The following is a 70,793-nucleotide window of genomic DNA, read 5'->3' on the forward strand; positions in this document are numbered from 1 at the left end:
GCAAACATTCATAAACTCATTAGAATCGTCAAAAATGATAAAATTTACAAAATATTTATAAAATATAACAAAATTTTGTATCAACGATAAATATTGATATGCTTCTATTACTATCATTATGATAAAAATTTATCGATTTCTATCATCGATAGAATCCAAAAATTTATTATATATTATATAAATAGGGTAATTATAATAGGTAGCAATTTTTAGAATAATTATTAAGTATGTAGCAATATTTTAAAAAAATTGTAAATATAGCAAAATCTATCAGTGATACACTTCTATCGTTGATAGACTCTTATGGTTTATCAGTGATAGACCAACATTTGCTACATGGTCTATCGATGATAGACTTTTATCATTGATAGATTTTGACAGATTTTGCTATATTTGCAATTTTTTTAAAATGTTGCTATATACTTAATTATTTTGAATATAATTGCTAAATTTGCAACTATCCCATTATAAATATTTTAGTTTATTTTACTGTTTTTTTTTAGCGCACATATTTAACTTTGATTAGATTACAAATTATTAGTTGAAAATGTAGTTTTTTTCTTGGAAGTTCTTATCAATCAGTTTTGTACTATTCATGGGGAGTTCTAATTAAAAATGAAGTAAAACTTTCTAAATCATTTCCTGAACGTTGAATCACCAAATTTAAAATAATTTCTTTAATTTTATTGAATAGAAGGGGAGGGTAAACTCTTTTATATGCCTAAATTTTAGAATATCTTAATGATTTTAATTATATATACGTTTAACGTTATTAAGGTCTAATTTGATAACTGTTTAGATTAGAAAAATTAAGTTTCATGAATTTCTATTTTTCTTATTCCATTTCTATTCATATTTAAAAATTTTAAAAATGTTTAAAACTAAAAAAAAACAGAGAGGTTATGTTTGAATTAACCATTTAGATCCGTTTTTGGTAACTATTCTGTTTTTTGTTTTTATTTGTTAAAATTAAGTCTAAAAACACTACATCCTTCCCAAATTTATCAAATTTCTTTTTTTATTATCTACCCTCTTATCAATGATTTAGAAAAAGGCAAGTCAAAATTTGAAAACTGAAAAAAAGTAGCTTTTAAAAAGTTGTTTTTGAAATTTTGCTAAAATATCTATGCAACTCATGGTAAGAAATAAAGAAGAAATAGGCTTAATTTTTTAAAACAAAAAAAATATAAAGAAAACAAAATTGTTAGGAAACGACACGTTTGTTTCTTAAATTTGTATTTGATTTCTTACCGCTTCCCTAATATGATTTTCATATTTCTTAATTAAATATTTGAATTTCTCGTTATTTAAAAGGACAACAATCTTTAAAAAATAAAAACAAAAAGATTGATTTGATTTTTTAAAACGTTTCACAAAGTAATAAAATAAGAAAAAATAAGAATAAACAATGATACCATACTGTAGAAATGCATAAACTTAATTTTCAAAATCAAATAGTTATCAAAGGAGGATCTAAGCCAAATCTTCTTCATGTAAAACCTGTTTTATTTAGATCGGGAAAAAAAAACTTGTTAGGAGCAATAAAATTCAAATATTTTCTTTTACAATTAGGTAAAATCACAGTGAGCTAATTTGGTGGGAAAAACACAACTTTCAAAAGCAATAAACTAAAAATGAAGCCTAGAATTTGGATTTGTTAAGAACAAATTTGAAAATATTTAATAATAGTTTATTAGAGGATCTTTGATACATTATAACTATAACTGTATTCTCTTTTCAAATTTAAACACAATGCTTGTCATGTTTAGTCCTTCATGCATCAATAATAGGGGGAGTTAAAGGCTTCAAATACTTTTGTATTTTAGTTATTTTGTAGTTAATTGGCTAGTTAAAACAAGCTAATTTCCAATTTTATAACAAATAGAAAGAAATTGATTGGGACCACTCTTATCTTCTAAAGTAATTCATTGATGATAATTTAAGAAGTGATCGTCATTTCATTAGTTGTTTAATATAGATAAACATGATGAAACGTATGACTTACGTAGCTTAAAATTTTCACACAATGACTTAAAAAAAGTAAACACTTGTCTATCCCCAAACTCTTTCTTGAAATTTGTTTGTTATCGACCATTTTGACATGTGAAATACCATCCTCGATATTAAATGTTATCTTTCTCTTGTATTTCCTACTCTTATTTTGCTATTTTCTTCTCTTAACCATCAAAATCATTTAAAACTAAAAGTTACTTTTAACATCCTACTTACTTTATAAGTAAAGTTTGGAAATATTTTATAAAAACAAGTGGCCATTTAGTTAAAATAGAAGTGTATCAATAAAAATATAACCAAAACAAAATCATCGTTTATAAAGAAAAATTGTGTAATGCTTCCACTTATATTTGTCTAAATGATCATTAACATATGCCTACACAATCACTTACATCTATTTTAGTCATATCTTCGTCGATATAACTTTTTTCATATACTTTTGAACAATTTTTCATTGTCTTCATATATTGTTACAGTTGTCATTAATATTACAATAAGAGAATTATTAATTTGTCACTCATAGATGTAAAGTAAACAACCTCAGTTCTAATCAAATTGAATTTACAATATATTTAAATAAGAGTGAAATATAATTGAGACTCATTATAATTGATACATCAATTATGACTACAACAATTTTAATTTTAGATTAGTAAACATGGCCTCATACGTTCGTAGTCTAAAGCTTCACAACTCAACAATGAGCAAATTATACTCCACTAAAGATCAATCTCTTTCACGTGTATAAATAAATAACTGGAGGATCAATCCAAACTTGAAACTTTGATCCTTATCAAAATATTTCTCAGAGTGAGAGTGACAATTACACAACATTCAATTATAAAAGTAGAAAATATAAAGAACAAAAATGCATAATGATGCTAATCTTTTATTTCATTGGTCATCAAATGGAATGGACTATTTCCTCAAAAAGAAAAAAAAGGATGAATTATTGCTCTTTGTTATCTATCTCTTACAATGATTTAGCAATTACAAGATCTCTATCTATGATTGGAATTTGGAAAACAAAAATCTCCTAGAAATCTAATGATGATATAAAAACGAATAATATACGTTAAAATGAGGCAACTAACTAACTTGAAAAGACCAAATGAGGAAGCAAACCTGAATGAACAATGGGATGGAGCAACACGCCAGTTGCTTTCTTTCTTGGGCTTTTTTCTACACTTCTCTGTCAATTTGTGATTTAGTCTTCCTATTTTTAGGTACGGGAAGAATTTTGAGCGGGAGATCGTTATTCGGATGATGAGCTGCAGTGCCGATAGGTGGTATTCTGGGTGCCAAGAGAGCGACATTTTTTACAACCCCATTGCTAATAGATCTCTGTTGGCACCCACTATTTGAGGTGAAGTTGTTGCTCTGATTTTGATTCCCCACTTCGCTTTCACTTCTAGAAGTGAGTTTTGTTTCTGTAATGTGGATTCAAGAGCTAGTTAGTTCATACATGGTAAACACATAATATAAACATCAACCATAATTCCTCTGATTTTCTTGACTTCTACACAGTTATATTAATAGCTTGTCAAGTATCAAGAGACACGAGCTTACCTTTTATCTCTCCCAGAGTGATGAGTTTATTAAGGCAATCACGAAACTTTGTCAGCACAATTCGTTCCTGCTCGGTGTAAACGTCTGACAGAGACTTATCGGGAACATGTGATGACGTGTTGCAATCATGGGCAGCAGACCCATCAGCTAGACCAGCTCCCATGAACATTGTATCTTGTTCGTCACACATTAAAGCTAAAGTTCCAGGGGACATTTGCCCTGCTCTTGTCATATCCGAACTATCTGAATTGGAATTGTCATGTACACTCCGATCACTTTGATTTGAACTTCCACACTCACCATCTGCAGCTTTCTCTTCGGCCTTCTGATGATGTACCCCATCTCCACTAGATGAAGCACGAGAAATCTGTGGTGGATCATTTATTTGTTTCTCATCACTTTTTTGTTCTGAAGAGATGTACAAAGAATTCTCAGTTGGGTAGTCCACACCATTATAAGGATTAAAATTAAAATAAAGAAGCCAAAAGCCTAAAATATGTTGCAATTAGGTAGATCTTAAAATTCATGCCAGAGAGGTGTATTGAGAAGCAGAAAAGAGAGAATGTTTAACGAAAATTGTGCATTCAGAGAAAATCAAAGTCAGATCTGGTAGCGACTGAAAAAGAAATACAGCACAATTTGATATGTACCATACATCTAAGTAAACTCGGCACATTTTCTGCAAAATGTTGGGAAGGGGAAGTACCAGAAATGAGATTTAAGATGAATTTTTGTATCTACTAGTGTTTCTTAGTTTTATGTCATTTATGGAGTTCATTACAAAATCGTTAAAGTTAAACCACCAAAGAGCAAGGTAACTGTCAAAATCGTTACAAGCATTATCTGATTCTCAGAGAGACGGCCATCTAACTGAACAAACCACCCAAGAGGAGCAATTATTAATCAACATGAGTGTTTTCAGGACAAGAGAAACAGACTACACCATTTGATCATACTGCTGGGAAGCCTTCCCAGTGCATATTTTAAACCTTCAAAAGCTAATTAACGAGGTCCAAGGTAAATTTCTTTTCTGCAGATATATTCTTAAGGCAGATATTTACTAAAGAAATGTGCCTCCAATTACAAAGAGCTGCCATACTGATAAGGAATCAAGTGGTAATACAAGAGCTAGAGCTAAATGAATACAATAAGCATCAGATATCATGACCCTCAGTCCTAGAGACCGACCCATATTACGAAAACCACAAACTTTATGTGAATGTACCTATCATTGAACTGACTTTAATCCCCAAAGCTTAATCGTTCATAAAAGAACTCAGGCTAGAATGACAAGATGAATGGAAACTCTTATTGATGTGGCACACATTCATTTTGAACACTACACAATGCCAGCAGATCAAATCATCTTGCGGACAAATTTTGAGAACACATTACCTGCTTGGATCTTGGCAACTTCACTAGTCAACACCACCAAAACCGAGCAAAGCTCCTTCAAGTCGTGCGGCTGGATGAGGTCAGCTAATAAGGACCTTCAGAAATGGTACATGTTCAGTTCAATAAGAAAGTTGGTTGACTGCATTACTACAAATGCCATAAGCCATTCAACTGATACCTGAATGAGAACTTTGAAGGCCCCGATGCTACAGGGCTACCAACATGAGCAACCGGGAAGGGAGATGACGTAGGCGTGCCTGAACACGTTATATCATTTGCCTGATAAACATAAAAGGGAAGTTAGTGCCTGGATCACAAGCCCCAACTCATAAAATATAACATATAAATGATTATTAACAAAAATAACAGACTATAGCCAACAACATTACATAAGTAATTTATTCTTACTACGGCCCAAAAAATTAATTTATCTGCCTTAAAGTCTAAATGAACAAACAGTTTACCACATTAAGATGTTAGCATACCAAGGAAAAAGTTCCATCAGATGTCAAAATTTTATATTAGGAAGATACTACCTGATGAAGTTGTGGTATACTGTTGAGAGGGGAATCCTTCCCTACAGGGCCAAAGCCTAGCTCTGGGCCTTTTCTTTTCTTTGAAACGGGAAGGCAAGCATAACCAGAGGTTCCAATAGCTCCAGTTATTGCAGCATTGGCCGCCTGTTGAATATAAGCCATGTTGTTGGCATGGTCCCCATGGAAAAGAGCTTGTCTTTCTTCACTGCCTTCAAAATTTTTACAGTCCATGCACTTACAGTTTTCAGAGCAGAGAATATTGGCCTGAAAGCACTCACAATACTTCTTTAAGCAACCTGATTTCTTGCAATGGCATCCTTTGTTGTGCTTTCCCAGCATTACTAACTCTCCAATCTCATCCTACAGGTGCTCAAATAGTTCAGCAGTGATGCTAACACAAAATTCATTTGCATATATCAAGGGAAAAATGATAAGAACAAAGATACTCAAATTCAATGAGAAAAAGAAATGACAGGAACCAACAAGAGGCTCGTACAAAATGAAACATGCCTTCTCTGAAAATATTCTTAAAATGTGGTGCAAAAAGGTAGTCACAACATTGACTTATCAATCCATGAAGAGCTCGGAACCACTAATGATAGCTAAAAATTCAACTAGATATCCAATCATTTCCAGAACCAAAATTGTGTTAATTTCTCAATTGAACCAAGGCACCAGAGAAAAATCTTCTCTAGAAATTAACATGACGCCCTTCGGATGGTATACTGCTATTTTCTAATTAAATGCACTGAAGGGGAAAAGAAGTTTCTCAAATGAATTGCTAAAGTGACTAAAGTTAACTATGGACACAATAACCATGATGAAAAGCGTCCATTACACTCAGACTCAGACCAAGACACATACCCTGCTCTCTCGTGTTCCATGTGGGCTGTTAGCAATTTTTGGTCGGAATGCATTTGGATTACGCTCTAAAGTAGTTTCAACTGCCTCTCTCCTTGACGCTTCATGCTCGACATTGTTATGGCAATTTGTGCAATTGCAACCATCACAGTACACTCCAGATGCAAAACACTCACAGTACCTGTGAATTAATTTTGTTTCAGCCTTTGAGGTAGGATGAACATTTGAAGGAAACCAATTTCCCAAGTTCACACTAAAGTTCATAATGGAAAAAGATACAAAAGGTCCACAGTACTGGGTTATTTCACTTATATTTTCTTAAACCTATTGAGAAGACAATTGAGATAATTTTGATCTGCATCTTGTGATATTTTGAAGGAGAATGTAGAATAAAGTCCACATTATAGAGTAATGCAACCAGTGGCCATATCATAATCGAACTAATCAATATTACTAAACAATTCTTTGCACATATTCAGAAAAGCTATTGGTTCTGCTGGTTAAATGTCACATGATTTAAAAATACAAGATCCAATCCATTCAAATTGCAAAATGTTAACTGATCTCCACTTGTCTTTATCAATCCAATTACGGGACAAATAACGATAGATTGAACTGAAAGATGGAAAAGGAGTATTTACAGTGACTATGGAATAAATATGATTTCTAATGAAAATAACAGTCATCGAACTATTATCCAAAAAGGCACAAAAATACTTGACTGCAGTACTTCCAACATTTGACAAGAGGACAACCAAGGGCTAGCATGAACAGTAAAAGCAACTAAAAGTGTTCCAAAGAGAAATCAAAATTCAGAAACTATTAATACATAGTACGAAATTACACAAGAGCGCAAGAAGGCATATATAAGTTCAGATCAGAATAACTCTATTAAGGCATTCAATGTGTGATGAGTATGCTACATTGTCACAAAACTAAAAATTGGTTTAAGAAAGGTCAACCCATGGGGTAAACAACTTTGTAGAAGCATATAGATCATATTCTTACAGCTTTAAGCAGCGTGAGTGTTTGCAGTTGCACAACTTGCACTGTTTTTGTTTCTTTGGAGTAGCATCTTTTGTTTCAACATTAGACCTTGATCTTGACTTTGGAGAATCTGGCTTTCTGTCGAAAAAAGAATAAATAAAACTAAGCCACACATTAATTAATAAAGCTATCCCAAGCGATCAAACAATCTTACATGCAAACACGATTAAAAAGCATGAGCAGGCACTGAATTCAAATTTACTACTGATTAAGCTTGAAGAACACACTCAAATTGAAGTCGCCTTATCGAGAGACAGACAACTTGATCCACATTAAAGACAAGGTCAGAGCTAGAATATAGTAAAGGGGAAACATTGCCAGACCTTCGTGATCACAAAAGGGAAGAGAAAAAAAAAAGACACGCAGAATTAAAGGACAATACAGAAAGAGTGGAAATATTTCCTTTAATGAGAGAAAAGATTTGTTTAGATTCTTTTCCTTACCCTATCCTATAATAATGAGACAAAAACCACGAAGCAAAGATGTCATATGTATAGTTTAAATTGATTAGATGAAAATAAGCAATGAAAACAGAACCACTTGCAAAAAGCACAAAATCTAACCCCGAAACAAAAATGAATCAACTTCCTAACACCTTGGGGGAAAGGGGGCGGGAACATTCGAGTAAATGACATATCAGAAGTCCAGAATTTAAATGTAACAATTAAAAAAAAACGGTAATCTTGGTATGACAGCATATTGGACAAATATCACACTCAGAAGGCAATTTATTTATTAATATAGATCTCTGATCAAAATGGAAACAATTTAAAGAAATCCCACCCTCTCTTCCCCATCATAAAGAAACAGGGAAAAAGATTTAATTTAGCAAAGCTGAAAGAATGCGTCCAAGAAAGCAAGAGATCTCAATCAGACCTGGCAGGTGGAAGAGGCGCTTTAGTTCCAATGGGCAAAACCACCACTTGTTGTGGGGACTGTGGCTGCGACTGACTCTGCACCACAATGACAGCAGGTGACTCTGATTCTTGACACCGACTCCGAGACTGAAAATGAGGATGCTCCGGCAAAACTGCACCACCAATCCCCGTAAAATCCAGCTGCCTAGCAAGTTTCTTAGCAGGAACATCAGATGAAACAACATTACCCAGTTCCACACTATCAGTTTGAGCAATTACCGATGATAAATTATCCATCTCTTGATTCCCTACTTCACCCATTAAATATGAATTCAAATATCAAACCACTAACCAACAATTTTCCAAATCCTTTCAAGAAAGCTTCCTCACATCCTCATATTCCCTACCAAGAATCCAAACCCAAGAAAATCAACTCAATCTTCTGAATTCCAGGCAGGAATCGAAGTCCAAGAGCAGTGGTAAAGAACATGCAACAAAATATGAGAAAGAAGAAAAAAAACTTCAACGCCAAAGCTGACCTTTAGTACCGGAAATTCAGAAGCAGTTTGATGCTCGAAGACAGCCGACAAGAAGGGGGAAACTAAAAGAAGATGAGGCCTAGGGCTATGGAATTTAATGATTATTTGAATACAGTACGAATGGACAGAAGAAGAAGATGAAGCAAGAAGGCTTACGTTCTTCGTTTCTCTCCCTCTCGAGATTTTGAATTTCAATTTTTTCCAAATATTCAACGGTGAGATTGGTGCACTGAATCCGATCAGACGGTGGATGTTAAAAGAGATAATCGGACAGTGGAAATTCATAGAGCGAGGAATACTCCACGTACTGGCCGTCGGATGATGAGAGTTGAGGCATGTTCGGATGTGGGCAAAAGTAAGGTAGTGGAAGTGGGAGTTCAAGTAATTAGTGTACACGTATAGAGTTGTAAGATGGTAGGGAGAAGAGGGAAACGTGGAGAGAAGTGATAGAAGGGATGTGGGAAATTAAGTAAACAAAAGAAAAAAGAGATATAGATTTGGCGCTAGCCGACTAAGTAGTTAACTCAGGTTGGTTCACAATTTGGAGGTAAAATGGAAGAGCTCATTACGGCGCGCTGACCAACCACTGGTTCTCTATTTCTCTACTTTTCATTACTTCTATTCTATTCTATTCCAAACCAATCCACGCTGTTCATCATCAAAGTTTTAAATTAATTTTTAAATATGGTTTACAAATCTCCTTATCAATGTTTATATTATTTTTTATGATTAACTATTATCCTAATTATCTTTAGAACAACTGCTCAATACAATTTCAATTATTTTCCTCCTTTGAATATAAGAAAATTCACACTTTCCACTTCAAACCACACGAAGTTCAATTACTAAGCTCACTTTTTAACGCTAAGAATTTACTTGACCTTAACATTAAAACGGCGTTTAGGGAGAGAAGTGATTTATAATAGCTTTGCGGTGCAGAGCTATTAGGGAGAGAAGTGATTTATAATCACTACGAGAAATCATTATTTAATGACAAAGTTTTAGTGACGCAAGTAATTTTTGTCAATCTAAGATCATTTATAGCAATGCAAAAAAAAAAAAATGTGTCACAAAATATTACTATTAGTGTCACTAAACATTATATAGTTTTAACAACAAGCATGTATGTTGCTAAAACTTTATCAAACTCTCTAATTTTTCCCCTTCATTTTTAATTTCCCCCTAACCCCTTTTCATTAAATAATTAATAAAACAAAATTCCCTTTCCCACCAATTTTCCTTTCTTCTTCCCTTCCCCACAAAGACTTCAAACCCTATCATTCCCGCGTTCATCTCTTTCTCCCTTACCCACAACTCCCTCACTTACGAAATCACTAGCTCGTGCGCCATTGCTTTGTGCCCTTATTGATGGATATTACCGCATGTTTGCCATTGTCCTCTAAGCCTTAGTAAGCATAGGTGAGCGTCTCCATTTTTCTCTACCAACCTTCTTAGCATTTATATCTAATCCATCATGACTCAACCTACCATATGGTTTCTTCTATTTGTGTTTGTTGTTGCATTTAATTTACACTTCTGGTTTGTGTTCGCTTTTGTTTTTGTTTTAGCCTATGTTTTCTTAAACAAGTTATTGATTTTGTTTAATACAACGTTTTTTCTTTCCTAAAAAAGGCATCTAAGAACTATGACATTCCATGTGTTCTCTCTTACTCTTTTTGTAGCTATATGAGCAACCATCCACTAATTCTTAAAGGACATAACTCTATTATCAAAGTTCTTAGACTTAAAAGTTAAAGTTTTTAGTTTTAATGCTATTCTCATTTTGTTTGTAGATTTCAAGAAATTGACGATAACACTCGATGAGACTTTGACTTTGGAGTTATCTAAGAGTGTTGTGGTGCTTAGAGAGGGTGATGTCTTTGTTTCTTATTATTACATATATTTTGTGTTTTATGATTAAGGACGATGATCATAACTCGTTTTGCTACTATAAAAATTGGATTACTTGACGTTAATAAAGTGTCAAGTAAATATATACTTGATGTTTTAAAAAACGTTAAGTAATCGACTATCAAGTATAATTCCATTACTTGACACTAAAAAATCGTCAAGTATTATATTTCTTGATGTCATTTTCGTGTTAAGTAAGATAGTATATTTGACGCTTTTTACATGTCAAATAAGATAGTATACTTGACGTCTTTTACGTGTCAAGTAAGATGTCGTGTTTGACAATTTTTGCACGTCAAGTAAAGTAGTATACTTGACACTTCTTACACGTCAAGATAGTATACTTGACACTATTTACATATCAAGTAAAATAGTATACTTGACATTAGTTACACGTCAAGTAAGATAGTATACCTGACACTATTTACATGTTAAGTGAAATTGTATACTTGACATTATTTACACGTCAAATAAGATAGTATACTTGACATGTATTTAATGTCATGTATAGAGTTTATTAATATATTAAATATACTGAATTTTCTATTTTCTCATTTTCTGCATTACGTACATTCGTTTCAATAAGACGGATCCATCAACCATATCAACTCTCCAACCAATAGTTGCATAGCAAAAAATGGACAAATAGTTTAGTATAATAAGTAAACCAACAATAATTTCATTCTTCTGAACAATATGTCATCAATAATTACAAACTTACAATCCAACATATCCAACTAAAATTTCCTATATGTGGTTTATTCCAAAAATTTTACGATAATAATACCTTTCTTATATAACCAAAAAATGTGTGGTTGGTTTGACTTGGCATTTACATGCGAGATGTTCACTATTTCTCTAATCTTCGCGTAATTAATAAATCCTCATTGAGTATAAGTTTTCCTATCGCTTGCCCAAGTGTAAGCGAAACAATAGGTTTTCTGAATAAGCCAGGATTGAACATATAGAAAATTGATATCAAATCTTAGTTATAAAGCTCACTTCTTCATCTAGGTGGTATAAAGTAAATGAATGTTTAACTTAATATCTACACTAGAGATTTTGTAAAAGGTGGTAAGCGAATGATAGGGAGTTAGGGATGAACTAACTTGTATTCAAGGAAAAATGAAGAAATGTCTCCGCGTTGATAGCAGTTAAGCCTTGTGGCAATCCTCGATGCAATAGGTACCAGTTATCTAACTTCTAATTAAGGTGAGCACCATTCAGTAGCTTGAACACCACACTTGCTCGCCTCTTGGGATGCAAATGATAAAGCTTCGCTCAGTGATTGCTATCTAGAAGTGGTTACTTATAAAGCTCATATTACCTCTTTTTTAAAGGTGACAACCTCTATGCGTCATTCACCACACTTATTCTCCTTTTGGGACACAAATGATGGAGGTTTATCGACAAGGTGAAGTTTATCTCCAAACTCCTACGTGCATGTGTTAGCTATGTCCTTGCTACTTGCTTTCTCAAATAGTTAGCGATAAACGTTGGCCAAGCGATGGAGTAAAGCTCAACTAACGCGATAAACCTTATAAGCTATACTTTCTATCAAGAACTTATCACAAGTCTAAACTACTTATAGCGATAAACCTTTTACAATATGAACACGATACATTACAAAGCAATACAAAAATGGAAAGTAAAGAGTGTGAAGAATATTACAAGTAGGGGAAAGGAATGGTGAACTCTTTCTCTAATTTTCTCTAAGCTTTCACTTACAAGATTAACTAGAGAAGAAGATGAACTTTTACAAAAGGTAGAAATCAATGGAGCTCTCTTGGTTTGGCCTTTTCAGGTTGGCCTTGGGCTGGTCCATTTAGACGTCTTGCCCCCCTTTTGCTTGGTGTAGAAGGAGGTTTTATATAGGCAACTTTCGGCAGGAAACTTCTATTCTTCTAATCATGTTAGTGATGATTGCAGTCTTCTCAATATTCTTCTAATTCAGTCGATGCTACTGCCAGCCTTGTTAAGTCACTTCGGCTCCAACTACCCTTCTTGTCTTTTAGTGAATCTTCCTCGTGTGTTGATGTGGTTTCTCGCCTAGAGATGTTCAATCACCAGACAAGCTTCTCATCGTGTAGCTCGCGCTCCTCTGCAATTCACTATCTTTCTTCTTTTCTTTCTAAACCTATGATAAAACACTGGAAAACAGGGTAAAACAAATATGGAGACTTACACAAGTTGTATTCTCTTATATTTATGAATTTGCGATAGAAGTTAAGCATTTTGACACATTACCATCCGTTTTAGTTCTATTGTTCTACCTAAAAGGCCAAAATAACTTGTATTTCTACAAGTTATCAGTGGTGTACCAAAACTAAAGTCTATCTCCTTACATCTTTTGCCTCAAGTATATATGCATAATGGCTATGAACAAAACATTTATAAAAAAAAAAGAAAAAAAAATTATGAGCATTCTCATATGTTAGCCATTTATAAAATTAACAAGAACATATCTAGGTGTGTCTAACATATATATCGAGCTAAAAATTCAGCGCACTCTTCTTGTACTTCATCCAATTTAAGTTTCGAGTGCGGGCTTCTCGTATCAATCTATAAAACATAAAATATCGAATAGACACCTTGTTCAAAATAAAAATTGGTCATATTATATTATTTATAATGTTATAATGTAAGTAGTTTAAAAACATACCGCATTAGTGATAATGCTTGTGTCCTTAGTCCCAATTTCTAGCATGTATCTTATAACATAATATCCACGTACAACAATACCAACTTGTAAAGGATACTATAACGCAAAACCAATTAACAATGCATATTATATTATGTGCTAAATTATACATAATTGTACTAAATTTTAAATTATTTTATAAATATACTTACCTTTATCCCTTTCCAGAATGTGGTTTTTCTGGTTCTTTTCAAATTCTTATGAGATTGAAAAATCGTCCAGACCCTACATTTTCCAAAACATAGTATAATTCAAAACAAAATAATCTCTTTAGCTATAAAAAAAGAAACATAACAGAGTTGGCTTACATATTCGTTTTGTATTTGATATCTTCTCGGGAGCTTGTTCCAAACGAGTCCAAATGGTACACCACATCATCATATGCATTAATCACTATTGATTACTAAATGAAATATATATATATATATATATATATATATATATGCAAGTAATTAGTATTTTTGTTATAATGAAAGTTTGAATTAGAGAAATTTTCATAAATACAACAAACTACTAAAATATTTATGGCTCGTGTAACAAAGTCCATAAAGTTAGTCATTTTTTAAATATTTCAAGTTTGCCCTTCCATCTTTCTTCTCCTCTCTACGATTTTTTTATCGTTTCTTCTTTTCCTCTTTTTTTTACGTCGTTTAGATTTGGGTAACCAAATTTGATTTCTTTCTATCATCTTTCTTCTTTTTCTCTTTTTTTTTTTTCGCTGCGTGCATCATCTTCTTCTTTTTCTTTTTTTTACGTCGTTTAGATTTGGGTAACCAAATCTGATTTTTTTTCTATCGTCTTTCTTCTTTTTCTCTTTTTTTTTTGTTTGTTGCGTGCATCGTCTTTCTTCTTTTCCTACTCTTTTTTTATGTTGTTTAGATTAGTTTAGATTAGGGTAACCAAATCTAAAAGATTGTGTATAAAGAATCTTGAAAAAATCGTTTAGCCAAATCTAAACGATCTGTACCAAATTTTGAAAAAAAATCGTTTAGATATGGGCTAGCCAAATCTAAACGATCGTGTAGCCAAATCTAAACGATTGTGTAACCAAATTAAACGATAGAATTGAAAAAATAAATCATTTAGATTTAGCTATCCAAATCTAAACCAACAAATCTAAATGATCATTTATCAAACAATGGCTAAATCTAAATGATCGTGTATCAAATATATTACGCGTGTTACCAAATATATTATGCACGTTGTTGACGGGACATTTTTTGTATTTTCCATGGTGGACTTGTGGATTTTTTCCGTTTTTAGAATTGTTCTATACAATGTAAATATTTTGTCGCTTTGTTATATTTTTTAAAAGACCCATTTGAATTATACTTACCTGTGATTATAGGGAGCAATAACCAATTCATCGTCACTATAGGAAAAAATGTCTACGATAGCTCGCTAAAAATGCTATCGTAGACATTTTATAGCGTTTAACAAAAAGTCATGTCGGCTCACGTTATTAAAAGTCTCAAATTTTTTTATAGTGTTTTATCAAAGCTATAAAAAGTATGCATTTTGATAGCGTTTTGTGAAGGTTATGAACACAACTTTGTAATAGCGATTTTCTATTTATATCACTTACGATAGCTTTTTCCCAAAGCTACGAAAAACGTTTTTATAGTGTCTTGTGAAAGCTATGAAAAGTGTGCAATTTGATAGCATTTTAAAAATGCTATAAAAACAATTTTATAATAGCATATCTTGTATGTATATTATTTATGATAGCGTTTGGTAAGAACGATGAAAAACTTTTTATAGTAAGTATAAATTGTCACTACTAAGAGACACCGAGAGATTGTTCGTGTCTTTATGATGATTATTTTAACTCAAAATCCACCATAAACTTTAACAATGAAATAGAGAACGTCCTAAAGCTGGTAGGAGTAAATTTCGATGTCCTTAGCTAGCCACCTGATCTTGGTCTTACCCCAGAAATAGAAGGCTTATTGTGCCAACGCTGATGAGCTGCCCTCACCAATGCATATCTAAGGATAATTTCGTATGAACAGAAGTTAATAATTAGTTCATGATTAAGATTAAATTACCTAGGTCATCAATAATCGAAATAGTCAGTTTTGTATAGTCAACAGTGTTATAACTTAAAGTGACTATTTCATAATTTCAATCTTATGTAAACTCTTTACATAGGATGCCCCCACTTCGTTTGTACTAACTACAAAAGTATTGCATTCATAATGTCCCAGAATAAGGCAATAAGACACTCAACCTTATTCATACACGGTAAACTGTTTGGACTATATACTTGAACTTAATCCACATTTATATCTCTACATAAAGTTCAAGTCTACTCTTAATTTATTAGATTCAAGATTGCAATATTTTATTTTCACTAATAAGTCCTCAATAACTACTTTATTGAATAGAATATAATTTAAACTACAAATTTTAGGACATAAGTTCCAACATATTAGACATGTGAATAAAAAATAGAAAACATACCAAAGAAGGAAAGATTTATGTTCAAATATAAATGAGGATGAACTTGAAGTTTACAAAAATGGGATGTCATATTTATAATAGAGGGATAAGGGTAATTTATTATGCACAATAACCTACCAAATAATAATCCTAAAGCTAAAGATAAACCCTAAAAATCTCAAGAAAGAAGATGCACAGTAGACAACCAAAAATCACAAGAAAAATGGATATGACAACCCAAGGAGAGTACATCAAATGGCATACCATAATGTACAAAAATGGGTCAAATAAGTTGAAAATTTTTTTCAACCCCAAATCACAATCACATAATTGAAAGATAGAATTTAGCATATACAAAATCAAAGTTAAACCTAAAGATGAAAATATTTGTTTTAACACAAATCAAAAGATTGAAGCATACATATGTGTTAAGGACTATGAGCAAAGGAAAAAAAATATATGAACAAAGGGCTTAATCATACACAAAATTATGAGCAAAGGAGAAAATATACGAGTAAAGAAAAAAAAACTAACACAAAATTATGACCAAAAGAATAAAGAATACAACAAAGAATAGAACGACAGAGATCACAAAAATCATAAACAAATTTTACGACAACAAGCATTTTTCATAACAAAGATCAGAAAGATATGAAGAAACAAGAATAAGTTTTATAGCAACATTTTCACAGTAGAGAAAAAATCAAATGGAGAAAAACCTTCCCTATCGTGCTCAGACCTACCATTTTCTGGATCCCACAATAGAAGTAGCAAAAGTCCACAGACGTTTACGAGCACAAATATGAGCGACAAGGAGATAGTCAGAGCGACAAGAGGAAGTCAGAACGACAAGGGGGTAGTCAAAGCAACAAGGAAAAGTCGAAACGGCACAGAGAAACCTCTTCGAACATGCAAGGAAGGGTCTCAAAGGGAAACCCGACCTTTAACAAAACCAATGACAAAGAAGGAGAAGGGTTTCGAAGGCAAGGTGTGAAAACCAAGCCTTCAACAAAACCAACGATAGAGAACGAGAAGGGAATCAAAGACAAGAAGTGGAAACCAAGCCTTCAGCAAAACCAACAACAAAGAAGAAGTGTTTCAAATATGGGATTTTGAGAAGGCATTTGGAAAACGAAAGCAGTAGGCAAAAGCATAAAGATGAGATTCAAAAAGGAATGGGAAGAGAGAAGGGAGAGAAGGATTAAGCAAGCTGAAGAAGAGTAAAGGAAATGTGTAAGAAACCCTAGACAAGGGAGTGTCAAACAGTAGAATGGAAGGATTTGGGAGCTCTAGGTTCTCCATAATCCAAACTTCAAACTTCAAACTTGAGGTGGACTGAAATAACCCATTCTATTCCTGCTTAGTTTGGAGCCGAAACACACCCTAAGAATTGACTTGGATTAAACTTGTGTAAAAACCTATAACCTAAAGAGATTTGAAGTTCAAAATCTCCAAATTTACGTTAACTATAATATAAATATTATCTGACCATTGAAAAAGAACAACAGAGACAGCCATGAATCCAAACAGGAATAGCTATCTCCAAATGTCCAAACAAAATCCAAACGTCTGAAAAATTTTAAATTATGCAAAGAAAATGTTGGTTCAAAACCATTGCCCAGAAGCCAATATAAACCAAAGATGACAAATGAAGTTAACAGATACTGTATTTTAAAGCATTGACTCAACTATTTCTGCTTGGCTGCTAACTACACCATAAAATGGTAAAAACACGAAAATCACACGAGCAACAGATAAAACACCCCATCAGCAAGTTTCCATACACTAGACCCAGTCAAGAAAAATAAAGTACCCTCTTCTTACCATCCTCCTTCCACAGTTCTAAACACATTACAGGGTGCCTATGATGTCTAACCAAAAATTACATGGGTAACCAAGTTTCAACACTAAAATGGACCTCCCTCACGATCTCGTCCTAGACCGCGCCTATCATCACGCTCCCTTTCACCGAAAACATCTCTACGAAAGTCTTTTGGTGGAAGGCCGCTACTTAATGGAGACCGTAGCGGGACTCTTAGTGGAGACCTGATTGGACCTCTGATGGGAGAACGGCTCCTCTCTCTCACATCACGCGACCAGCGTCCACGCTGAGGAAGCAACGGCAATGGTGGGGATGGTGGCCTTCTTTCGAATCCCTTCCTCTCTGTGATGAAGTCATCCCTTCCATTGTCTCTAAGGGCCCAATCTGCTGAAGGAAGTGGTCTATCGAACTTGGATCTTCCTCTGAAGCTGTCTTCTAGATAGTCCACCCTATCTCTCCGCAGGTGATCAGAATACCTGCTTTCATACCTTGGAGGTGCCAGGCCACCAGCTGCCATCTCCCTAGAACCATCCCTCGCCCAGCTACGGGGAGGAGACCTATATTCATTAAGAGTCCTGCCAGGAGAACGTTCAATTGGGTGGGCAGCGAAACGTCTAGGAGGAGTATGCAGGGATGGTGGACCAGCATAGCCTCTTCGAGGACTTCCACCACCTCCAGTGCGAGGTCTGTTGCAGTTGTTACAGAATTCTCGTCTTGCAAAGTTTAGATTGTCACATCTAATAAAAAAATAAAAATACAAATAGTTTGAAAAAAGAAAAACATCTTAAAGGAATGCAATGAAAAATGTACACCGAGCCATGCATTAAAGTAAAAATTCGTCGTTGTACCACATGCCAAATGAGGAAGAAACTGGAACATCATTCACTTACTAGATTTGGCACACCTCTGAGGTGACATTTTTCATTCAGTACAATTACATTAAAACAATATGCCCCTTTTTTAAAAAAAGTCCATATGCAAATATTTATGCATGAAAAAGTACTTTTGATACAGGTAGCCTCAAAATTAATTTTCAAAAACATAATGACAAAATAAGGACCTGTTAAGTAAAGAATCCAAATTTTGTTTGATGTTTTCAAATTTCTTGAGTTTATCAAACATGTGCTTAACAGACAAACCAGATTTTGTTTTTTAAAACTGTTTTCGGATTTTGTGATCCCACAAATTTAGGAAATCATTTATATGTTTTTATTGTATCCCAATTTTAAATTTTAAATTTGAAAATGCAAAATTATATCAAGTACAATATGTCAAGCTATAAACTCAATTCATTTTATACTATGTATAATAATTATATAATATTATAAAATAATAACTATATACTTTCTTGGCAAATCATATTCAAAAATAAATTTATAATAATTTATTGTGAACTAAATATTAGTAGGTCAATACAATGAGTTTCACCTATTATTGAACACACTTTAAACAATTGTTTAAATTAAAATTTGTTGGAAATTAGGGATTAGCAGAATGTTTACAGCCCAAGGGTATTTGTGTAATTTATTGCACCCTAGTTTTAGTTCCTTTCTTTGTTCGAGCTTGTTATAACCTATATATATGATTTGGGTAATTTATTGTACCCTAGTTTTAGTTCCTTTCTTTGTTCGAGCTTATTATAACCTATATATATTCCTTCCGCTTGTACTCTTTTAATTATTAGAAGATATTAAATGCGGTTATATGTCTTGATTGATTCCACTACCAAACACATATTAGAAAACATGAAAGACATACTGATGGAATCAGGTTTCAAATAATACTAATAATATTAACAAAATAACCAACCCAAAAGGCATATTAAGATAAATGATCCAATTCTACGCAACGGATAAGATTCCCTTCAAATTACTAAAAGGTGTAATGGCATGCTTACCAACTACTTTTTATCTGTATGTACCATACAGAAGTAAATCCTTTTTTTATATATATGAATTTGCAGTGCTAGGTTAGTAGTACTTACAAAGGATCTGAGCAATACCAATCCCCGTCCCTAGGACGCACATTTGGATTATTTTTACTGCGCTCCCCTCGAAATGGCCCAGGAGCAAGTCTAGGGCCATCAACACCTCTCCCAAATGGCCTACCACCACCTACTCTTCGACCATAGTGAGGTGAAGTATCACGATATCTATCAAGATCCCTCCCACCACCAAATTCACGACCTCGGGCGAGACCATCAGAATGATTAAAATTAGAAATGTATCGATGAACATCCCGACGGCGTGCTGGAGAAACTGAACCTGCATGTATTCTATATCCTGAAATGAAGAAGGTAGTGGGTTCATAAGATATTAAGAAAATTAACAGGAAAATCATTCGAAGTACAACAACCATATAGCTCCAAAGATTTTTCCCTGATACAACTGCAAAAGGACCAACCAAAAAAATTGACAACCATTGTCATTCATTGTCGGCATCTCATCTCCTCTCTGCGAACAGAGCAAAAGAAAGTGCAAAGATGCAGACAAATTAGAAAGCTCTGATGATAACTGCCCGTGTAGGTTCAATATGTTACCACCCATATCATGAGAAATTTTAAGAGAAGCAAATAAGATAAAACCATGGCTACTTGCAATGAAGTGATGAACAAATGTCCTGTTTTCCACACGTGCAGTGTTAGTGCACGCAAAACCCACATATCGCCTATAAATGATCTATTTCCAATTTTCCATGAACCCAACAACATTGCACCCAAAACCACAAGCCTTGAAGAAACCAAAAAGCCAGTGTGCAGTCCAGGAAATGAGGAAGGATGTCCACCAATAAACCAATGTTAAATGAACAACACGTACAAGCTAGAGTCAAAACAATCACACAGCATTATCAACCCATGCCAATATACAGAATTCTTCAGTTGAATGACACCCGAGGGATCAGCACGACCACAGCGACAAGTTCACAGGAAAAATAAATCATCATAAAAAAAACCCCACAGAAATTGAAGAATCCAAAAACCAGATTAGACAACACCCATCCTACATTTCTGAAAATTCAGAGATCCACTCCAAATCTTACTTGCATGGACAACAGTTCCTCTACAGCTTTCCAAAACATACCGATGGATTTCAATTCATACCAGAAGAACATCTTCCTGCCGAATTTAGTGGTCTAGCCACATCCTATAGAAATGACCAATGATACCTTCAGTCATTGACCATGGCAAAATTTGAAAGAGTTTAAGATGAGAGGAATCCACTTAAACCAACTGTTTGGCCATTGGTAGACCAATTCACACCAATGATACTATTGATACAAAACCCTAGATCACAGGATAAGGTACAAATAAATGTGAAGATCTGGAACTTTCCTGAAACCAACCCTTAATGAACCAGAAAAATAGATCAAGAAGTTGCTACACATAGTCCAGATGGTCCTTAATCAACCGTTACAACCCAATCAAAGCCGGTTCCATGATAAGAATCTTACCCCTTGCCCCTTGGATGGAAATCTAGACAATAAAAAGTTCCATCTTTAAGTTCTGTAGAGAGTCAAGGTCAAGCACCTTTAAGTTTTAGAGCCTATACCAATAGTCTTTAGAAGGCAGGACAACACCTCTTTAGCTTATTATTTGATCACCTCCTATTTCATAAGAGAAAGCCCTCACCTCACCATGATTTGATTATGATTGGTATTATAACACATCTTACTCCAACCAAGCCCGACACCATAAAATCCCAAAATGGAAACGGCAGATATCATAGCTCTCCACTCGGCAACCCAGAATTTCTTGCACAAATTATAACCCCGAAATTAAATTGTCTTTACATGGAAAAAAGAGCAATTCCCAAAATCATGATCTGAGACTGCACTTACCCAATGCCCTCCTCAAGATCTAATTTCTTGCAGGCGGCAACACAGCTGTAAGAGAATAGAAAATTTTATTCCCAGAACAAAAGTTTGACATGTGGAAGTAGATCGAGATTCTTGGCAAACAAAAGAAACTGAGGATAAAAAATAAAAGGAAAAACACAGGTCACAGATGAACCAAAATAAAATTCTAGCTATCAATGAACCAGAATACCACGATATTTTTTATAAGAACAAAATGAACCAAAAACGGCTGTGTAAAAACTCTAGCTATCAACACATTGCATCTTAACCTAGGATTTGATAGATCAAAAGAAAACATCAAATTACATGCACATTTTGATATTTTAAAATGATTAAACTAAGTTTGCACAAGATAAGATTACAAAAAAATTTGCTAGAGATTTAAGAAAAATACTCAAGTATCATCTGCATATAACCAATACATCCTCTCCAACTGTTTTTGTTTTAATATATTAAAACAAAAAAAGGGCTTCACGTCTAATTGACTGAAATTCTGAGAGTCTCATGGCAGGGTAGGCATACGCATAAAGCATGATGATTGTTGAACTCACCAAACATCATCATAAGTTGGTTGGTATTAATGGTGAAAACCATCCATTACAATAATCTACCATTTTGAAGGAAAAAATTATTAGATAGCTTTCTTCATGAAAGACAACAAAACGTCATCCTCTTATCAATAGTAGATGGATGTTTGTCTATGAACTATTCAAATCAAGGGTGCCCCACAAGTTCCTTGTAGAACCTTTCAATTGTGGTAAGGATGCAAGAAGGACAAGGGAGAAGAAAACAATAATACAGATCAGAGTCATAATTGCAGTATCTCGGCTTGGAAAAATTCTACTATAGAGTCCAACTAAAGACATGAACATCCATGTGGCCATTCATGATAAAAAACCAATAATAGTATTAAGTGCAAGGAAATTTGGGGGTATTATATTACTATTGAGATTTCTTCTATAATCTATCCTGAAAGGGAGAGTGATTATTGTTTTCTTTATTTGTATTAGGGGCATATCTAAGCGCTCCTATGAAACTAAAGCATATTTCAGCGAACTAAATTGTCCCCGCACAATTTAAACAGAATTCAAAATTTGGGATTGAGCTAACACATAATTTATGGTCGATTATAATTTCGAGACAAGGATCCTAGGAAAGGAAATTGTAACCATGTCGTGACATAAATTAAAATATATAAATGTACATACCTAGTATCTTTACAACAACTTCTATGAAATAATTTAGTATAGCATATACATTCAATCTAAGGCTCAAGAATCAGCAACCATCATTTCTTTAAAAAAAAGAAAGAGAGGTTCTATGGTTAAATACTTAAATATCAATGGAATCTTTTTTTTTTTTCTGCCTAGAAAGGAGCGCAAGAGGCCCTCTAACTGCAAAAGGTAACGATTCTTGATAGCTATATTAAATCCATTACAGCGACAGACCAAATTTCTTGGTATAAACGTTACTCACCCTATAACAAATATACTTTTAATCGCCTTTTAACCTATTCCATAATTTTTTAGAAATCTCCAGGTTGGTTTTCCTCTCTATATTGTAAACCGTAATAAACTTTATATCATTGAAAATAAGTTTCCCACCAAAAGAAACACAATACAAATCCAACCTAAGGTCGCAACCGATTAATTTCAACGCAGTGATAAGTTTTCCAGAACAAAAGATATATAAAAAATTTTAAGCAGAGCAACAATTTATTTAATAATAATTCGAAAACCGACCAAAAACAAAGGTGTACGGTAGAATAATAACGAACCCAAATCATCTGAATATCGACCCAATCGAGAATATTGTGGAGGGTCACGGGGAACCTCACCAGCCTCGTAATCGCTTCCACGACCAACACGGCCGCCACTGGTTCCACCGACTCCGCCACCACCTCCGTCACTATTCGAAGGTCGGACAACAAGGCTGCTCAATAACGGCTGGTGGTGAGTGGTAGAATCTTTATCCCTGGAACCCATTGGTTTCGCGTTGTTTGCTTAATCCTTCAGCCTGCTACGATGAGCAGCGACGAAATTGGTCGGTCCGAAGTTTGAACGCCGATGAATGGTTGAAAAAGGTCGGGTGCACGTTCATAAACCCTAAATTCTAGTTGTGAGGAATTCAGCACGAGAAATTACGTAAAAGGGTACGCCTCCGCAGACCGTTTTCGGTAAAATATAAAATAGGAAAATATACTTTTTACTTTTTAGTCCCTAAAATTTGGGATATTTGTTTGAAAAGGTTACCATTTCACTCTGTTGTTTCAAATTTAGGCTACGAGAACCTCGATAGATGAATGATAATTAAGAACTAAAAAAGAAAATCAGATGTTTAGCATCATTTTAAGTTTTATTTTGATATATGACAAATTAGGATATTCTATTATCACTCCTATCCTACTTTGCTTCTCATACTATAATTAATTTTCATTTTTTAAATTTTAACTCGTAGTGTCTAGCTTAGAGAATAGGAAGACCCGGAGGATGTTGAGGTTACAATTCAATGACATGTGCATATCCAAAGTTTGGGTTTTTATTTATCTTTTTCCATTTTTATCTCATATTTTTCGTTTTAACATTTATGGATTTTGTGTGACAACTACTTATCAACTTTGTTATTTTTTAATTACATGTACTTCATATTTTCTTGTCTTCTATATTTGCAATAATAGTTACGTTATAATTATTAAATCATAATGTTTTTATATCTCTTTCTTTCAATCTATTGCTTTTTAACTTTAGTTTTCTCGTTCTATTTGTGTTTAACTTACTGTAATAACAATTTCTTTATCAATCTTGTTTTTCTCGTGCTCCTTTTTTATTTCTGACTAACTAATTTGTTTCTCAATGTTTCTTGTTAAAATTCAATTAGCATTGTCTACATATATACATACATAAAAGTAGTTTAGTTCAATTAATTCATACAATGGTTGAAAGGAATTAAAATTAAAAAGTTATTGAATTAACTGTATTTAGGAAGACATTTAAATAAAAAAAAAAATACAATGTTTATTTGACTAAAGAACATTAGTTAAATTATCAGTTTTATCTGATTTGAAATCCATAATGAGATGTTCATCTGACCAAAGAGTTAAAGTATCAACCAACATGAATTCTGAGAGTTGCAATGTTAAATAGAAAAAGAAAATTCAAAAGTTTCAAAACAAGAAAGTTCATCCAAAAGAAACATAAGTTCACTGATTATTTTTCATTATGCCTGACTCGAGTGAAGATCAAATGGTGCTCCATTATAGTCTACATTTTCTTTCAATCCTTTTGAAAAATTTTCTTTCAATGCGTTGATCCATATACCTCCCATTGTTGTATTTGTGGCTTCCTTTAATGGTTCTGATTTTGTAGCTCTACTTTGAACATTTTCTTCTCTGGTATCCTCTAATTCTTTTATACTTATACATTTACTTAGTATATTTTTTAAATTTGGTTAAGTACATCACAGACTGATATTTCAAACTTACACGTCATAGGATGATTTGTGTTGACTTCAAGTTAGTATCAATCATATCCAACATTCCTTTGACCTTTTTCTTTGATATCATTGGTTGTGTGCCCTCCGATGGATGAACTCTACACACTTCGTATTTTGGTTGTCCAACGATTGAATCCTATCAATGAGAATAATTAAAATGTTTACTAGCTAAAGCTATATATTTATTGACAAGTTTTATCATAAAATTTAAAAAACAAGATATCCTATCAGTGAGTAAATTAAAACATTTTACTAGTTATACATTTATTAACAAGTTTTATCCTACAATTTAAAACAAGATAATTTTCGTACCTTCACAATAAAGTTTGCTGTTAGACGTGTTAGACAAACTTGTATATATCACCTCCTCGTTAATTGAAATTATTACATTGTCAATTACATAGTTTGGATCTTCAACATGCTATTGCATGTCATAAACAGGTTAGATATTATTTATTGCTTTATTTAAAGAAGATTAGGTTGTGTTTTATTACCTCATAGCTTGTATTTCCACCTTCTCACGTCTTCGATTCAGATTGTTCTTGTTCCTTGGATTGTCGTGCTTGCTGGGTTATTAGATCAGAAACTATTGTCCTATGTTGTGTATTTCCTTCTCCTTCATTCCCTTCATTTTCATCATCTTTCCTTGGTTGGTTTAAATTTTTCTATCTCACAAGATGTCTCAACATCAGGATTGTCTTCATCTTCTTCTCCATCATCTTCTATACTATCAAGTGTCCATTTAAAGTTGGAAGCAGTATGTTTAGATTATAAAGGAACTAATCTGTAATTATATTTATTAAGGATTCCATCCGTAATAAACAACATAATTACACTATAATTATACTACCATGCTATAAATTCTTCATTTTCAACTTGGATTATGTACTTGTCCTATATTTTTTCACTTGATTCACCATCACACTCATTTTGTCCATTAGTTTTTCCATTTGTTGTTTCAGTAAGTCTTAGGCTCCTCATTAGAATATGTGGATTTTCTTTCGGCTAAACCATGTTCCATTGTGTTGCCTATATGAACATAGATATTCAATTAATAGGTTAAAAATAATTAATTAACTTTTTTTTTATAAAGAATATCTTTCTTCACTACTTAAAGTTTGGATTGTTTCAGATTTTTTAGTCTTTCTTCCGGTTATCCCGGAATCTTTCAATCAATCACTATTTTGTATATTCATCCTGGTCTTCTTTTAATTTCTTTCGTGCCTTTTAATTATACAAAAAAAAGTGTTTTAAAGTTGAATTAGGTATTATGTTTTTTATCCTAACTAAATAGCTCAATATCTTGTGTTTTTTAAGATAAAATAGTCCTAAATCTCTATATATTTTAAATAAATAATATAATATTATCTAATATAAATTAAGTATCTCCCCTTAAGAGAATGAAAATAATGAAGATAACAAAATATTAACTAATATAAATATAAATTGTTGATAAGGAAATCTGTACCTCTGTAATTCTTCGGATGTCGTATATTGAAATGAGAGCTTGTGTATAAATGTTAAAGATGGAATGTTACGGTTTAGAGATTTAGTAGCTTGAAATGAAGCTTTGGTAATTTTGTAACGAAAATGCAAGGTTATGGATGAAGTTCCAGTGGGTTAAAGATGAAATTTATGTTTGAAAATGAGATGTTAGAGTTCAAAAATGCAAGGTTACGGGGTCGTCAGCTAAGAAAAACACAATATTTTGAGGATGGAACGGTGAGTTCAGCTTGAAGATGGAAGATAGAGACCAAGGGTTTTCGTGCTTGAAGATGATGAGTTTGTGTGGGTTGTTACAAAATTATCTTAGTTAGTATAATTGATTAGACGACTCTAAGTAGGTTTTATTAAAGTGTAATTATTATATTATTTTAGTTGTAGAAAGTAGGTGACATGCTAAAATATTTAGGGTTATGATAGACTTTTGCTAATTTCTACTTATTTTATTTTAATATATTTTTCCATTTTTGTAATGTAAAATTAGGTTTGTCATTTTTTCAAGTGGAAACTTGAAAATTGCTATTTTTCTAGTTGACCTTAAAAAAAGAATGAACCTATTTGATTGGTGTAATCGTATGGTTACAACTATTATTGTTATTGTTTCAATTGAAAAATTACCGATTTGATAATCAACTACTACCATTATCATTACCTTTTGACCCTCCTCAAAGCTATGTCGAGGTAATGGTTACTATAAATTTGATATCTTGTATAATTTTACGTAAATACAATCAAAAGTAATGGTCTTAATATTTTTGTTAGAGTTATAATTTTACTTTATTGAGTTTTGTTTTATTTTGGGCATTAATTTTCAGTGTTTACGCAGTTTAACCTTGAACTTTTACTAAAGATTATGTTTTGTTATTAACGTTAATATTTATTAATTAAAGTAAGAGAATTAAAAAGAAGAAGTTTTTTAAAAAATAGAAAAATTGACCAAATATTTTAATTCTATAGAAAAAAATCACTCGAAGTTTATTACGTTTAATTTTTTATGAAGTATATTTATTTTGTTAAATTTTCTATAAAGTGTAGATATTTTGTTAATTTTTTTATGAAGTGTGTAAATATTTTGTAATTTTTTCTATTTTTGACAATTTTCCTAAAAGAATTATAATCAATTAAGTTTTATTTTTCAATTACCGTTAAAAAATAAATTTGCTTCCTAGCTATTTTAAATTAATTAATAGACATTAACGTTAATGAATAAAAGTGAGTATTTAATGAAAAATCAAGACTAAAAGTGTTAGTTGTGAAATCTATGAACCAAATTGAATCAAAACTAAAACATCAACGGTAAAATTGTAACATTTTCAAGATTTTCAATACTCAAATATCAATGGTAAAATTGTACCATTTTTAAGACTAAACTAAAATCAAACTCAAATTTTGAATACTAAATTTGTAACATTTTAAATTTTATGGACTAAATGAAAGTACAAATCTAGGGACTAAAAGTTTATCCATCCATAAAAAAAAATTATTACTTAAATTTAGTTAAATTATAAAAAATACCATTGAACTCTTTATTTTGTGTAAAAAATATCTTTAACTTCAAAAACAGTTCAAAAGACTTTTATCGTTAGTTTTACAGAGAAATTGTTTGTAATTTGTTTAAAAAATATTCTAAACTTTCAAATTTTTCAATAATGTTATTAAACGTTAAAAAAGCTAAAAAAACGCCCTTATTATTAATAGATGGATGAAAACCAATAGCTCCTCATTTCTTAATATTTTTCGACTTTCAAAAGTTGATAGTTGTTTGGAGGCATTCACTTGAGTTTAGTTGGACTTTTAACTAAACTTAATGTTTGGCCCACCAACTTCTTACAAAATATTTCAACTCCACCAACTTTAATAGTGTTCACAATTGAAGCTTATACGTTAATCAAGAAATTTCATACTTCCTATAAAATCCTAAGAAGACCCTTAAGACTTGCAAGGACTTGGTAAAGGAAAGGGAAAATGAGTTATTAGCTAGCTAAATGAACGAAAATTTATTGGAAATGTTGGCTAATGGATAAGTTTTGAGGTATGAGTATCATTAAAAGCTAAGGTACAAATGCAAGTTCAAAAATGGAAGAGCTAGGTGGCCAAACTAAGTCATGTGAACTTCTAAAAGAAAGTTTGGATGGTAAAGGTTGATCGTAAGTGTAGGCCAAACAGGTTGTCAAGAACTTTTAAGTGTAAGGGAGGATAAGTGAGTAATGTTGGATAGGCAGCTAAGCAAGGCAAAATAACCTCTAAAGGGTTCATTTAGGCAACCAAAAAATGATGTGAGAACCTCTAAAGCTTTAGGTGAGGAGGCATGTAGGACGACCATATGATAAGTAAAAGAACCTCTAAAGATTTAACATAGCACTAAGGTTAAAGGCATGACTTGGTAGGTGAGATGGGCTTGACAAGGTCATCCATGTGTGCTAGGCAAGATGCTTGAGTAGGGGAGATGATGGGCTACACACAAAGATAGTAGGCAAGTTGAGCAAGGAAGGGCAATGAAGTTAGTATGCGAGTAAAGTGAGGTTTTGGGCGTCGAACTAAGGCTTGGACGAGATAGCCATGGTTGGGGACTTTAAGGTATGTCAATTTGGTAGTCTTTAGGTGGCCACAGCATGCAACATACTTTTTTGTGGCAAGCAGGAGGTAGTTTGAGGTGGCAACAAGTTGACATGCAGAGCTTTCTATAAAAGGGGAACTTTGGATGATGAGAGGAAGCAAACTATTAGTGTGTTTCATCTCAAACTACTTGCAAATGCTTCCTTTATGAGTCTATTTTGCTGAGGAGGGCTTCTGCACAAAAACTAGGCAATGAGACCTAGGTTTGGGTTGAAGAAAGAAGAAAAGGTCAAAATTGGAGAGAATCTGGATGGGCTTCACTTTCAGAGGTCTACAGAATGCAATATTTGAAATTTTAGGCTAAAATTTTGAGATAAAAAAGTTAAGAAAATTCTAAGCAAGTTTGTAGACGGAACTTTTTCAATTTGAGGTATGAATTAAAATTTATAAGCACCGAAAGTTGAATGATGAATTCTGAAAATTTCCCTATTTCTAAGCAAGCCTTGAGTGACTGAGCAACAAGACGTGAAGGGAATGGACGCGCACAAGCCAATCGGATATAGAGGTTGTTTTGATTGTTTTAGGATACACGACATAACCGTGGCATAGCCAAGCAGCAAGGACGAACTCAGGTCATGCACATGGCCATGCACGTAAGGCAAGCGTTGTATGAAGAGGGGAGCGCATGCTCGAAGGACGCGTTGCACAACGCCAGGCCACCAAGCACACACAAAAGGCACACATGGTCAGTTATCCTCATGCCTCTGCGTGTGCACGTGCTGCTTGCACCCATGCCATGTGGCTAGCTGTGCCATGACATGATTTTTGGGCCATTTTGCTAATTTTGCAATTTTGATCAATTTTTGAGTATTTTTCATGACCAAGGAATTAGACTCAAATATGGATTTTTCAAGTCAAGGAGAATTTGAAGAAAATTCTAATCCAAGGGTTAGACCAAGTATTGTAAGTGACACTTTGTTTCTAAAAGTTATTTATTAAACATGATTTCAAGCTACACAAGCAATAGCTTGTTGACAAAATAGATTTCTGAATTGGTTTCTAAGTGTGTTTTATAAGCTATCGTTCAAAGCATGTTTCAAGAAAATATTTGAGTTTACTAATCTTTATTGAATTTGCAAAGCATGAATGTTTTAAGAATTTACAAGCTGAACTTATGATTTAAGCAAAACATGGTTTAAGTTGATTTCCAAAACTATGCTATGTTCAAAAATATGTTTATAACCATGTGGGTTGAAAGGAAAAATATGTTTCAAACCAAGTTTTAATCCTAGGCCCGAATGTTTAAAGAGTACTATGCTATTAGTGGGAAGGTTGACGAACCTATGGTCTACAATCCATAAGGGAATGTATATTCTGTATGCCTATGAGGAGGTCCATCTTTAGATGACGAGGCGTTTCACCACCTAGTACGTTTACTTATGATGGGTTGATTTGACACCCGACCGTCTTATGACGATGAGGTGTTGATACTATCTAGGTTATGGATCCATGGTTTACGAAAAAAATATGAAATGTTAATGAATGTTTAATGTTTACAAGTACCATGTTTATAAAATGATTTCCTACTGCTTGAATGTTTCTTTAAGCCAAAGTTTAATGCTAAATTGTTTATGAAAATATGTTTTATAAAACTGTCATTCAGTAAGTCTTTTGACTTAACCTTTCAAATGTTTTCTCACTTTTCAGTTACAGGTTGTACATTCTTCGAGTGCTAAGCTTACTATTTCTAGGCCAATTGGGTTTTAATGTTTATTAAGAACTACCAAGGACTAGTATGAGTTCTGTAAGTTAGGGTTCTGAGTGAGCATGTCTACTGTTTTTTTGTAGAATCTTATTGTTATGAGTTGAATTTGTTTAAAAGAGGTGTACCAAGTCAAAGTTTCCACTTAAATATCATGTTTACATTTCCGCGGTCGAATGAATAAAATTACAACCAGTAATTTAAATTATTACTAAAAGCACTTAGTGTATGTTGCTATTGTTCCAAATATGTACCTGTGTGGTGATTACTAATTAAGTCAAGCAAGATAGTCGGTTGGTGAGTATTGTCAAACTATGACAACACCTACCAGCCCTCGCACCCTCTTTTAGAACTAAGTTAGGAGTTTAGTTAAAGAGCTCCAAGAGGGGGTGTAATGGTTCTCTCTTTCTCACTTTCTCCCTTCAATGTTTCTAATAACTTTATATGTCTATCATCATCGATAGTGCAAACACGATATTTGGTCTGACTCAATTTTGAATTGGGATTAGAAATTATAAATAAAAAAGAAAACGTTTAATTTTAAATTTTAAAATGGAGAGATTATTGAAAATGACAAAATTGCTGAAAATATTTATAAAATATAGCAAAATATTAAATTCTCTAAACGATAGATACTGATAGAAATTTATCAATATCTATTAAATGCACTGATAAACACTGATAGAAGTTTATCAATAATTATTATTAATAGATTTAAAATTTTATTATATTTTATAAATATTTTGGTTCGTCAAGTTATATTTGAAAATAACCTTTTAAAAATGTGTTTTTATGTTTCAGATTTTAAAAAATAGTAAGAAAAAAAACCAAAATAAGGGACACTTTTAATGCTCGATAAAAAAAATTTAGTATTTAAAATAGAAAAAAAATAAAAAAAAGTTGTTCTTTTAATTTTTAAAAAATTAAATAAAAATAATAATAGTAAACAAATGTTTTTTAGAAAAAGAAATTAAAATTCACTTGTAAACACTCTTCATCTCTATACAATACATCGATCAACAACAGTGGGTCTCCCTCCTACTCACACTCCTCAATCCATCCATCCTCTACACCCAAATCTTCCCTGCATACTCCTCCCCAAAGCATCATGCATCCACCCTCTCCAATCATTCCCTACCATTTTCAAACAAATATATTCATTTGGAGGAGAAAAATAAACATAAAAAATGCGGTTAATTTATTTCTTATATCTCTTCTAAAATTCAAGCTCAACTTAGAATTAAAGTCACTAAGTTTGTTTTCCAAGTGTTTCAATTTGATTTTTATTAAGACCAGTTTTTATCATCTTTTGAGTTAATTTTAGTTTCAATTGTTTGGGTTTAATTTGAAGTTTTCTGAGAATTTAAAAAATCTTCAAAATGTTGTCTTAAATTCTTGCTATTGGAATCTTAAACAATTCCAACATCAATAAAAGTGTTATACTCCTCAATTTATTTCAAATAAATTTTGTCACTTTAATTCCATTTCAATATTGTCATAAATGGATTTTACTTGACTATTTTGAATTGAAATTTCAATTTCATTTCAAGTTTGATTTCAAAAAATGCTTCAAACATTTATTTAATTTGAAGTTTTCAAATAAAGTTGAATTTAAGTTCAATTAAATTTAACTTTTTTGGATTTGGGATTTCTATAAATAAATAAAAAAAAACATTTTTAATTTCATGAATTTGTAAAACTCAGTTTTAATTTGAAGGTTCTATAAATTAATTTTGAGTTTGATTCTAATTTTGAGGTGATTTCCAAATTTTGAAGGGCTTACTCGACCCATGAGAATTAATTCATGTTTTACTTTTAACCTGTGAATTAATTCGCATGAGACATTCTTCGATTATCATGTTAAACCTAGGATGGAGCTCGGACTTGTCAGTCAATTTTCAAAATCTTGAGGTAAATATTGAATGAGAAATTTTGAACCAATCACATACTGCCATATTATTTACTAAATTAATGACGAAAATACAAGCAGTTAAATTTGGGACTGATTTAAAATTACGTGTGTCCTAAATTGAAATTAAATACATAAATTGGTAAATTCTGATGATATCATGTGTTTTTCATTATGACCGTTAGATCAAGTTAACTATTTTGGTCTAATTACATATTGTTTGTTTGGGTTAAAGTTCAATTGAGCAAAAAAAAAAAAAAAAACTTAATTATGCTCAAATGTTAAATTAGACCCAAAATCCATACGGTTGGTCCTATGTGGTCTAATACCTGGACCAACCAAGCTCAAGTCTGTAAAGTCTACCAAAAGGCTTTATTTGGCCCCTATAAATAGAGTAGTTCTATTCATTGCTAGGGTTCGCATGAAAACTCTCCAACTCTTGAAAATGACCACACTTAGAAGACTCTAGTTCCTTGCAAGATATAAATATTATTCCAAGACTCCTACTTCAAAAATATCAAGCGCTCCGCTTTCATACATCAAGCATGCACACATTCAATCGAGAGAGAATCAAAGGATCAAGTACTAGCGATAGAACCACATCACACATCAATTCAACACAAATACAACACATACACAAGTTCAACTCCACGAAACACGTTTCTCTGAAAGCATCTTGCAAATAAGTTGACATGCCAAGTGGGACTTCTCTACCTCTTATCTCTCTCTCTCGTCATCCCAATCTATAAGCAAACCAATGACACCAAAGATAGTTACACACAAATCTTCTGTTGCATGTGATGTTTACATGAGACTTATCTCCCGCAATCGTTTAAAGGAGATCATGTAGGAGCAGGGTCAAAGTTTTTTCATCGTGCAGACTATCCTGAAACAATTGATGGAATCTTCCAAAATTGGGATTTTCATCAAGAAAAATCTCTTGTATGATAACTCTGATTTTATCTCTAGTAGATCGAAGAAAGAATCACCCCCTGATGTGATGTCTTTCACGATGGCTAATATAACAGTCGAGGCTGCTAGGACAGCGATGGAGAGGAAAATCAATCTCCTGATGAAAGTTGTTGATGAGCGAGACCACGAAATCGCAGCTTTGAGAGAGAAAATGTAGACTCGTGAAGTCGCTGAGTCGAGTCAAACTCTTGTCGGCAAAGCTAATGATAAAGAAAAGACTGTGGTGCAAGAAAATCAACTACAACAACAATCAGCTTTTATTGCTTCCCTATTAATTCAGCAACCGTAGGATATGATCGCAAACTCCATTAGAGCTCAATATGGAGGCTTGTCGTATACTTTGAGTCATACACCAAAAAAATCAACAACTTGAGAAATAATGTCGCTTGGGTACCGACCTGCAAAGTTTCAGCAGTTCGATGGAAAAAGAGCAATATGAGCAACACATTGTCCACTTTGTCAAAACATGCGAGAATGCAGGATCAAAATGAGACCAATTGATTAGACAGTTTGTTCAAATCTTGAAAGGGAATGCTTTTGAGTGGTACATAGATTTAGAACCCGAAGTGATTGACAATTGGGAAAAAATAGGGAACAACTAGATTAAGAACCCGAAGTGATTGACAATTGGGAAAAATTTAGGGAACAACTAGATTATGTTTCTAAATCGCTTCTACAACAACATACTTTTTGGTGGTTAGAAAGTTGACTTCTATCAATTTTGGATACTATATTTTTATAATCTATGTTGTGATTTTATGCCTTACATGTATGCTTAATATTGTGGGGTTAGATTATGTTTCTAGAAGTTGTAATAGTGTGACTCGTTTATTGACCAAAAAGGCTTTGCACTCAACTGCTGTTAATTAAGTCTGGGTCATTCTCTTGATTGGCTTGACAATTTGGTTCAAGTCGAAAAGAATGGATATCGAGTTTTGATTTAAGTTAATTGCTAAAATATACATAACTTTAGACTTTTATATTTAAAAGTATATAGCAGGAATTCTGTTTGATTTTAAATATTTTTTCAATATACAATCAATATATATATAAAGCATAGTATCTAATATTTTTTTTTTCAAATACAAATCGACACGACCAATTTATATACTTGAAAAACCCAAATCAAACGAGTAGATTCATATAAGATTTCTGTGATTTCAATTTTTGTGTTTTCCAAATTACTAATAGTGAAGGAGAGGTTTGGAAATTAAATTCCACTAAAGTTTATTATATTAAAAAAAACTGCAAATGCAGTAGTACTAGGTTAGGATACACGTGTCAGAATGTACGCCCAACAGATTCTCAAGCTCATGGCGACAACGCCTTAAGACGTAGACACGTGATACCCTAATTAATGAATCGATTTCGTGGCCCCACTTTCCTCTATTGTAACCGACACTTGGCGCCTCCCATCACCTCTGATTTCCCAATTCCCCATCATACAACTATTAAATTTTACTCCTTGTTTAATTAAATAGAGATATATGAAGAATAGAAGAAAAAGAAAAAAGCATTGCAATAATCCTTCTAAATTGAAGTGGATAACATCAACAAATATTTTATTGTGATTATATTAGTTTGCAGCGAATACAGCGAGTAAAGAAAAATTTGTATGAAAATAACAAAACACTAACCTATTTACCGTATAACAAAGTTATAAAATTAATTATTTTCTAAATATCTCAGGTTTGTCCTTTCTTTCTTCTCCTCTTCGCTGTAATTTTTTTTATAGTCTTCTTTTTTACTGCGATTTCTTTCATCGTCTTTTTTCTTTTTCTCTTTTTTTCGCTGGGATTTCTTTTCATTATTTTTCTTCTTTTTTTCTTCGTTTAAATTTGGGAAACCAAATCTAAACTATCGAATACAAAAAATAACATAATCTAAAACATCATATATAAAGAATCTTGAAAAAAATCATTTACATCGCAGTAACCAAATGTAATCAAACATAGATAAATCTAAACCAAAATAATTAAAAAAATTGTTTAGCCAAATCTAAACAAAGTAAAAACGATTTGCAATCAAATTAAACGATCGTGTAAACGATACAATTGAAAAAGTAATGGCAAATTAAATGATCAAATATCGAACCATCTTATATTATACCAAATAATAGCCAAATCTAAACAACACCCAAATCTACCAAATGCGACAGTTTTGTACCAAATATATTACGCGTACACGTTGTTGACGGGACATTTTTTGTTATTTTAGGTGGACGCATGAACTTTTTCCGTTTTTAAAATTATTTTATTCGGTATAAATATTTTACTTCTATTTATAAAAAGAGATATACTGTATAAAACCATATAATAAGAAAAGATACTTATTAAGAAATTCATTTTTTTAAAAAATAGTTTAAAATACATTTAAAAATATATTTTAAATTTTAAATAATTTAATTTTTTTAATATAAATTATTTTTTAAATTAAATATTAAAAAATGAAATGCACGTAAATTTAAGTTTGTTGGAATCAATTAATTTTAAATAAAGATGAGTAAAGACGTGGCCTAAAATCATAATACATTTACAACGTAGTTCTATTATTATTATTATTATTGTTTATCAGCTATCATGGTATCTAACATTTGAACCGAAGGTTTCAACCTCTCCCTCAAACTTCAAAGTAAAAAGATAAAAGAAAAAGGATAGGGTGTGTTACGGTGTGGATGGCCACAGCTAATCACACGAGGCAACAAATTCTGCGAGAAAGTGAAATACAAAATATTAAAAAAAAATAAATACTATATTTATTATAAGCCGTAGCATTACCATCTTTGTTGGTTTCCCTCTCTCAACTCAGAACTCTGTAAAATTACGACAAAACAAACAATTGCTCTGTTTTCCATTCTCCTGGCGTAACAATCAATAATCCTCACCGATTGTAATATCTAAGCCTCTCCCAACTCTCTTCTTCCCTTCTTTATATACTTACTCTACACTTTTCGCCTCTCTTTCCCTTTGCGTCTACCCAAATTTACACCCCATTCTACAAGTTTCTTGAAGGTTTCGGAACAACCTCACTCCTTTCTCCCTTCAGATCTGTTTTCTGATCCCTTTCATTGCGTTTGAGTGCCTGTCCAACACTTTGAGCTTCCTTATGTTTTTATTTCCATGATTTTTTCTTCACCTTACTGAATTTGTATTCGACTCTTTTACTTGGTAATTTCTCTTCTTCTTCTTCTTCTTCTTCTTCTTCTTCTTCTTCTTCTTTTGTTTGATATGGTTCATTGCTTATTGAAGGGAGTTTGTGTGTTCTTTTTACCTAAAAATTGCTACGAAGCATGAATTTGTAGCTTGATTATAATTAGATTTGGTTTTAGATCAATAAGAGTGAAGTTATTTTGGCTTTATTGGAAGTTGGAGTTTGATTTCTCTATTGATGCATGTTCCCGTAAAAAGAAAATCGATTTGATAAACCCTGATGCTTTTCTTTTAATAAAGCACTTCGACGTTAATTCATTAATGGAAGATAGCTGGGTTAAGAAAGGCGTTTAAATATTTGGATTATGATCTGAAGCATAATAATATTTTCCTGAAATCATTCATGTTAGAGAACTTCTGGTGAGGACTTGCTGTGGTTTGGAATGTGGGATCGGAAACGTGAAGCTTTCTCAACGTACAAGCGATTGTCATTGAAAGATAATTCCAATTCAATTGACATGGAGGATAATTCAGGTAACCCTTTATTTGGCAGTCTGTTACTTTGCGACCAATGAGTTTCATTTGGAAATATTTTCTGAAACGATGAGCTTTTCAAAATGATGGTATGGACACGATAGTTGGTGTAACTTGGGTTTTCTTTTTTAGCTCATTTGCAGAATGGTAAGGATTTCGAAGCCTCAAACCCTTCATGGAGTCTCTCTTTACCGCACGTGCTAGTGGCAACCTTAACTTCATTTCTATTTGGCTACCACTTGGGGTTCGCTCTCTATTCTGGTTTCAGCTGTCCTGCTCTTTCTCTAGTTGTTGATGTTTGGTGAAGCTGATCTTGCTTGTTTGTTCACGAGTAGACACTGACTATATCTCGCTATCTTCTGCAGAGTAGTAAATGAACCGCTGGAAATAATTTCTGCGGATCTTGGTTTCAATGGGAATACGATGGCAGAAGGTGTCATGCTGCGAATATCTTGTCTGTTCTATTCAATTCCAAGTGTTTAATTGAGATTATTCAGTGCTCTTAATGTGCTTTACCATTATATTTCCATGAAGGTTTGGTTGTGAGTACATGCCTGGGTGGTGCCTTAATTGGATCCTTACTGAGTGGTTGGGTAGCTGATGGAGTTGGGCGTCGTAGGGCTTTTCAACTTAGTGCTTTGCCAATGATTCTTGGTGCTGGAATGAGGTGATATTTTCTAGCCACTAAAGGCAATTCTAGCAAATTTCCACCTTGATGTTTATCATACCTTCATTCTTTTTACTTGGCAGTCTTGGCATTGTTTCCGTGCATTATAATAAACTATGCATATGTAGGATATTGAAATTGCAGGTTTCTAATATTTTCGTTAGTAGTTGAGTTTGACTTTACTATTTATCATAACAATCACTGCCACAGTCTTGTTATGATGTGACTTCTATGGATTCTATGGACCTTTTGTCTGCCACTACCGATATGATATTCAGTAGTGTTTCTGGCATTTTCTGTCAGTTGGTCTTTTCTGTTCATAGGTTTTCTGTACTCTTGGTATTGCAATCTTAACTTCAGCTCAGGATCATGACTACACTTTTTTAGTTCTTTGGCAATGTCACGGCCAGGTGTTGGCAAAAGTAGTGCCAGTTCAACCTGGCAAGTGGTTGAATGCGTATATGGTGGGATGAGAGTCAGCCCCAGTTATGAGGATAGTGTTCTGCCATCTAACAAAGACCATAATGAGAAAGGAGGACTTGCTGACTTAATTATGTTTACTTGACTGGTGGGCAGTGGACTAAACGGTAACTGAAGTCTCCACTTTTCAGAATTGTACTCATCCGGTCAATGGATGAACCCCTTTGTCACATCATTTAAGATATAGGACATTTAGGTTATTTGTTTTCAGTGTTTCAATTAACGTGGACTAGAGAAGCTCAATTGTCCTCCTTTTAGGGCATATCCTTCTACGTCTAGGACTAGTTGATCCTAAAGTTGGAAGATTACTTAAATGTGCTTTTCATTTTGTTCACTTATTGGATTCCTGTTTTAGTAGGCACATATTTTTTTTTTGACTCAACAGACTTCTAGGAGACAAATCTCTTTCAACCAAACATAAATTATCAGTCAGGAACCAAGAACCTGCTGTTATAAACACTGATACATTTTCCGTTCTTTCTTTGGGTAGTCAATGGAAATGTCCATACTCCAGTCTCCCAATTTTGTTTCCGCATAATGATTCTTATTTTCTAATTTCTTGTTGATACAAGTTTGCTGAAGATTATCATTCCCCTGTTGATTTTCAGCCATTAAGGTTTTGTTTGGTAGAGAATCGGAAAATAGAAATTTGAAAACAGAAAATAGAGTTCTGTTTCATGTTTCCAGATGTGTTTGATAGCAAAACCAGAAATTTCATGCTAATTTAAACAGTTGTTTTCAATGTGTTCATATTTATAAACTATAAAACTAACTGTAGTTACCCACCAATTATTAAGTTGACTATAAACTATTGTTAATTAATTATGAATAGGTCACAATTTAGTTTTAAAAAATGAACTGAGCTTGTAACATGACATAATATAAACGTTTTTATTCATTTTAATATAATTTGCATTTTAAAATTGAAAATTCAAAGTCTGAATACACTGACAATATAGAAATGTTGTTTCTAGAGTTTGTAGTGTTTGGATCATAAAATTCGAAAACAGTTTTAAAAAACAAAATTTTAGATTGTCCGCCAAACATGTATTTCATGGACTCTGAATATAGAAACATAAAACAGAATTTACATTGTCAACCAACACTAATTTTTCTAGTTTATTATCAACCACTACTTAGACAATATGTTATTTTCTCATTCTTCATTTTCTTTCACTCTCATGAGTAAAGTCAAAACTTGAATTTCAGTGCAATGACCAAAACTCTGGCTGGAATGCTTTTGGGACGGCTGTTTGTTGGGACTGGAATGGGTCTAGGACCTCCTGTTGCTTCTCTCTATGTCACTGAGGTATAGCAAATGTTACACCACTACACCACTGCTTTCTATGCCTTAACATACATTTTAAAAAGTATTCAATATAAGATGATTCTTTTATACTTCAAACGCGAGTAGGTCTCTCCTGCATTCGTGAGGGGAACATATGGAAGCTTCATTCAGATTGCTACATGTCTTGGACTCATGGCAGCCCTCTTAATAGGAATCCCTGTCAAGGAGATAGCGGACTGGTATGGAATAAAGTATATTCTAGAAGCCTACAGATGCATAATTATCCATTTGTTTATCATTTAAGAATGTGCTTTTCTTTTTTGGTTCAGGTGGCGTACTTGTTTTTGGGTTTCTACTATTCCAGCTGCATTACTAGCTCTAGCCATGGTATTTTGTGCTGAGAGTCCACATTGGCTATATAAGGTTTGATTCCGTGCATATATTCACATGCATCAAAATTTTCATCCCTCCTGATGAAAATTTTGTTTTCTGTGCATTCCCAAGAAAAACAAATTTGAAATGCTTGCCAATGGCTATGGTGCAATTTTATATTGATGCTTAAGTTCCTGTTCCATAGGAAAATTTGAATAACAAAATCTTATGTGTCTAATCTTCTGTAATGTAGCAAGGACGGACTGAGGAAGCCGAAACTGAATTCGAGAAGCTTCTTGGTGGATCACATGTAAAATCAGCCTTGGCAGAATTGTCCAAGTTTGACAGGGGAGATGAACCAGATGATGTAAAACTTTCTGAATTGCTCTTTGGACGCCACTTTCAAGGTAGAAAACACTCATATTGCTTCAGTCCTGTTTTTTGTTTGCTCATAGTTTCATTTTTTATAATTCCACCATCTATTCACTCTTCTTGCACCATTTATCTCTTTCATTAGGGTGGCATAGTTCTTTGTTATTCACGCATTCCTTTTGCAGTTATTTTTATTGGATCAACACTATTTGCTTTACAACAGCTATCTGGTATAAATGCTATATTTTATTTCTCCTCGACTGTTTTTAAAAGTGCGGGAGTACCATCAAACCTTGCAAATGTCTGCGTGGGAATTTCAAATTTAGCAGGTTTGCTCCATTCTCCGGTGGTTTGCTTAAACATAAGCTCCAGACATTGTGTATTTATTGTAAGGTGTTGTTTATTTATTATTTTTAAATTCACAATTTATAATTGATAGGATCTATAATCGCGATGCTTTTAATGGACCGCTTAGGAAGAAAGCTGCTGCTTCTGTGGAGCTTTTCTGGGATGGTAACCAAATCAAGCAATTTTTCTTTTAATTGCTATGACTTATATCTAGAATGTGCTTACAATGTCTTGTTTGTTGAAATTGGAGAAAAAGATTTGATCTGATTGAATCAGGAGAATCAACTTATATCTCCTCAGTAGGGGCTAGGGAGGGCCCACTTGATCAATGTTGCCGTTGGTAACTAGGACCTAGAACTTTTACTCTTAATAGACAAGGATTTAGAATCAACCTTGTTTAATTTGATTTTGGTAGGAAACAACTAAGCATAAGTTCTTGAACAGTCGAAAATTTCCTTTGCAATTGAAGTATTCTACTATCTTAAAATACTTTGCTTGATGTTTGATGCCAATGTAGGCTGTAGCAATGGCACTCCAAGTAGTTGCAGGAAGTTATCATTCCTCAGACTCCGGAGCTCTATATTTGTCAGTTGGTGGCACATTGATGTGAGTAAATTTATTTGTTTAAAGAAAAGGAAATTTTTTTCATATTATTATTTAGGGAAGGAAAACTCCCTCATGCATCATTAATCTTTGATCTCACTATAGCTATGTGGCAAGTTTGTGGGTAACTGTCATACCCTGATGCCCACAATCTCATCAGGCGTTTTGTTGGACTTTCTATTTTTTTTCCTAGTTCAATGACGTGTGAAGGTTGAAGGTGTAGATGGAGATTTGAATCTTCAGCCTAGTGGCTGAGATTTTATGCCTTAACCAGTTGAGTTATGCTTGGTTGGCTAGATTTCTGTCATTTTGTCATCTCCTTTTTTTAGATTTAATGCGTGAATTTTCAAGCACTGTTGCAATGAAGTTGGCAAATCTGGTTTTTGGCGTCTAGTATTCACTGTGGATGTAGAAAAGACTTGAGAGGCTACTTCTGATAAAATGCTGGAAATGTGTAAAAGTGAATACATATGTTATAGGTAAACAAATGTCTATTCACGTAAAATTGCAGGTTTGTCTTGATGTTTGCTCTTGGAGCTGGTCCGGTTCCAGGTCTTCTTTTACCAGAAATTTTCCCAAGTCGGATAAGGGCAAAAGCTATGGCGATCTGCATGTCGGTGCATTGGGTAATATTTCCCTTCTTTGGTGGTCTTATTACTACCTTCTGCCACGGATGCTTCCACTTTAAAAAGGCTTGTTTTTCTGTCTCAAGGCGCTTCTAAATTTATGGCTAAATAGTTGGATTTTCCTGCGGGATTTGTCTTATTCCATACATGGGAAAAGGGTGGACAATTTAGCTCATTCTTATATAAGAATGTGATATGACCTTTGGGAGCTCAATTTGGAGTTTGAAATTTCTTGCTGATCCTGTGGTTCACTGATCCATCATCAATGGCTTTCAGGTGATAAATTTTTTCGTCGGATTGCTCTTCCTACAACTATTGGAGAAAATGGGGCCTCAGCTTCTGTACTCTGGTTTTGCTACATTCTGCTTGATTGCAGTTGCATTCGTGAAAAGGAATGTGGTGGAAACCAAAGGAAAATCACTTCAAGAAATTGAAATAGCACTTCTCCCTCAAGAATAATGCATAAACACTAGGCTGGAAGCTCCTCAAATCTCATGAAGATTACTGCAGAGAATAAACTACGTATCTTCAACAGTTCCATATATCTATTTAACCGCTGCCATTCCTTAGAATCGTTCACATTGTTTTCTTTGTTACTAAACGTTCTATCTGTGCATGTAAATGTAGTACTGTAGAGCAGTATTGCCTTGTGAGAAATGAGTGTATAATAGAGAGCTATGCTAATACAGAGAAATGCTAGACTGATTTTGTCTCTCTCATTTTACCCTGTTGATATGGTTTCTCATTGAAAGTTGTTTGTTCTTATCTTTAAATTTTTGAATAACCTGTATAGGGGATTGCCATTTTTGGTTTTGTCTACGCTTTTAAACCATCAACAGGAATTTATGCAGCTTCCATTCACAGCAAGAGCAACCAAAACATCGTTTCAAATACAACATTTGCAGTAACACAATAAAGGACCTTCTTCACTTGCTTCGGTCAGTCAGCTAGTACATTGAGCAAATTCCTATTTCGCAGTATACAAAATTATGTTAAACTAGCAACCACAAGGTCTAGCTATACGATTGGCATAAAACATGGATGTTCCCGATCACGAGCATGGTTTACACAGTACAGCCACCACAAGCAATGCACCTGCTGCATACATGCATGCAAGATCATGAGCAGCATTATACGGAGAAGCAATATATTGACGAACATAGATTTGGGTTAGTTATAATCTTATTGAATACAGAACAAGTCTCGAAATCTGTGTTTGAATTCTCCCACAATACATATATTTTAAACGATGATAGGCCATATCCAAGGAATTATTTCTTATGAAGTCGTACAGAAAAATATCAATAGAAAAAAGAATTTATGTACTTACACAATTGAGCAACCAGACCTTCGGTTCCTCCTCTTCCTAGGCATCTCGATTCTCCTTGGAGGTTGTAGAACAACCTTGATTGCAGTGTCAAAAACAGCTTTGACATTCTAAACAAAAATCATAGTTCAGTACTGTTAAGCATGTGGCGATGACTTTTTGGCTTCCCTTATTAAGAAAGGGAATAAAAGAGAGGCAATAAAGTCTTTCAAATCCCATGTCCATGAAATATATCTGTCTACCTGTTGAGTCTTGGAGCTACATTCAATGTATGCAGCAGCACCAATTTGTTTCCTAAGCTCTTCTCCCTGCATGAAACAAACCAACTAGATAAGTCTTCTTTAAAAAATGACTACAAGTTTGCAGGTTCCTAAACTTTCAAAAGTATCTAACATGTTACATACTTTTAATTTACTACTCAAAAACATCAAAAGATAATGAACTTATGAAACATTTTCGAAAGTTTAGAGTACCTGAGAATATGTTATTGTGTTTGATCCCGCATGATCGGTAAAATAAGCTCCATTGTCACGAAGATCTAAGGAAAATCAAACCATGTTGATAGACTCTTCTAAAAGGGAAGATGACTGTGAAATCTAGTTTGAAGTTGTTTACTCACCCAACTTGGTACCAACAAGAACAATAGGAACACTAGGTGCAAATCGTCTAAGTTCTGGCATCCACTGAGAAACATAAGCTAAACTTCAGCTCATCCAAGTAACATTAGACCAAAAACTCTATTACAAAACATTGAAACAACTTTTCTTGTTCCACCATTACCTTTTTAAGAACATTCTCATAGCTAGCCTTGCTGATTAACGAGAAAGCCACAACAAAAACATCTGCTCCCCTATAACTCAGTGGCCTAAGTCTACTGTAATCTTCTTGACCTTCAAAACAGAGCAGCATATACCAACTCAGAGAGATTATAATCCATTAAAAGCAAGCAGGCTAAGAAAAGGGCAACCCCATTTTACCAGCAGTGTCCCATAATCCCAAGTTGACAATATGCCCATCCACAGCCACATTAGCACTGAAGTTATCAAAAACTGTAGGAATATAATCCTGCCCAAAAAAAAAAAAAAAAAAAAAAAGCTATTGCGAATTCATAACACAAATAGAAGAAAAACACTTGAAAAATGGTGACTTAGGAAGATGAACTCACAGTAGGAAACTTGTTACTGGTGTAACAGATGAGCATACAAGTTTTCCCAACAGCTCCATCTCCAACAGTAACACATTTAACAAACCTTGAAGCACTCATCTTTTAGGTAACAGAAGAATATACCCAAAACCCCCAAAAGCCTCGAAATAGGGTTTGAAGAAAAAGCAAACAAAAAAACAAAGATGAGAATAAGAAGAAATAAGAATGTGGGTATCTTGGTGAGTAAGTCACACAAGGCATTCTCCAAGTTTGAAGGGACGATTGCTTATAAAAAGTGAAGACTGAAGAGAGAGAGACAGAGGGAACATCTTGTGGTCAAAGAATCACCTTGCTTTTTTTTGACCCTGGCAGGGATTTTCAAATCCCAAACAAACAGATTGGGCTTTTAATTTGAAATACAAATGAATGAATGGCATTGATAAAGTGTTAAATTGGCTGGCTTCCAACACAACAGTTGGCTAATATTTAATTCACCATTAGAACAAAGTGGGTGAGAAATGAAGAAACACTGCAGAGTCTCTCAATTATTTCTTTGTATTATTTTCTGAAGAAATTAAGGAGCCCTGAATTCTGGAATTGAGACTGATAATAATAATAATTCTCCTGTTGTGCTTTAATTTGAACATTTTTTTAATGCCTATCAATTCATTATATTATTGTTTGTTGTAGTACAAATAGGGAGCTTTGTGCATGCACTATTAGTAGCAATTCACCAAAACTTCGCATAAAGTGTTCTTAAAAGAACCCTATTTTATTTTATTGGAAAACAAATATATCGTTTTAGTCATAATTTTTATTTCTTCACTTTTTAGTCCATTGCTTTTTTTTCTCTCTCTCAAATACTCCCTTTTTGTATTTTGTGACGATGTTTATTAGTTAATTTAGAGGAAACTTTTCTAAATATAACAACCTAGTGAAATATTTACTTTCCGTGCAACATTTTTAAATATTTTAGATTTGCTATTGATTTTGCGATTTTTTAAGTACTTTTTTTACGTGCGATTTCTTTCTTTCTTTTTATTTTTCTAAGATCTGGACAACCAAATCTATTTCTTTCTATTGTCAAATGCGTGCATGTCTTTTTCCTCTTCCTTTTTCCTTTGTCTTTCTTCTTCTCTTTTTTTACATTTACATTAGGTAACTAAATCTGATAATGCATAAGAATCTTAAAAAAATCTAAACGATCATATGTCAAATTTTGAAAAAAAAAATCGTTTAGATTTGGGATTACAAATCTAAACGCCAAATGTAAATGATAGTATACCAAATTTTGAAAAAAAATGGTTTAGATTTGGTTATAGACGGAGTTAACCATTTGTCTAATATATTCAAATCAATTGCTTCTTGATTGAATTGAGTGAACGAGCTTCCTATGATCCCAACAAACAAAGTAAATAGGGATAACACAAACATCGGAAATAGCATAGTATTATCTGATTCACAGTGATAATAAAAGTATTTTTAGTACTAAAATGGGGACTACTAACAAAAGGCGCATAATTTTTGTTACATTACCACTAATTTGAGATGTTCTTTTTGATCCAAAAAGAAGACCTTTCATTATTATTCATTGTTAATAATGAGAAGAAAGGAAAGTTTTTTTAAATGATTTTTGATCCTTAAACGATCATGTAACTCAATTAATTAAACGGTCGTGTAACAAATTAGTCAAATCTAAACGATTGTGTACCAAATCGGGTGTATTGTTGATGGGTTATTTTTGGTATTTTACATGGTGAGCTTTTAGGCTTTTTCTATTTTTAGAATTGTTCTATATAGTGTAAATAATTTGCCGCTTTTTTATATTTTTGAAAATACCCCTAATTTAAAAATTTTATAATTAATTAAGTTTTAATAATAATTTGATAAGTTTTAATATTTTTCATTAAAATTAAATTTAAAAATTCCCTTCATAATTATTTCAAAATAAGCAATAAACTCTAAATATTAAAGCTAAAGCCTTAAAATTTGTATCTTGACAAAAAAATCGAGGTTAAAAGTGTAAATCTAGATACCTAATACCAAAATGAAATAAAACTTAAATGTCAAAAATAAAATTGTATCATTTTGAAACATAAGGATTATATAGAAATAAAACTCGAAATTTAAGGACTAAAATTGCAATATTCTGAAATCTAGAGATTAAATAGAAACTAGAGTTAAATTTTAAGGGTTAAAAACATATTTTATTCGAACTCAATTGAGAGGGTACCTAAGATGAATCCTCTACTATTGACGTCAATTGTTCAATCGTCTAAAAATTATAATGAACTTTCAAATGTCGCTTATATTAATTTTATTGAATTTTACTTAAAACTTGGTGTAAAAATGAATATTTATTTGGTCAAATATGAAGACTGATCCATGAGGTCGGCTTTCAAGTTATACGATTATTTGGTAAAGTATGAAGATTAATTCATAGGGTTGTTCATAAAACCATCAAATTTATTTTGCTAAATATGGAGACCCAATCAATAAGGATGGTCATAAAGCCATTAGCAAGAGATCCAACTCATAGGAGCAACCATAAGATTGAAGAAGGCAACCCTATGAAAAAAGAGATTATGCCTAAGTTGTACTTTTGCACATGCTCAATTCACTGGTGAGACAAACTTACAAAACCTATTTCATCACATTTGATAATTGATATAAACTAAAATACATATAAATTTTTGTACACTCTGGCTCTCTCTAAACAGTTAGAGACTTGATCATTCAGTTGTTGGTGGCGAAGTACCACTTATGAGACTTTTTCTATATTATAGGGTATTTTCTAGAGTGTTTGTTTGATTCTTTGGGAAAGATTACAAAATTACTGTTCATACAAAATTTCAAATTTGAGGGATCCATTAGAAATTAATTATATTTAGTTATTATTTAATTTTTTTAAAAAAATTATTAGAATTTCATGTGCTTTTCAATGTACTATCAGTTATGAAATGGAATTTATTTCCATGAAGATTTAGGTGTGGCACTTTTTTAAAAGAAAAAAGCAAAGCTTGTAATGTAATCCATTTATGTGTGTTTAATTTAAAATGTAGATAAATTCTCCCGCCTACTCAATTTAAAATTATAGACAATATGTACACACTTTACACTGAAAAAAAATTCAATCTTCTTCCGTAACAGTGTTTGTTATGATGTTTTAAAATTATTATTGGTAAAATAATAAAATTCAAAATTCCACCAAATACCCACATTTTATGGAACAATCTCTTCATCTATCCTATTTGATTGTCTAGAAAATTTTAAAATTAGTTTCCTCATAGATAGCTAATATACAATGGCATTCTTGAAGTTCATAAGCTCGTTACATCACTTCCCTTCCTTAATGGAAAAATACCAGAACACCTCCTTGGCAATTTACTTTGAACTAGTTTATCGTGTCTTACATCCACACGTCAAATATCTTGGTAAAATTTGATTGCTTGGAAGTCATCTATCTATTGAACAAAGGTTCTGTTAAAAAGATAGGGGTGGAGAGATGGGTGTTATCTCTCCTTTACTCATATATTTAGACAGAATTTTTTGGGTTATTATATTGCACACAAAGCTATGATGAACCGAGAGTCTTCTATTCTCTCTTTTCCTATCCGAGTGGTTTACTATGGCTATTTCTCGTGGTTTTGTGGCTGGTCTATTTTCCAAGAAAGAGTCTCCATTTGCAGATTTGATTTATATACCAATACCAAAGATCTTTTACGCAAAGCTCTAGAAAGAAAACAAGTACGCCTGAATCAAAAAGCTGCCATGCATCCCCATCTTTTTTTAATAACTAAAAGGAAAATAGTGTGCTTTTTTTTCCAAGTCATCACCATCAAAATGTTGAGCTTTATCAACACATTTTCCTGGTAACAGGACGACATCATCCTGACATATACCCAAATTCAACACACACACATCCTCTACCATCACAGAATCTTAGACCAATTAAAAGAACCTAGCCAGAAGTGCATAAAAAAGTATTCATTATTCGTCTGCAAAGGAGCGCTAAACATCTAATTAACCTCACAAAACCACAGTTCGATAGAAGATCGACATAAGCTTTGCTCGTTATCACAATGGTTCATCAGCTAGAAAATATATAGATGGCCAAACATACAATTGAAAGATTGGAGTCAATCAAAGAGCCTTGAGGATGTCCTCAGCTCCGGAGACTGTAAATTCTCCACTGGACTCGACATTTGCCGCTTTGACCTTGAGGTCATCAACTAAGAGAGAGAAACGTTTGGATCGAATGCCGAGTCCCTTTTCTGAAAGATCGAGCTCCAGGCCAAGAGCGTGTGTATATGCTGCAGAGCCGTCTGCAAGGAACTTGACATGCTTGTTCTCAGGGTAAGTCTTGGCCCATGCCTTCATCACAAAGGGGTCATTGACTGCATCCAACAGAAACAAAACTATCCTTACCTAACATATAAAAAACCTGTAACCTCGGAGTTTATTAACTAAGTTCTTCGAAAATTATTTGACAAAAGAAACTTGTTGACCAAGATGTTTCAGAAGACAAAGAGATAAAAATTTGTTTTAGGGTGCTCTCATCAACCTTTTCAACTATAATATTGACGTACAATGACTAATTTAATAACAACTTCGTTAACTTTGGCTTAACCTTTCACGAAAGGCCATGTTCAGTAACTTGCATATAAGACAAGTCAAGGGTCAATCTTTTTCTTCCATTTTTTTTGGGAATATGTAGATGATCAATTCCATAAAACAAAGGAAATGTTCTATTCATTGAAGAACAGAATCCAAATTAAGTGTTTGAGTTCAAACTCTCCCTAAGAGATATACAATGTTCCCGCTCATGGTTTGACCAATAAACAAATAAGGAGAATAAGCATGGAATTTTAACAATTTGATCATCATTTTGACCAGAAAGGGCAAGCATATCAATAAAGCTAAATAGAATTGTCTCATTTCAAGGTAGTTGTCAGAAATATAACAAAAAAGTTCTATCCTACACACTTTTTTGGCCACTCACTCGCTAGGTGCATCTTGATGCCAGACCAAAAAAAAAAAAAAAAAGAAAAACTTTTAACTTCTTTTGATAGCACCTCAAATCAACTTTTGGGTTTTCTAACGGAAATCTCGGCCAAGATGAGGACTGTATGGAATGAAAAACGGATAGAGTAAAGAAGTGAAAATTTTGGTTCATTGTCAATGCATTATGTATGGTCAGTTTTTCTGAGGAAGTCGATCACCCTATATTTCCTTTATTTATTTATTTTTTAAAATCTCACATTTATCTTTTTGTCCAAAAAAAATCTCAAAAACCTCTTAAATTTCTCAACAACTCCCAAATCTTATTAGAAAATCGAAACAATAAAATTTTAACAACTTTCATTTCATAAGTTCTACCTTGGTCTTGTAATTTTCACGAGAACCAAATAGATAGTTCAAATGTGTCAAAGTTTTGTTTTGGTCCTTTTTTTAACATTTTGAATTCTTGCTGTAGGTTAAAAAATAAAGGCGTTTGAAATGGAAAATACTTCAACTCATCTTTCCACTAATAGAACAGATCACAGGTAGTGGAAAAACACACCAATAGCACAGACTCCTAAAACTCCAAATTAGTGTCAGTTCCTAGAATGACACGACACAAACCAACATTCACAGAGATCAAATTTCATTGACATCACTTTGAACCTGCGATAATTACATCTAGAGAATTCAAAAACAAGGAATCAGTAATTGTTCAAAGCCTACGTAGATCACTAAAACTATCATACAATGTAATTTGAAGTTAAATTAGAGAAGTATACCGCTAATTAGTAGAATATCATCAATGCCCTTGGCCTTAAGCACGTCACCATTCTCAATAAACCCCGGTACATGCTTCAAACTGAAACCAAACAACTTATTACTCCAGGAAAGTTTCAAAAAGACGAAACCCAGAAAGATCCACAAGAAAACAAGCAGAAATTGGAATTCAGGAGCTCTCGAATCGGATGATCTCGAAGTAAAGAAAAGAACCATAGAGGGGTTTACCTGCAAGTGGGAGTAAAAGCGCCGGGTACTCCAAAGAGAACGACCTTTTTGCCGGCGGCAAGAGAGTGTATAGAGGCTTGTTGAAGCTGATCCTCTTCATCGAAGTAAGCCACCATGCCGTCAGGCAATGTATCTCCAACAGCAATCGGAGCCATTTCACGTGGATTTCGATGAATAGAGGTGAGAAAAACTAAGAAGGGGGTTAGGGGTCTGAATTGTGTGAATTTGCAATAGAGGCAGGTGGTTACTTATAGTGATGGAGTGATGCAAAGAAATGCGGACTTTAAGCAATTTGTTTAACTTTATTTGATTTTGGATTTGATTCCGTTACTTGACCGTTTTAAATATCTCATTTTGGCAACTTATGTGTTTTTCTTTTCTTTTCTTTTTTTTTTTTTTTTGGTTTGTAATTTATTTTTTTTTATTTTTGGTTTGTAATTCATAATCCCCGTGGGAGGATTAGCATAACTCCCTTCGTAACACCCTTTCATAACACTTTTTGTCTTTATTTTTAAATTTTCACATCTTCACATGTCTGTTATTTTTGAATTAGTGAGATTTGGTAAAGATTAAAAAGATATTCAATTTTATTTTTCCTTTCTAGAAAAGTATTAAAATTTTAGTTTCGATTTTAGTTCTTTAACTCGACATTGTATTTTAAAATATTAATAGAGAGTGAACAGCAAAATTAAAAAAAAAAAAGAAACTTGTGAAAATTAATTTTATAAGATTATTTTTTAAAAAAATAGAAAGTAAAAGATTTATACAATTTCATACCAATAATCATTTTGTTTTTATTTTTGTTTCTTTTATAGAAAATTAGCTTATGAACATTTTTATTACCTACTTTACAAATATTTTTAATAATTAAATTGAAATTTGAATAAAAATATAGTTTTTAAAGACTTGTTATTACTTCTTACTATTGTTTACCGAATAAAAACTTGAGAAACTACAAAAAAAAAAAAAAAAATCAAAGGATTGTTATCATAAATATTATAAAAAATAAGCATTAAATTTAATAAATATTATAAAAGTTGTAACAAAATAAATTTAATAAAAAATAGAAAATAAAAAGTTACCGAATGAGACTTGTTTGTTTAAGCACAAAAAAAAAACTTAAAACCTAGAAGTAACTTTCTTTTGAAAAAAAAATGATTTTTATGATTGAAATTACTTTATAATATGATTTATTAAAGGTTAATTTTCATAAATGTAACAAAATACCAAACTATTTACGATCCCGTGTAACAAAGCACATGAAGTTAACCATTTTTTAAATATTCTAAGTTGGATCTTCCGTCTTTCTTCTTCTCCTGGCTGCGATTTCTTTCAATCGTCTTTCTTTTTTTCCTTTTTTTTTACGTCGTTTAAATTTGAGTAACAAAATTTAAATGACTGTGTACAAAAAATGGCAAAATCTAAAAGATTGTGTATAAAGAATCTTGAAAAAAGAAAAAAATCATTTAGATTGAAGTAGCCAAATGTAAATGATTGTGTAAAAAAAATCATCGTGTAAACAAATCTAAACAATCGTGTACTAAAAAATCTTGAAAAAATAAATGATCGTGTAAACAAATCTAAACGATTGTGTAAAAAAAAATAAACGATCGTGTACCAAAAGACTTAAAAAAATCGTTTAGCCAAATCTACAAGATCGTGTACCAAACGGTTGTGTAAAAATCTAAAAGATCGTGTACTAAATTTTGAAAAAAAAATCGTTTAGATTTGGATCAAATCTAAACAAAACCAAATTAAACGATCGTGTAACAAAATTAAATGATAGAATTGAAGAAATAAATTGTAACCAAATTTAAACGACCAAATCTAAACGATCGTGTATCAAACAATAGTCAAATCTAAATGATCATGTACCAAATATATTATGCGCGCGTTGTTGATGGCATGGTTGATGGGACATTTTTTTTATTTTCCACGGTGGGACTGTGGACTTTTTCCGTTTTCGATATTGTTCTGACAATATAAATATTTTGCCTAATAATTTAGTCTATTTTTTTTTGTTTATCGTTGTCACGCATGTATTTTAGATTTATTTACGTAATTTTTAATGTATTCACGTATGTGTATGTATTCACGTAAGGAGATGAATAGAAGTATTTTAGATGTATAGCAGCAGCAGCTAGTACTTTAAACTTTATTACACCACCCACCACTTTTTTTTCCTTTTTGTTATTATCGTTGTTATTACTACTATTATTACTATTGCTTAAACTTTAAACTTTAGTTGTCATTGTTACTGTTATCAATGACAATATAATCTTTATTATTTCTAACCTCTCACAACAAACACCAACTCAATAAATCACCTGTTATATGGATCACATCCATACATTTATGAACACTCATTCTATGTATAACTACCTATAAAAACAATTATCAATAGACACTTAAACTCGAAGAATCATGTCCCAAATATTGAAGGACTTAATGAAATAACCACTTGCACCAATAAGTTGTATTCTATATGGACACAAGAGATTACATTTTTATTGTTCAAATACTTCTCAACCGACCCAATTTCAAAAGTTGTTCCCTAAAGTGGAATGACAAATTAGTTCTTCACAAATATATATATATATATATATATATATATATATATATATATAGCAATGTAAAAAATTCTCATTTTCCCTTCTAATATAGTGTGTATATATAGATTTAATATAGTATAGATATGTGGTCAAAATACACCAAATTAGTCAACAATTCACATAATTATTATTTAAAAATTAAAAAGAAATCATACGGTAGGGTTTGGCCCATATGGGTTGGCATCATATTGTCAGAGCAGAGAAAAACAAATGCTAATTTAACTTTCACACACACATCTTCATTAATTCGTCAACGATGAGCGCCACTGTCCCCCGGTTCCTCCTTCCTCTTCTCTCTGCTTCAATTTTCTTTCATTACATTTTCGGCCAGAATTGATGATTATTTGGGGAAGACGATGGAGATAAAAGAAAAAGGAAACCAATAAAAATAATTAAGAAAAAGGAACATGAAACAAATAAAAATTATTGAGAAAAATGAAAAGGAAACCAATAAAAATAATTAAAAAAAGGAAAATGAACCAATAAAAATAATTGAGAAAAAGGAAAAGAAACCAATAAACATAATTGAGAAAAAGGAAAAGAAAAGAAATAAAAATAATTGAGAAAAATGAAAAGGAAACCAATAAAAATAATTTAGAAAAAGGAAAAGGAAACCAATAAAAATAATTTAGAAAAAGAAAAAAACCAATAAAAATAATTGAGAAAAATGAAAGGAAACAAATAAAAATAATTGAGAAAAAGGAAAACAAAGCAGAAATAAATTGAGAAAAAAGAAACCAATAGAAGCATTGAGAAACGGAATAGAAGAAACTACTTTTTTTTGTTCGCAATAATTCCTTATAAAATGAAAAACGTTTCTACTTTTTTTGAGAACGAGAAACAAAGAACTTTATCAAGCACCTCTGTTTCTTAAAAAATGGAAACAGAAACAAGAAACAAAGAACAAGAACGTTACCAAACTGACCCTCAATGTTCATAATTAATGATTTTGATTCCACATATTGCATTCTGAAGTCGATTCCAACTCCTCAATCTCAAATCTGAACATTATCTCGATTGTGTGTTTCGAAGTTAATTCTGACTCTGCCTTCTATGTTTGAATTTGAACCTTAGACTTTGCCTATCACTTAGATCTGATTCCAACTTCGTTATCGAATCTCTGGTGTTTAGATATTCATATTCATGTCGTTGTTAGCTGGTTTAGTCTTTTAAAAAACAGTTGGGTTTACTCAAACCTGGTTCTATCCACTTAAAACAGTTTGGTTCAATTAAACTTGTTCGATCTGGTTCATTATCTTGATTGAGTTATATTGATTTAATTAAACCTGCCTCTATAATGGACAAACTTTATGATTTTGACATTTACACAAATTGTACTTTCCAGGGCCATACATCTACTAATTGTCCAATAATTAAGTGTAGGTATTGTCATAAACATGATCATATTTTTGGCAACTATCTTACTTGATCACCACACCTTCTAGGCAAATCCACACAACAGAGAAATTATCTAATGTCAATTCTTCATTTATTGCTTATGTTGACTCCTCCCTGGAAGTCACTTCATTTTCCATGTCTCGCTTGTTGTTCTTCAAGAGTTACTAAACATGTAATTTCAATACACCTGTCCTTGCAATAACATTAGGTAATTCATGGCTTCTTGATTCTGCTTGTTGCAATCACATGACCTTTAACCTTTCATTCTTGTGATTCTCCACTTCTGCTTCATCTCTTCCCACTATTCATGCCATTAATGGAAATTTCACGTCTATTTTTCATATTGGTACTGTATCAACATCAAACTGTAATTGGTAGTCTTTTATATCTTACAACAAGTCGTCCTGACATAGCCTTTGTCGTGGGAGTATGTGCTCGGTATCAAGCATCCCCTCGTGTGTCACATCTTCACTCTGCTAAGAGAATTTTGGAATATGTTCTGGGTACAACTGATGTGGTACACGTTTAATACGTCATCTATTCTTATGGGCTTCTGTGATGTTAATTGGGTAGGCTGATATGATGATAGGAAAAGTACCTTTGGTGGCTATTTCTTCTTGGAAAATAATCTGATAGCATGGTTTACCAAAAGGAAAAACTGTGTCTCATTGTCTACCGCCGAAGCTGAATATATTGCAACTGGAAGTAGCTATACTTAGCTCTTATTGATGAAGCTGATGCTCTCTGATATGGTATTTCTCAAACCTCCATGCTCTTATATTATGACAATTTGAGTGCAATCAGTATCTTGAAGAACCCAGTCTAGCATAGCCAGATAAAGCACATTGACATTTGTCATCACTTTATTCGAGAACTTATTGAATCTCAAGTTATTGCTTTGGAACATATGAAGAGCTCCGTTCAACTTGTAGATATCTTTACCAAACCGTTGGAGGCTTTAGTGTCTAAAGGTTTACCGATCTCCCTTGGTGTGTGCTCCTGTCCAAAATAGCAATTAACATATTGGGCTTGAGCCTTATCTATGAGATTTCTTTTATCTTCTTGAGTCGTATTTGTGTTTTTTCGATCCTCAAGGAATATTTTTCAATTTAAATGTTATTTATTGGCTGCCTACCTACACGATTTGTCTTCTCCATTTTATTGTGCGTGGGTTTTGGTTGTTTCAATTTCTGTAGGTATTTGCTTATAAACTCTTGCTCGTTTCAACTATGGTTTCAACACGAAAAGCTTCATGTCATCTACCAACTCGTGTTTCCATGGACTCTTCATCATCCAAAGTTGGTTCTTTTGCTCGCAGTCGCCGCATTAAAAGTATACCCCGCGTCATTCGTACAAGCATCTTCGTTGTTTGAGTGACATTGAGGACCTTACACGCCCTATTAATTCGCCTGCTGTTCCTTCGACTGTTACGGGAAGTATAATGGTCTCTGCTAGCCATTCAACTACTCAGAGCTCTCACAAGTCGATATCTGTTCCTTAGGTGACTCCTATTTCTTGATTGTCTACTTCTTCCACTACTACTGGGTCTAGGGTTTCTATTGAAATGGTCCAGGTTGACTCTAATACTGACTCATCTAATGGAGAAGACAATATGGTCCTATCCGAACTCTTCACTCGCATGCATAGTACGAAGTCGCCAGCAAGTCGACCGGTGCCATCCCTGCATTCATGTGAGACTCCACCTCCCCCTTGAACTACATCCACTCCTGTTACTGTCCCTGCTGTTGAAACGTCAAATATACCCGATAATACAAAATATCCTCTCCCTGATATTTGAGATGACTCCCTTATGTCTACTAAAGATATTCCATCCCATGTTCATACTATTGACAATTCTAGTGTACCTGTAGGAGACAATGCTGATACTTTAGCTGCTAACCGCATTGAAGTTCCTTACCCTGATTCAGCTTTCACCCCATCTGCATCTCCTACTGATAAATCTACTCCAACTAAGCAGCAACAACACCCTCCATCAAGTGATACTGGTGGTGCTGGTGCTTTATCTATTCCCAAAATGCCTCGTTGTTCGCTTACCAAAGATCAAAAGGTGGTTACCACAAAGGCGAGTCGCTAAAAACTTCCATCAAATATTCCTCTTTTGCCTCTTGATGGCATTTCTTTTCACTCTGAGGATAGTGTGCACAAGTGGAAGTACATTGTGCAGAGAAGAATCATTGATGACTGGAATATATATGCTCGACATTAGTCATGCACTCTTGTGATTGAATTGATTAAGGCTACTGGGTTGATCAAGACAGTTGAAGATGTTGGCTTCTTTTATCCTCGACTCATGTAAGAATCGATTGTGAACCTACTTGCTGAGTTCAATGACCTTAACTCTACCAATTATCAAAATTTACACGTTTGTGGTATTTTCATTTCGATATCTTCTGCCTTGTTGAATCAGTTTCTGTGATTATCAGTGCTTGATGATTTGGTAGTTACCTATCCGTCAAATGAGCAAATGACCATTAAATTATCAGGAGGTACAGTTTGGACATGACCTAATGATGGTCAATTACCTAAGGTCTCACTAAGCATGGAGTATGCCATCCTGCATAAAATAGGTATTGCCAATTGGATTCCCTCTACTCATGCATCTACTATATCGACTGCTCTATGACATTTTATCTACTTGGTTGGTATGGGGGCTACACTGAATGTTGGTGAGTTTGTCTTTAGACACCTGCTTCATCATGTGGATTATTTTGATATTAACATTTCCATTCGTTTTCCTAGGTTGTTGTCTACATTTCTCTTGTCTTAGAATGCCTTGCTTCTTTCACCTCTGGATGTTGCTAGTCCTGCTCCTAAGACCTTGTCTCTGAGTTCTCTACTGTTTCAAGGAGCACATACGCCTGATCTGTAGTTTGAATTTTGTCCTGCTCTAGGTGACTCTACATCTTCTTTTTCTGAGACCTCTATTTCGACTAATGGGTTGCACCTTTCTTTGGCTACAGCTACTCGGGTTCTTCAAGTTTTGATAGAGGAATCAAAGATGCTTACTAGTACTATTTGTGACCTATCCACTCGTAAGAATGCAGTTCTTCAAGACCTTCTTCACCTTGTGCCCTCTACTTCGGCAGCTGGGCCCCCTTCTTAATTGTATTTGGTAGACTGCAAAGGGGAGAAATGGAATTGGGTGATTGTTGTTTTTGGTTTATGTTGATTGGATTTTTTGTTTGATTTGTCCTTCTTGAATGATTTCAAGCCTTCATTTTGTTGATAGCTTTGTCGTGATCTGGAATGTGTTTCCGTATGGATGATTTGAATTGAGCTATGAAATAAATAAGTTTATTCTTCTGTTAAACTGTGGGAATGGTAGTGCTACGTTTACAAATTGATGAAATGCAGTTTTGGTGTTTGTAAATAAGTGTATGTATCTGTTATATTCTTTTACTTGTCGGACTGTGCTTGTTTGTGCAAATAAAGAAAGATGGTCCCAATGGGGAGCTTGTTACTAAAATGGAATGTGGTTCCACTCCCTTTATTCGTTATTTACGAAATTATTGGAAAGAAATTAGTTTTGGAATGGTTTGGTTAGGATATTCTAAAATTCCTTAAATTAAGGTTGGTTTGGATCTTGCAAATATCTTACCCAGCTGTATTTAAGGAAAGTAGAATGTGTAGTAAAGGTGGGTGTGTGCTTGAACAATAAAAAATTGAAGAAAATTTTGATTGAAGGTAATTTGTTTCAATATGCACATCAAGATCTAAAAGTGACGTAACAACATATTGAAAGTAAGCGATTAATTTACGGGCTGAAGAAATTATGAATTAGCCTATGAACATTGATTCAAGGGGAGTATTTCCTTATCATGTTATGATTTTATTGTTTTCTGATTTAATATATCAATTCATGGTTAGCATAGGAAAATGTGTTGAGTGCTAAACCATAAGTCATAACATTGTAATCACTAAGTTCTACAAGAGTAATATAATCTCTTCTAATAGGTCTAAAGCCCCTTAGATGTAGTTATTGTATCATCGAACTGGGTTACCAAAGCTGACTGTGTTACTTTACTTGCTTTTCATGATTATGTAGTTCTTCCGAATGCTTTTAACTCCATGATCAACAATATATAGATTTGTAACTGAACATTCACTTTCTTACAAATAATTGAAGTCTAGAAAAATCTTCTCGGAGGAGAAGGAAGCTGTGAGCATTACTATCATTCCTTATGAACTGTGGAGGTGTTTCATAATAAATCTTATATTTACTCTCATTATGTTGTCAAAGTACGAAGAATTGACATTTGTAATCATGTAGATGTGAGCTTTGAGTTCTTCGTACTTCAGTGTAATAGACACACTATTCTGGTCAACTTGCCTCCTACATACAAACTTTGGTTCTCATCCCAATCGCCTCCATATTGAATAAGGGGACTCTTTTCTATCATCTGTAAATCAAGGTAGCATTTGTAGTTACCTAGTACAAGAAATTGTACATAAGTACTGGATATCACTATTATTCCTTATGTAATGGTATTGTTATGAACATTTGTCTCTCATAATGTATCATTAGGTATTCCTAGAGCTAAGTGTCACTATACAAATACAAACACACAAAATGCATCATATTTCTACCTTATGCCTACTACATTGCTAACAATACACTTACTGCAAAACTAAGATACAAGCTATAGCCAAATTTTAAAATGAACACAATATATATTCAGATTTTTGCATATCAAGAAATTGGTGAAACACACCTGTGAGTTTGTTTACTCATCTAATCCACAAGAAGTTGTGATATGAATACTTTAGGCAGGGGTCCATTGACTCCATCACAATCATAAGGAGCATTAGAAATGGAGGGAGGTGTCTTTTTTGAGTATATCCAAAATCTAGGAAAAAAAAAAAAAAAGCTTGCCAATGAGTCAATCCCATGCCCATCATCTAGTTCATCACAGAATACAAACACAACTTCAATATTAATTACCGTATAGAATTGGTTGTTGACTCAACCAATATGAAGCAACTTTTTTTATTCAACAACGTTGACTCAACTTAATTAGTTTCCAATGTACAAATGAAGTCTTCAAGCCCAATTATGTTCTACGACCCAACTTTAGAAATTGAATAACTTTGGCACAACCGTTGTTCGCCCTTACTTAAAATATTAGAATTTGTGTCCTCACTTGATCTAGACTTTGGAATGATATTATTGTTAAACCAGTTAATCACCCAAAAGCTTAAGTTGATGGGTTAAGATAAATTTAATATTATATCATCAAGCATTCACCACTAAACCATGTTAAATCACCGACTCACCAAAAACCTTATGACGTAAATGTAATACTATATCATCTAACCATTTTCAACTAAAATTTACATTTGACAATAAGCAGCGAGTTTAATGATATTGAATGACCAATCCAGAAAATAAAAATGAAATTGGAAGGAAGAAAAATACCGGAAAAGTTCTAAATGGAATACGAGGGTCATAACAAATTGTATCATCATGAACAGATCGAACAAGCTCCAAAACTGATTTTGCAGTGGGATTCCGACTTAGATAAACAGCCTCCATGCAGGCTAAAACATTCCTAAGAAAGGATTCAGCTCCTACCAACATGCAACACAACCCATAGCTTTAAATTCTTCAAAAACAATGGAATTAACTCAAAACAGAACAAAACAAAACAAGAACTCTAACCAACAACAAGAAAAAAATCAACCTTAACCCTTGATCTTTACAGTCCATTGGGAGGTTCAGCACTGGACTTGATTGAGAACAATCGATTCCCAGCAGTAGTTTTCGACATCAACAAAGATTCCAAAATATTAAAGAAAGTGAATAGAAAAACCTTATAGGGAAAGCATGTGAGGTTTCTTACCACAACAATCTTTGATTTCCTTACCAAAAATCTCCACAGAATCTATCATCTAACCAAGACCCCCTTCTATTGGCTTTTAGGACTAATCACACATTCTAGAGCCAAGAAACTACAGTTTGTAGTGAATTCTAACATTCAAAAGGAAGTGCACTCAATTCGAGCAGCAACAATTTATCAAAAGATTTATAATTGGAGTCAGTTGACACTATAGGATGAAACCAATTGACTTTTGACATCTCATGACTTCAAGACTACTTTACAAGGGTTAGATTTGGATTTGATGACGAATCTTTCCAACAAAGTAGAGGATGATATGAACCGACCAAACATCAAATTATTGATTATATTTTATTTAATAATTGTGATGTAATTTTAATATTTTTTGGCTTTATCATTTGTAATAACATTTAAGTAGGGTTAATTTAGTCCTTTCACAATGCATTAGATTTTTATTAGGAGGCTATTTAAGCCTTGACTTTAGGTTGTTTCAAGTTAGTTTTTGACAATTTAAGTTTCAGGGCTTTTTTATCAATAGAAATTCTCAAGTAGATACACAAAGTCTAGTTGGCACATTTTTATTTAGGGAAGTTTAATTACCTTACTTATGGAGTATTCAAACTTGGAGTGAGAAATCAATTCTTCTTATGTCTTCGATTAATGGATAATCCAAATCTAATCTTTTCTGTTGAGTTGTTGTCATATTGATCTAGGGGTTTAGAATTTGATATTACGGTTCATCAATTCTTTGACTGATTTTTCAGACTTCCCTTGTTCATTCAGGCTCAAAGAATTGAGTTTCTAATTTTTAAATCTCAATGTGTTCATATCAATTAGCATGGTGGTTTGGGGTTGAAGCAGAGAGTGAAAGAATAAGCATAAACTGAGAGGAAAAAGATAGGGAGAGATATGGATGTTATTGGCATTCAACAATTGGTGACAACATCAAAGAAGAAAGATTAAAAGAAAGAAAACATGGGAATTATATATGGTTGTCAATTGGAGACTTATGAAGGAGAAGCAAACAAAAGTGAGAAAAATGAAAAGAAAAAAAAAAAACACCTTAATCTGTTGGTGGTGAGCAAATAGTAGAACAGTGCTGGTGGGAAGAGAGAGGAAGAAGTTGTAGCGGTAGAGTTACATCTTCTTCATTTCTTTTATTCTTTTATTATTTATTTTACAATTTATTAGTTTAAATTATATTAAAATTGGATTCTAAAACAAAATCACCAATTTTAGATTCGGTTAAAATTTTTATTATATCTTTCTAAAGGCAAAGTTTTATAAATATAACAAAACACCAAACGATTTACAAGTCGTGTAACAAAACCATGAAATTAACCATTTTTTTACAAAACCATGAAATTAACCATTTTTTTAAATATAAAAGGTTTGCCCTTCCATCTTTTTTCTTTTCTTCGCTGCGATTCTTTCATCGTCTTCCTCCTCGCTACGATTCATTGTCTTTCTTTTTTCCTCTTCTTTTTTCTGCTGCGATTTCTTTCCATCATATTTCTTTTTTTTTTTTACGGCGTTTAATCTTTTCGTCTTTCTTCTTTTTCTCTTTTTTTTTTCGCCGCGATTTCTTTCCATCGTTTTTGTCTCTTTTCTTTTATTCTTTTTCTACGTCGTTTAGATTTGGTGACCGTGTACAAAAAATAACAAAATTTAAAAGATTGTGGATAAATAATCTTGAAAAAAAATCATTTAGATTGGAGTAGCTAAATGTAAACGATCATGTAAAAAAAATAAATTATCAAGTAGACAAATCTAAACCATCATGTACCAAAAGAATTAAAAAACTGTTTAGCCAAAACTAAACGATCGGGTAAACAAATCTAAATGATTGTGTAGCAAAAGAATTAAAAATAATTGTTTAGCCAAATCTAAACGATCGTGTAACCAAATTTAAACATAACCAAATTAAACGATCATGTAACAAAATTAAACGATAAAATTGAAAAAATAAATTGTAGCTATATCTAAACGACCGTGCATCAAACAATAGCCAAATCTAAACGATTGTGTAGCAAATATATTATGCGGGCGTTGTTGACGTCGTGGTTGACGCGGCATTTTTGGTATTTTACATGATTGGCCTCTAGGTTTTTTCTGTTTTCCGAATTGTTCTATAAAGTGTAAATACTTTATCGCTTTGTTATATTTTTTAAAATACCTCCTTTTCTAATTCTTATATATTAATTTAAAACTTACAAATTTCAAATCTTTTATTGTTTTAAATGCAGAAGTTTCAAGTCTCTTATTAAATAAACTAGTAAACAACGAGTGTGATGCACATGAAAATCACATACGAAAAAAATTATAATTTTAACTTAACTTTATAAAATTGAAACAATCATTTCAATATTCTCCAGATTCATCATCATCTTGTTCTATGTCTCTTTGTTTTTCCATTGATCGGATGTTGTATTTGATTTATTTGCACAATTCAAATTTCATTTCTTAACATCTACGTTGCAAACTTGACCATCTACTCTATATATATTCAAATCAAGTAGAAGATAGAAAGATTGTTAGTTGTGTAATAACATATAGCATTATGTAATTATCAATTACATTGTGGAAGATGAAAAAGTTACATTATGATCCTAATAATATAAATAATATAGAACATTAACTAATATCGGTTATGGAATCAGAACCTTTTTTTAGTAAAGAGATGAAAGGTTAACGAAGTTATATCTTGTTGAATGTGAAAATGACCCCAAACATTAAATCTATGTAAATGAAAAAATTGTCACTAAAGCAAAACTAAAAGAATGTTGTAATGAAAGGGTAAAAACATCCACCAAAATCATATTTCTTTTGAAATTATACATGTGAAATCATAATTTTTTAATGATTTTGTAGGTAAAAAAAAAGTAAAGGAAAGACTTTTAATATTTCTTGCATTACACATTTTATTACCTTTATGTATACTCTATAAATTTCAACAATATTTACATTGTCTTAACAAAATCAAAGTATAAATCACTTAACCATTTCATTAATAAAATAGCTTTGACAAAAAAAAAATTAAATGAAGAAAATAACATGAGCAAGATTTTATTAGTTACATTAAAAAAAGATTCTTAATATTACATGACTTAAACATAAAGAGCATATACATATATACATGTCAACAACGAAGTTGGTGGTTCAAGTTTTCCCAACTTCTGTCGTGTACTAAAAAGTAACCTATAAATGAAGAAATATACACAAGAATACTTCTATATACAAAAAAAAATAGGCAACAAAATTAAATAAAATAAATAAAAAAGACAAAATTAGAAGAGAATATATAGAAAAACATAATTTGATTTCTTCTTCACCCTTAGCATTCTGTTGTGACTTGTGAACATGAATGAAAAAATTGGGATATTTATATCCAAAGATTTGGAAAGGAAGAATTTGAAAGGTTGCAAGAGATACAAAAGAGTTAATAAGAGATAAGGGAATGTGAATAGTTGATAGATGTAAGATTAAGGGAAAGAGAGAAATGTGAATGAATTTGGATAAATTTAAATGAATAATTAATTGGAGGGAAAGTTTTAAAATTTTGAAAAATTTTATAATAAGGAAATGAAAAGTTAATAAAGTGTAATTTCTATCATATTCAATGTGAAAACGACTACGAATATTAAATCTATGTGAATGACAAAATTATCACTAACGCAAAACTAAAAAGACTTGTAATGAAAGGGTAAAATGAGGATACAAAGTTTCTCCACTGCCCTCCATTTTAGATATACTACAGATAAATTCAAATTACATCTTCTCAATTATATATCAGTTTGACCCTGATATACAAAATTAAAAGGAAACAATATGATTATAATTTAATTATATAAACAGTATTAATATAAATGAATATAATTAGATAAACTGTTAACTAAATGATAAAACTAAATAAAGTGGAAGAAGAAGATTACAAAAAACTTTGATGTGGTAATAAAATGTATAAACAAATTGAAAAAGAATAAGATTTTGGTTAATTTTCATAAAGGTAACGAAACACCAAACTACTATCCATATAACAAAGCCTACGAAGTTAGCTATTTTTTGAATGTATTTTAAGTTTGTCTTCAGTTTTTCTTCTCCTCCTCGTTACGATTTTTATTATCGTCTTCCTCCTTACTGCGATTTCTTTCATCGTCTTTCTTTTTTTTTTCTTCTTTTTTTGCTACGATTTCTTTCTAACGTCTTTCTTTTTTTCCTATTCTTTTTTACGTCGTTTAAGCTTTCTATCATCTTCTTCTTTTCTTTTTTTTTTTCGCTACAATTTCTTTCCATTATCTTTCTTCTTTTCCTCTTCTTTTTTTCCGCTACGATTTCTTTTCAATTGTCTGTCTTCTTTTCCTCTTTTTTTTTTATGTCGTTTAAATTTGGGTAACAAAATCTAAACGACCGTGTACAAAAATAGAAAAATTTAAAAGATAGTGTATAAAGAATCTTGAAAAAAAATCATTTAGATTGGAGTAGCAAATATAAAAAAAATAAAACATCGGCTAGACAAATTTAAATGATCGTGTACCAAAAGAATTAAAAAAAATCGTTTGGTCAAATCTAAACGATTGTGTACTAAAGAATCTTGAAAAAATAAACGATCATGTACTAAAAGAATTTAAAAAGTTGTTTAGCCAAATCTAAGCGATCATGTAACCAAATTTTGAAGAAAAAAATCGTTTAGATTTGGGTCTAAACGATCAAATCTAAACGATTGTGTAACCAAAACTCAACGTAACCAAATTAAACGATCACGTAACAAAATTAAATGATATAATTGAAAAAATAAATTATAGCCAAATATAAACGACCAAATCTAAACGATCGTGTACTAAATATATTACGTGCGCGTTGTTAACGGTGTGATTGACGGGACATATTTTCTACGATGGGTCTGTGGGTTTTTTCTATTTTCGAAATTGTTCTATATAGTGCATATATTTTGACACTTTGTTATATTTTTTAAAAGTCCTATAAAATAAAAGTGAATTTGATAAATAAAATAAGATAAAATTGAATAGTGTTACAAATTTGAATCGATATTCATAAAGAAAAATCTAAGAAGATATAAAATTTGGTTATAATTACAATAACGAAATGAATGATAGTTAATTAAGATTTCATATAACTTTACGTTATAATTATACTGTAAGTGACCCTGTAAATGTAGATTAGTTAAATCCCATAACTTTTTATTACTATTACCCTGTATATATAACTATATACTGGTTAGTTATTAAAATATACCGATATGAGTGGATAAAAATAAGCTTTCTAATTAACAAAATGTTTCAATTAAATCATATAATTAAGTATGCACAAATACTCGATATTAGAAAACAATTAGAAACATAGAAAAAAATTATGCAATTCTAAAAGTAGTGTTTGAAAACAAAAAGTCATTCAATAAAAGTAGAAAAGAGAGAAGTTTGTGCTTAAGCATAATTCGAAACAAAAGCAAAGCAAATGAATGCTTTTACCTTTGGCATGACAAACAACTTTACCATTAGAGTCCTATTTCAATTACGAGCACTTTATCATAAGATTAGCTAAATAATAATTAAATAAGATAATGAAAATTCTAAACATATATTATAAAATCAAAATATTGGTAAAAAATAAAGATTAAATAATCCTAAATATTTTCAAAGATTAGCTAAATCAAAACAAATATGATATAAACCTACCATTCATTTATCTCTTGAATTCGTACAAATGAGATAAAATGTAAAAATATATTAAAAATTGAACTAACACAATAAACAAATAAAAATTGTTTAATCCGAAGTTAAGATTATAAAAAACAAAACAAATAAAATAAAAAGAAAATGTAAAGGTATGTTATATATTAAAATCATAAAAAGTGATAAATAAATTAAGTATGGAATAATTTTAGTATTTTCAAAAATTAGTTAAATAAATTTTAATTATGATTGAATAACCTAGATATTTCAAAAAATTAAATACATTAAATTCAATATTCAAAATTATAAAAAAAAAAAAAAAAAAAAAAAAAAAAAGAAAAATTTAACGAATTTAATCTAATGATCACTTTATTATATTAACGAATCAAAAATATATTGTATTTCAATAATTGGGTTACACTATCCATGATTCCGTTAAGTTTGATATTTTAAATTATACCAAATTAAATCACATCATATATGAATTACATTATGCTATACATGTAACAAAACAAAAATATCATAGAAACACGACACAAGACACGTGTGCTACTTACTTTTGAAAAAAAGACATTAATCCAGAATTTTGATAAAAATCCAACAGCTCTTGCAATTTTGGCATTCCCACGTATATTCCTTAAAAGAAAGAGTGGAGCTTAACATTTAACATTTAAGGTGGATAATGGTGTATTCGATGAATTTTGCAATTGGGACAATTCAAGATTAAAAAGATGGGAAATGGGAATTGTGTTGTTTTGGACAGCAAATTAGTGGAGACAACGCCGGTGGAAATGAGGAAAGAAGCATACATAGTGGGAGTCATGGACTTTTTCAGTGAATTTTGGTAAAGTTTGTAATGGGATTACCCTACCCACACCTTAGTATTTTTAAGGGAAAAGTAATGGGGTTATTAGGAGAACATATCGATATTGTTATAAACAGAGGTTTTTGAGTGAGATTTTGGGGAGAGTCTAGCTCTCTCAAAAGGCTAAAGCTTACTTCTATCTATATATTTTCGTATATTTCCGTATCTAATTGCTCTTGAGTTTGTTGTTCTCGACTATTTCCTTGTCAGGTTGGGTAACTAATACACTCTAATCTTAATATGCTAACTTTTGTTTTCCAAGTTCAACTGTAAGAAATATAGTAAGTAGCATTATACTGAGTTTTGAGTTCGACTACAACTATATCTATAAATTTACAAGAGAAGCTTTTCAATGGTTGATTGGTTCAGTCTCTTGTGGCTCGTACATGGCTGCACCACCTAAAATTATTCTCAAACTTGACTGTACATACATTTCTCAAGAACAATATATCACATATTTCTTATGCATGAGTAAAGAATTGGTTGAAATAATTATAATTAAGTGATAACTTATTTATCTTTTTACACTTTCGTATCAAAATCACACTGTTTGAGATTGTTTTAGGCCATTCCTCTTTTCTGTCACAATCCCCAGCCCTACAAAAAAAAAAACAGGAAGTTACTGATTGTTAGCAAATATTGTAGAATTTAGCACTTTCAAACTTATAAATATAAGTAAGATTGGAGAGTTCATGTTTCTAAGTAGGTTAGGTGTCCAAGATAAAAATGTACATCCATCCGAAATAGAACTCTACCTGAATCCGACCATCTGACGTTCCGATTACCAGAACTTCCTCCCTTTCATCTAGTGTCATACAAATGATCTTACAGTTTCTACCCATTTGAAGTGTGTCGACTTTGTTGGGCTTTTCCCTGCACCAGATTTCAACCATTCCTCCTTTACCTCCTAAGTAAGTTAGATCTGAACTTACAGTCATAGACCTTACATCCATTGAAGTTGTCAGCGATCCTATCAGCCCGTAGTCCGATGTATTCCAAATCTTTTTTAAACGAAAAACTTTGATATTATTTATATTATGTATTCAATCAAATCAGATAGAGAGTCGAGAATGTGAAAGTTAACTGAGTACCTTCACAGCTGCTCCATCTAAAGCAGTGCTGGCTGAAAATAACTGTTTGTCGTAAACTTGGAGTGCCTGGATTGGATTGGCCTTCCCCAACAGTTTTCTGGAACCACTGTGGATGTAATTTATAGTGCCTGTAGCCAAATCGACCTCCTAATAGACCATGGAAACGCATCGTTAAGATCACTGAAACAAGAAACAAAGTACTTCATGAAAAGATTGAAGAAAAAAGAGTACCTGGATGCTACTATCATGGCATCCACAGAAAAGTTTTCCACCCACAAGATTCAAACACTTGACATGTTTACTTGAGTTTAGTAACTTCGATTCCCCACCCCACGAATAAACCTAGCCGACATTTCTCAGCATGAGCCAATGACATGACAACCTTCTACTAAATAAAATGCAAAAAATGAAATTTGGTGGTTTTCATAAGGTATTTGTCAGGTATACCCTGATACCAGCTCCATGTGGGATGAAGCAAGCAACTGTCTTTGAAACAACTAAGTTATGAATTTGATCCTTCACGTCGTGAAGTTGTATGCACTGGATTGTATCACTGCCGAGAGACCATACCTGCTCATGAAAAAAATATGGTTTTTAAAGTGTAGTTTGATGCATGTGAGAGAGAAAGATTGATGTGTAAGCACCTTAATGGTCTTGTCTAAAGAGCCACTGTATAGTTTCTCTTCGAATTCCAAAACTGCTAGACTGGTGACTCCCTTGGAGTGCTCTTGAACTTCATGTATGAGATGAAGATTAGTCCCTCTAACAGACCAAACCTTCAAAAAATAAAGCCAACCAAAAACACCATTATCAGAATCAGATAACACCAAATACAAAAAGGGGAAAGAATCTATCCAAGAAACTCCGTCGAATGCTGTGGCAAAATTTGTGAAAGGTGTTTCCATTATATGAATATTAGAACATACGATCCAAATAAAGGAAGAATAGCTTCATACTAAATTACAAATATTACAGTCTGTCAGATATATCATCTCAATGGATCAATCAAGAACTGTCAAGGATGAAACTTAGACCTACAAAATGATGGTTGTTACTGTGTAAAGATACCTTGATTCTTCCATCTGAATGGCCAGAGATGATCTTGTCTTTGAAATAAGCAATTGATAGTACCTCTCCATTTGTACTGCAATCTACTTGAAACAGTTCTTGATGAGACCAGAATTCCTACATTAGAACAAGGATATGAAATCATTTCATGGTTCTATAGTTAGCTGGAATAAGCTTTTTTATTTAAAAAAAAACGTCAATAGGTGTAACTAACTTACAGAACTCAAGTCTTGTTCCTCACATAGAACTTTTAGCATCTCAAAGGCCAACGGTGTTGATCTCTTAAGTTCCCTGAGACCTCTCATAATATCTTTCATATTGGAACTAAGGCACTGTAGTCCATCTGGAATTCAAATAGCAAGAAACTAACATCCGTACACATCTAAATAAGCAACAGAAGGTATCGTGCACTGCAGAAAATATAAAACATTCATACAGGAACGCTTGTTCTTGTTTCAGAAGCTATTACCTACCTGGTTCGTGTACGAAACTGTTTATTGCTAGCAAGCCAAGTGTTTTCTCTTCCACATCTGTTGTCGTTGTGAAAATCGATAAGAAGTGATCGAGCAAGCAAACTCTAGCAGTTTCTAAAATCCCCGTGTCTGGAAGACTTCTAAGCATATGACTGAGCCATGTGGCAGAGACAAAGCATGCTGAAAATAGCGCTGCAAATTTGCTCTTCAAACCTTTTGCCAATGGTTCAAAGAGCAACCCAAAGTCATGGCTTATAAGTACAAATGCCATCTTTCTTTCCCATTCATCAGCTGCCCTCTCTTCTTCCTTTTGTGCAAGTTTTAAAGAAAGGAAATTATTTTTCGAGTAATAGAATATAGAGCCGTGTAAGATTAATGGAATGATAGCTAGCAACTTATAAGCCAGACACAGAAATCTGAGTACCGACAAAATGTCCAAATTTTATAGAATGCTCACCCTTGTGAGTTCTGCTTCTCCCGGAGCACTGCTAATAGTATCTCTTTGTATGGATTTCCTGTGGCCTTTAGTAAATCCAGCACGTTCAAGAAGAAAATACCTAGTCAAGGGTCGTCCAGATGTGCTAAACCTTCCTTGTAAAGACATAATCGTCTCAGCAGCAGAAATTTGAGTAGTTGGGAAGTCGGAATCTCCAAGGCATGAAATAAGAACATCCATTGCCTCTTCCCGATAGATACTCATCTTTCGCGGTTCCACCTATAAATGAGTATAATAACATTGTACTTAGTAGGTATGGAAAATATAGTGCTCAAGAAATAAAAGAAATCTGCTTCACCGGCAAATAAACTTGCCCATTGAACTAGAAGAACAACATGTTAAAGAAAGATTCGAAAGTTCAATGTACCTAGCTACAACAGAAAATGGGATACTCATACCAAGACATCAAGTTGTAGCAGAAGGCCAGCCACTACAGGGGATTGATCTCTTCTGGCAGTTTGTAAGTATATCAAGAGGTAGTGCATAGTGCTATATTCACCTCCATCCTTTATGTTTTGAAGAATTTGTTCGTTAAAAGTTCTCCTGAAAAGAAAGACGGATAACTTTCATTATTGCAGGAC

General features: G+C 32.7%; 6 protein-coding genes across 15 annotated transcripts in view; 1 reads left to right on the forward strand and 5 right to left on the reverse strand.

The window, feature by feature from the left end:
- Nucleotides 1-2,885: 2,885 nt before the first annotated feature.
- On the reverse strand, nucleotides 2,886-8,984 carry LOC103501025 (protein tesmin/TSO1-like CXC 5). Its single transcript, XM_008464509.3, has 9 exons — nucleotides 8,818-8,984; nucleotides 8,298-8,681; nucleotides 7,383-7,499; nucleotides 6,378-6,555; nucleotides 5,514-5,873; nucleotides 5,156-5,256; nucleotides 4,978-5,072; nucleotides 3,583-3,990; nucleotides 2,886-3,443 (listed from the first exon to the last, which is right to left on the reverse strand). The coding sequence occupies exons 2-9, from the start codon at nucleotides 8,597-8,599 to the stop codon at nucleotides 3,196-3,198; spliced, it is 1,809 nt and encodes a 602-aa protein (XP_008462731.1). The 5' UTR covers nucleotides 8,600-8,681; nucleotides 8,818-8,984; the 3' UTR covers nucleotides 2,886-3,195.
- An 8,529-nt stretch (nucleotides 8,985-17,513) lies between these two features.
- On the reverse strand, nucleotides 17,514-23,704 carry LOC103501026 (uncharacterized). 3 transcript variants are annotated; one of them, XM_008464511.3, is made up of 3 exons: nucleotides 23,326-23,704; nucleotides 19,678-19,975; nucleotides 17,514-18,430 (listed from the first exon to the last, which is right to left on the reverse strand). In XM_008464511.3, the coding sequence occupies exons 1-3, from the start codon at nucleotides 23,531-23,533 to the stop codon at nucleotides 17,779-17,781; spliced, it is 1,158 nt and encodes a 385-aa protein (XP_008462733.1). In that variant the 5' UTR covers nucleotides 23,534-23,704; the 3' UTR covers nucleotides 17,514-17,778. The 3 variants fall into 3 exon arrangements, with proteins under 3 accessions (XP_008462733.1, XP_008462734.1, XP_016902918.1); XM_008464512.3 differs by having other exon boundaries at nucleotides 23,386-23,702; XM_017047429.2 differs by having other exon boundaries at nucleotides 19,678-21,575; nucleotides 23,386-23,490.
- Nucleotides 23,705-36,487: 12,783 nt separating this feature from the next.
- Nucleotides 36,488-42,932, forward strand: LOC103501027 (probable plastidic glucose transporter 2). 8 transcript variants are annotated; one of them, XM_008464513.3, is made up of 14 exons: nucleotides 36,488-36,909; nucleotides 37,302-37,425; nucleotides 37,558-37,669; nucleotides 37,791-37,858; nucleotides 37,960-38,092; nucleotides 39,782-39,881; nucleotides 39,987-40,099; nucleotides 40,190-40,283; nucleotides 40,486-40,639; nucleotides 40,790-40,933; nucleotides 41,044-41,117; nucleotides 41,470-41,558; nucleotides 42,067-42,181; nucleotides 42,458-42,932. In XM_008464513.3, the coding sequence occupies exons 2-14, from the start codon at nucleotides 37,335-37,337 to the stop codon at nucleotides 42,638-42,640; spliced, it is 1,470 nt and encodes a 489-aa protein (XP_008462735.1). In that variant the 5' UTR covers nucleotides 36,488-36,909; nucleotides 37,302-37,334; the 3' UTR covers nucleotides 42,641-42,932. The 8 variants fall into 8 exon arrangements, 5 of the variants coding, with proteins under 5 accessions (XP_008462735.1, XP_008462736.1, XP_008462737.1 ...); XR_007819126.1 differs by lacking the exon at nucleotides 42,458-42,932 and adding an exon at nucleotides 41,749-41,828 and having other exon boundaries at nucleotides 36,520-36,909; nucleotides 42,067-42,187; XR_001764261.2 differs by lacking the exon at nucleotides 42,458-42,932 and having other exon boundaries at nucleotides 36,520-36,909; nucleotides 41,044-41,292; nucleotides 42,067-42,124.
- An 87-nt stretch (nucleotides 42,933-43,019) lies between these two features.
- Nucleotides 43,020-45,191, reverse strand: LOC103501028 (rac-like GTP-binding protein ARAC7). The gene is made up of 8 exons (XM_008464517.3): nucleotides 44,674-45,191; nucleotides 44,486-44,573; nucleotides 44,289-44,398; nucleotides 44,128-44,191; nucleotides 43,982-44,046; nucleotides 43,751-43,816; nucleotides 43,512-43,618; nucleotides 43,020-43,279 (listed from the first exon to the last, which is right to left on the reverse strand). Exons 1-8 carry the CDS (start codon nucleotides 44,770-44,772, stop codon nucleotides 43,246-43,248), a joined length of 633 nt encoding a protein of 210 aa, XP_008462739.1. The 5' UTR covers nucleotides 44,773-45,191; the 3' UTR covers nucleotides 43,020-43,245.
- Nucleotides 45,192-48,624: 3,433 nt separating this feature from the next.
- On the reverse strand, nucleotides 48,625-50,965 carry LOC103501029 (peroxiredoxin-2-like). The gene is made up of 3 exons (XM_008464518.3): nucleotides 50,662-50,965; nucleotides 50,436-50,515; nucleotides 48,625-49,049 (listed from the first exon to the last, which is right to left on the reverse strand). The coding sequence occupies exons 1-3, from the start codon at nucleotides 50,814-50,816 to the stop codon at nucleotides 48,796-48,798; spliced, it is 489 nt and encodes a 162-aa protein (XP_008462740.2). The 5' UTR covers nucleotides 50,817-50,965; the 3' UTR covers nucleotides 48,625-48,795.
- A 16,387-nt stretch (nucleotides 50,966-67,352) lies between these two features.
- The window catches only part of LOC103501061 (putative E3 ubiquitin-protein ligase LIN-1), a 9,027-nt gene continuing 5,586 nt past the window's right edge, over nucleotides 67,353-70,793 (reverse strand). Inside the window, exons 5-15 of the mRNA XM_051081777.1 lie at nucleotides 70,611-70,755; nucleotides 70,174-70,431; nucleotides 69,717-70,023; nucleotides 69,462-69,586; nucleotides 69,244-69,360; nucleotides 68,820-68,951; nucleotides 68,623-68,745; nucleotides 68,407-68,517; nucleotides 68,176-68,322; nucleotides 67,840-68,085; nucleotides 67,353-67,681 (exon numbers count right to left, since the gene is read on the reverse strand). Of these exons, the coding sequence (XP_050937734.1) occupies nucleotides 67,667-67,681; nucleotides 67,840-68,085; nucleotides 68,176-68,322; nucleotides 68,407-68,517; nucleotides 68,623-68,745; nucleotides 68,820-68,951; nucleotides 69,244-69,360; nucleotides 69,462-69,586; nucleotides 69,717-70,023; nucleotides 70,174-70,431; nucleotides 70,611-70,755 (1,726 nt within the window). The 3' untranslated portion in view covers nucleotides 67,353-67,666. The remainder of the gene's footprint in view (nucleotides 67,682-67,839; nucleotides 68,086-68,175; nucleotides 68,323-68,406; nucleotides 68,518-68,622; nucleotides 68,746-68,819; nucleotides 68,952-69,243; nucleotides 69,361-69,461; nucleotides 69,587-69,716; nucleotides 70,024-70,173; nucleotides 70,432-70,610; nucleotides 70,756-70,793) is intronic.

Source organism: Cucumis melo, chromosome 2 (assembly GCF_025177605.1).
Source record: "Cucumis melo cultivar AY chromosome 2, USDA_Cmelo_AY_1.0, whole genome shotgun sequence".
NCBI classification, from domain to species: domain Eukaryota; kingdom Viridiplantae; phylum Streptophyta; class Magnoliopsida; order Cucurbitales; family Cucurbitaceae; genus Cucumis; species Cucumis melo.

What these genes read in the sequence shown, in the direction of transcription:
- LOC103501025 (XM_008464509.3), bottom strand. Translation starts at nt 8,599, where the DNA reads ATGGGTGAAGTAGGGAATCAAGAGATGGATAATTTATCATCGGTAATT. An exon ending in GTATACCACAACTTCATCAG is followed by an intron (nt 5,257 to 5,513) that starts GTAGTATCTTCC and finishes TATGTTTATCAG; the next exon opens with GCAAATGATATAACGTGTTC. An exon ending in CACTCTGGGAGAGATAAAAG is followed by an intron (nt 3,444 to 3,582) that starts GTAAGCTCGTGT and finishes TCCACATTACAG; the next exon opens with AAACAAAACTCACTTCTAGA.
- LOC103501026 (XM_008464511.3), bottom strand. Translation starts at nt 23,533, where the DNA reads ATGGGTTCCAGGGATAAAGATTCTACCACTCACCACCAGCCGTTATTG. An exon ending in TCGATATTCAGATGATTTGG is followed by an intron (nt 19,976 to 23,325) that starts GTTCGTTATTAT and finishes TCTTCATTTCAG; the next exon opens with GATATAGAATACATGCAGGT. An exon ending in TGGTATTGCTCAGATCCTTT is followed by an intron (nt 18,431 to 19,677) that starts GTAAGTACTACT and finishes TTTTTTTATTAG; the next exon opens with ATGTGACAATCTAAACTTTG.
- LOC103501027 (XM_008464513.3), top strand. Translation starts at nt 37,335, where the DNA reads ATGTGGGATCGGAAACGTGAAGCTTTCTCAACGTACAAGCGATTGTCA. An exon ending in TGGGAATACGATGGCAGAAG is followed by an intron (nt 37,859 to 37,959) that starts GTGTCATGCTGC and finishes ATTTCCATGAAG; the next exon opens with GTTTGGTTGTGAGTACATGC. An exon ending in TGTGGAGCTTTTCTGGGATG is followed by an intron (nt 41,118 to 41,469) that starts GTAACCAAATCA and finishes ATGCCAATGTAG; the next exon opens with GCTGTAGCAATGGCACTCCA.
- LOC103501028 (XM_008464517.3), bottom strand. Translation starts at nt 44,772, where the DNA reads ATGAGTGCTTCAAGGTTTGTTAAATGTGTTACTGTTGGAGATGGAGCT. An exon ending in ATGAGAATGTTCTTAAAAAG is followed by an intron (nt 44,192 to 44,288) that starts GTAATGGTGGAA and finishes TATGTTTCTCAG; the next exon opens with TGGATGCCAGAACTTAGACG. An exon ending in ACACAATAACATATTCTCAG is followed by an intron (nt 43,817 to 43,981) that starts GTACTCTAAACT and finishes TGTTTCATGCAG; the next exon opens with GGAGAAGAGCTTAGGAAACA.
- LOC103501029 (XM_008464518.3), bottom strand. Translation starts at nt 50,816, where the DNA reads ATGGCTCCGATTGCTGTTGGAGATACATTGCCTGACGGCATGGTGGCT. An exon ending in GCTTTTACTCCCACTTGCAG is followed by an intron (nt 50,516 to 50,661) that starts GTAAACCCCTCT and finishes GTTTGGTTTCAG; the next exon opens with TTTGAAGCATGTACCGGGGT. An exon ending in TGATATTCTACTAATTAGCG is followed by an intron (nt 49,050 to 50,435) that starts GTATACTTCTCT and finishes TGTTGGATGCAG; the next exon opens with TCAATGACCCCTTTGTGATG.